The sequence below is a fragment of the Micropterus salmoides genome, unplaced genomic scaffold, assembly GCF_014851395.1.
Source record: "Micropterus salmoides isolate LMB-PRFRI ecotype aquatic unplaced genomic scaffold, ASM1485139v1 Ms_hic_scaffold_19, whole genome shotgun sequence".
Taxonomy (NCBI): Eukaryota; Metazoa; Chordata; class Actinopteri; order Centrarchiformes; family Centrarchidae; genus Micropterus; species Micropterus salmoides.
Genome location: NW_024041039.1, coordinates 29,546,687 through 29,608,117, shown reverse-complemented (window position 1 = coordinate 29,608,117; position 61,431 = coordinate 29,546,687). Strand labels below are relative to the sequence as shown.

At 42.3% G+C, this 61,431-nt stretch overlaps 2 protein-coding genes across 4 annotated transcripts; one reads left to right on the top strand and one right to left on the bottom strand.

Annotated features, from left to right (window-relative positions):
• Window positions 1–19,172: 19,172 nt before the first annotated feature.
• setd3 (SET domain containing 3, actin histidine methyltransferase) lies at window positions 19,173–48,220 on the bottom strand. 2 transcript variants are annotated; one of them, XM_038728212.1, is made up of 13 exons: window positions 48,115–48,220; window positions 44,245–44,368; window positions 42,791–42,883; window positions 42,447–42,595; window positions 42,142–42,214; window positions 41,368–41,624; window positions 31,096–31,154; window positions 28,457–28,571; window positions 28,101–28,175; window positions 26,952–27,118; window positions 24,850–24,935; window positions 23,314–23,474; window positions 19,173–23,086 (listed from the first exon to the last, which is right to left on the bottom strand). In XM_038728212.1, exons 2-13 carry the CDS (start codon window positions 44,345–44,347, stop codon window positions 22,595–22,597), a joined length of 1,830 nt encoding a protein of 609 aa, XP_038584140.1. In that variant the 5' UTR covers window positions 44,348–44,368; window positions 48,115–48,220; the 3' UTR covers window positions 19,173–22,594. The 2 variants fall into 2 exon arrangements, with proteins under 2 accessions (XP_038584140.1, XP_038584141.1); XM_038728213.1 differs by lacking the exon at window positions 48,115–48,220 and adding an exon at window positions 47,724–48,054.
• Window positions 48,221–48,427: 207 nt separating this feature from the next.
• On the top strand, window positions 48,428–60,076 carry LOC119909935 (cyclin-K-like). 2 transcript variants are annotated; one of them, XM_038728215.1, is made up of 10 exons: window positions 48,428–49,009; window positions 49,418–49,499; window positions 50,819–50,950; window positions 51,927–52,032; window positions 54,401–54,458; window positions 54,787–54,956; window positions 55,058–55,230; window positions 55,325–55,355; window positions 55,509–55,580; window positions 58,738–60,076. In XM_038728215.1, exons 2-10 carry the CDS (start codon window positions 49,467–49,469, stop codon window positions 59,181–59,183), a joined length of 1,221 nt encoding a protein of 406 aa, XP_038584143.1. In that variant the 5' UTR covers window positions 48,428–49,009; window positions 49,418–49,466; the 3' UTR covers window positions 59,184–60,076. The 2 variants fall into 2 exon arrangements, with proteins under 2 accessions (XP_038584143.1, XP_038584144.1); XM_038728216.1 differs by lacking the exons at window positions 48,428–49,009; window positions 49,418–49,499 and adding an exon at window positions 51,670–51,749 and having other exon boundaries at window positions 50,825–50,950.
• Window positions 60,077–61,431: the final 1,355 nt, after the last annotated feature.

Sequence of the window (61,431 nt, the reverse complement as noted above, 5' to 3'; positions counted from 1 at the left end):
TTTGGACTTCTCCCTACTTTTCCTGCATCGCCTCGAGTTCTGCCGCTTCTCTCTCCTCCGTCCGTCTTCTTTCTTTCTTTCTCTTTTTCTGTATCTTCACGGGGGCTCATCTCGGATGCTCGGGCTGTCTCCCAATAAGCCAAAAGCCTCTCCTTATTTCACCAGTATACTGTAGGAGGACATAAATAGATTTCCCATGCTTATTTACAAGTAAAAGGAGAGGATGGCAGGTTCGTCCAAATGTCTTTGTCGCGTGCATAACAGAACACCCACTTTCATTTGGGAGGGATACATGCAGCACTTAGTCACAATAACAGCCGACAGAGAGCATTATGTTGAAATGTAAATCATTGTCATTTTTAAGGCGCGACTCAGTGCCAGTGGGGCTTTTTTTGTTTTGTTTTTCCATGAAGATATAGGATTAAAGCTGCTTCGAGTGGCTCAGTGGACGGACGGAGGGGTAGAAGAAGAAGAAGAAGCTGACTTCATTGTCGCTCATATTCAATCCACACACGCAAACATCCGGGATGCCTCAAAACACACATATTTTCCACTGTTATCAGGTTGAGGCTCGCAAACATCACAACAAGTAGTAAATCATTTCCTACTGCAGCTTTAATGTTATAAAATGTAATGTTGCCTTTCTGGATCATCGCAGGCTCCTAAATCCTCACTATTGTGGAATCAGGCATGCATTCTGTGCAAAGTGACACTCCAGGCCAACATCACTACCCGGATGTGCTCCTTGTCCTTGCAACCTGATTGGCTCATTAGTCAGATGGGCGACAGGTGCATCATTCCCACTTTCTTATTGGAGATTTTTTAAAGGCGATTTCTCACTTAAAGGCCATCAGTGTGAGTTATGGCGGATGGCTCCCGGCATCCTGCTTTTGCCCTTCCTTCATTTGCATATATATATGCGGCTGTTTGTTTTTATGTTAATGCTAAATAAGCCTTTCCCCCCCCTCCTCCTCCTATCGCCCATTGCCTCGGCTGGGCGGTTAAGTTTTAATTAGAGGGACGTGGAGGTGTCCTTTAGAGTTTTAAGATCACTTTCCCAACAACTGTTCACCACTAAACTGCTAATATTTATGTTTATGTGTTCAGATGCATGCTGGGAGATGTGGCAGGATGTGGAGAGAAACAAATCTGCACAGTAAGTTCACTGCTTTAAGGAGATGCTGTGATAGGAATGCCAAATTGAGTCTACTGATGAAGCAGATCAACATCTTTTAGGACTGTTGTCAGCCAATCAGAATCTAGTATTCTGGGGAAGGATGCATTCGATAAATATCAGTATTATAGAGCAACTTTTATTTGCAGAAGTTAAACAAATGCCATAAGATGATGAAGACCATGGCATGCAGCTGAATGCAGCTGAAATCTCTGGAAAATGAAGTTGGTAGGTGGAAGTTTAACTTAGGGATTTTCTTTGTTGGTAAATCAGGAAGAATATAACCTGAGGTTCAAGGCTAATTTAGTTGGTGTTCCAGAGTTTTAAATCATATCACATGATCTTCATCATCAGATTACCCAGTTGTTGTGAAATGATCGGTGTTAATTTTTTTTCCAATGAGCACTTTAAAGACTTCTCTATCCTAAGTTCACTGTTAAAACATAATTTTGCAGATGATGGAGATCATGCGATACGGACAAAAGCTCCAGAACAGCTTTAAAATGGGCCTGGTGGTGAGAGTGTAAATGAAGAAAAGGTGCTTTCAAAGTCAAAGTATGTTTAAAACAGAATGAAATGCAAACCCTGCACTATTTAGCTGTTTTTTTAAGATGGAGAAAAGCCAAAGAAAGACACACCAGCTCCCTCCCATGTAAAACACCCGTGTTTATCAATGAGCGTCTGACAAGTCCTCTTTAACAGCAACCATCAAGTCTTAATGTCAGCATCATACATTAAAGGGGTGATTGTCTTTTTTGTATCCAGTCATCAGTAATGAAAAGCAGATTAGAAAGGCAGGTGTTGATGTGATGAGCTCCGCGCTCGCTCCCAGTTGAAAATGATGACCCTCTGTGCTCAGACCCGCAATGCAACACCACCCTCTATTGGTTAGCCACTGCCACATGCAAATAACAAGCCCCTCAGTGTCACTGCCAGTGTGTTCCAGTGAGTGTGTGTGTGCACCTCTTGGTATTATTCTATGCATGTGTGTGTGCAGAGAAAGGACCGAGCCTCCATCGTCTGCTCGGCTGTGTGTCCTCTACAGCGGGCTGACTTCAACACTATACATACCTGAAATAAACTTCTCTTGGGGTGTTGTAATGGTTTTTGAAAATAGTATTCAGCGAGGCTCATTATTACAGGTTCTGAATGAAGTGTTAAGTGAATAAAACGCTGCTATGATAGTCTCTGCATGGGCTGAAGAACGAAACGTTTGAGGGCTAGCGGAGGAGCGCAGAAGCCCTTAAGCACAATTACGGATATCAAAGTTGAAATTATTCCTTTTAAAGGGAAAATGCTAATCATAGATTTATTTAGAGCAAGTTAGCAGCAGCACTGAGCTCTCATTACCAACACACACCCTCTCACACACACAAACACATGTGCACTCTCGCTTCAAGACCTTTTACTCTCACACACTCTTTTTTTTCCCCCCTTCCTCCTCTCATTTCAAAGAGAGTTATTTTCAGAATAATTAATTCCACCACAATTATAGCAGTGGTTAATGTATATGTTGGTCATTATTCAGAGTCTCATATAACGAGGCACACAGAGGGAACCGGGAAAAAGGATGTGTTCTCGACTCAAAGAGTAGAGTCCTAATTAGCTTTGCATTCAATTAGAGGCAATAGAGCGGACCGGTCCTGCCATACCTTCAGGTTAGTTTTTATGTACTGACTGAAGCCTGAAACCACATTCACAAAACGGTATCGCTTAAAAAATGGGTTAGTTAAAATAGTTCATGAGTTTGTTTTTATTTTAAGAAAAGCACATATTGCCACTAGATGGATGGATCGTTACAATTTTAGTGTTTTATTGTTGTGTAAAGAAAACATTGTTAAACTATTTGGCTGTTCATATAGTTAATAGACTCTTAACCAAGACATTGAGGTGGAAGTCTTATTAACTTAAAAGCTGCCCTTAATGAATATAAGACAAAGTTCCCAACTAGCTGGCTGCTAAAAAGCCTGATATTGTTCTCAGGAGACCAAACCAGGAGAGTGAATGTTGGACTTGGTAAGAAAGATGACTCCAAGTAAATGCTAATGTTGCTCTGTGTCTGCTGGGTGTCTAATCAGCAACTGTTTGCTAACACGTTAGCCACGTTAACTTTAGAAGGGGGATAATACACTTTTAAAAGTCATTAATGCAGCTATAAAATCTGTTTTTCAGAATCAGAATCAGCTTTATTGCCAGGTATGAGTAAATATACGAGGAATTTGACTCAGGATTGTACATTGCTCACGACGTGCTACAAAAATACAAAATCACAATAATAAAAGTAATGATCCAACTTCATAAAGCAAAGACATACCAAACATGCGCATGTTTGTTGAAAAATGGACTTTGCTTCAAGTCTATATTTAAGCTAGAGCTTGTTTGGCATGTGAATGTCAGTGACTGGAGCTGACCACCTTGGTATTCACCAAAACGCTGTCGGTTCACCACTTCACCGCCACATTGACAGTGGAGCTGTAGAGCTCCTCATTACTCAAATCTGAACTTTGAATTGGAAGCTACATCAGACACACACACTAACAGCTAAAACACGAGCGAGGAGCCCCACCATGGTCAGCGCTGGGTTGCCTGCAGGCAAAATGAGAAGCACTAAAGCAGCTCGTCCACCAGTACAGGAGCCCGAGAGCGGCCGTCCACCAGCCACCGGGCCAAACGCGATTGTTTTGCTGAAGAAAAATGGCAGCTTAGTGTGACTATATCAGGTTTGCTTGGCAGCCGGACGGCAGGCCCACTTCCACCGGAGTCCCCGGAGGAACGAGAAGAGTGAGCAAACGAGTGAGTGGGGGAACGCACGGCCCAGAACACACACAAACGCTGGCATCTGAGAGAGGAACCCTGTGCTGCCAAAGCTCTGTATCCACCACAATGAGCTCCGTCCACTGATGAGCCAAGTCTGCGCTTTTGTTTTAAAGAAGCTCTCGTGTCCTTCTCTCATGTCTGCACTTTGTCCTTCTGTGGACAAAAACCACAATCCAGGGCCAAATCACAATCTCTGTCAGAGAGGAGGCGTAACGAGGTTGAGGTACCACAAAGATGATAGCGGGGAATGATTTGGCTGTCAAAAGTGCTCGTCCAGGCTCAAACTCTATATGTAAACCCACAGAAGCTTGTTCTGTGGAATCAGTAGGTCATGGTGGAACAACAAAGATGCAGAATGTCACAGAGGTGACAGATGTTCAGGAGAAAATCGAAGTGAAATATCTGCAGGTTCCATTTAGGCGAGGTTTAAACTGTGTGTACCTGCACGGCAATTTAGGTAAACATAAAATAACATAATGACATAATTTTGTCAGTGAGCAGCAGATAAACGCACAGCGGTGAGATGAAGTCAAGGTGAGACAGACAGCGCTGCCGTGAAGAAGAGCTGAAATGATCAATGCTGGAAAAAAAAGGAGACACACGCACGCAGCACACACACACGCACGCACGCTGGTGTTCAGCTTATCAGGCTGAACCGCGGCTGACTCCTGCGTCAGGGCGGAGAGAGACTGGGCCCGGCCTATCCATCACTGTGAGGCATGAGAGAGAAGGAGGGAGGGAGAAAGAGAGGGAGGGAGAGAAATGGAGGGAGAGAAAGTAGAGAGAGAGGGAGATGGAGGCAGAGAGGGAGGCAGAGAGGGAGGGAGAAAGAGACGTAGGGGGGGAGGCAGTCTCTCAGTCTTGGTTAATTGCACAGCGCTGCTTGGTTAACTGTCCTCCGCTGCCCTCTTCTGGTCACTCTGTGGTCACATTGGACATGAACTCTCCTCACTCACTGTTCTGCTGCTGCACTTCCCCTCACCTCAACCGGTTGACAATTAGTCTCAAGTTCAATTACTTTTAATAATTTATTTCTGTTCCGCCATTAATCAAACACTTCTTCAGTCTAGTTTTAAGATGGCACTCTTGTTTGTTGTTTTTGTGGTCATGCTGTTTGTAAATTAAAAGGTGTCCTACAAATGGTTTGCTGTGACTTTGTGGTGGTTAGTAGTACTGACAGTATTTAGTATATAATATGCATGGCATGTATGCTGCTGATGTCATGCCCCATTAATGTCATATTATCCACTATATTACTTTCCTGTTACTCATTATACTTATTTCCTGTTACTACCTGTTGCAATATTAGTAGTCTTTTGTAATATGTATGCATGCTGCTAAGTTTTCTTTTACTGATACTATTTTTAATGTTCTACATTTTAATATTTATGTGTATATTCTTATATGATGCCGTTGTTACTGTAGTAGTGAAGGTGATGTATGCTTAAAGAAATCCACTTCCTAAACTGATACTCGTCACTTTCTCCACATTCGGTACAGCAAAGATAATTTGTGTTGTTTTTCTACCTCAGTTTTGTTGGTCTGCAGTGAAACTGTCATAGACTGACCAGATAACCAGCCATCCACTAGCTACCGTATGCCTGCTTATCCTGTAAAAGCTACAATAGAGGAATATGTTCATAGTATGAACGTATTAAGTGACAGCGTGTCTCTGGTAGTGAATTATCAGCGGAATCTGCAGCTCCCCTCAGCTTTACGGAGTTCTAGAGTGACTTTCAGGTCATTGTTTATCTTTCCAGCACACAGCTTTACTGTTCTGGTTCACTCTCAGCGCTCTCACTGCGTCGTTTTCAGAGAAAAAGCTGTGATAAAGCCAGTGTACACGACCTGCTGAGCAGCAAACAGCAGACACACACAGAGGAGCATTTAGCGTCTAAAGAGCCAGATATGTGTGTTCTCTTTCCCCCTGCTCTCTCTCTCTCTCTCTCTCTCTCTCCAAACTACAGAACGTTATATTACCTTGTCAACAGTTCTTAAAATTACAACCCGTCCTTCTCCCTCATTAAAAAATCACAAGACAAGTCTCACTGTGCGTGCACTCTGCACATCACACTGTTTGTGTTGCATACTGGACTACGATTGGCTAGTTGTGATGTCACAGACTCCTATAGGTGCGTCCAGGTGTTAAAGTGAGAATGAAGGTGAGCTCGAGAAACCGTCCGCTGTCAGCAGGTGAATGTGAAAACTGGCTCTGTATATGCATCTCTCTGCTCTCAAACATCACAGTAAAGGGACAAGAAGAAGACTTTAAGGGCAGGAGTCTCTCCTGGCCCCGGCCACCTCTCTATCACAGGGCTCCAACAGATAACATGAACAGGTTTTTATTGAACTGATGAAATAAGACGGCGAGGGCTTTTTCAACGCATCAGGTTAGATCAGATAAGGTAATAAAGCAAGAGCCACCTTAAGACCTTTCTCATGCCCGCTGGTATTATATGTTTAATATATTAGCACAAACCAGTCACTTGAAGGATCCTAATGGCCTTCGGCTCCAGGTTCATGCCCTGATGTCAAGCTGCACCTGAAGTGAGTAGAGAGGACCGTTTCTCATTAATATTGAATGATGTTAAGATCTTGCTGACTGGAACAGAGAGAGCTGAAGGATAATCTGCTGTACGTGAAACAACTTGTGAATTTGTTGAACAGTGTGCGTGGGAGGTCTTGGAGGAGAAATAGACTGGGAGAGTAAAACCTGCATGGGCCTGTGATCCAACAGCTTAGGAAGGTAAGGTACGGAAGGAAGGAAGGAAGGAAGGAAGGAAGGAACACCCTCTAGGACTTTATTATTGTTCATCTCCCCTTACTTTCTCCTCCACCCTTCCGTCTTGCTTTCCATCCCTCCATTCTTCCTCTCTCTTCAGATATTTGGCCTGACAGCCAGGCTACTGGGCAGGAGAGCCCACTGTGCCAAAAGCCATCATGTCACACACACACACTGTCCACCTGAGCAGCCAAGCCACAACCACAGTAATCAGGGATGTGGTCAGAGGAAGCGTGCGCGCACACACACACACACACACACACAGGGAGCCAGGGCGGCAGGTCTGGAGGATTCTGGGTCAAGGCTGGGAGGTCTGATGAAGATGAGGTGGGACACCGACACTGGGCCTCTTCACCGCTCACTGGTCAGCACACCGCGGTGCGTGGGCGTGTGTGTGTGTGTGTGTGTGTGTGAGAGGGGATCAGGTCTGATCTGAGCTGATTTTGTCGTCTCTCGGCCCTCTCAGCGCCATCTCCTGACAGGCCATCACACCATAACCAGAGAAAGACCAGGGAGACGGAGGTGGAGTTTGGGGGTGGGGGTGGGGGTTGAAGGAAGTCACTCTACAGCCAGGAAATAAACTCATCAGCATTATATTTTCCAGCTTTAAAACATACAAATCTCACTTTGTTCTGCGTTTGCTGACACATGTTCACAATTCACAAAAAATACACAAAATGACACAAAGGAGCATTCGACACAAAGACTATGTTGAAACGGAAGTGACAAAGCCAGAGTTCTTGTATTGACGGGACGTTATGGGTGGAGGAGGGTAGAAGTAGAAAGTAAAAAGTAGAAGAGGAGGAGAAGAAAGTATAATATAAAAATGACAAAATATGAAAAAGTTCAGAATAAAGTGACAGAAGGTGGAAAAAACGAAGCTTTCTTTCAGACGCTGGGGGACTGAGGAGATTACCTTTTCTTTTTTCCCTGTCTTTTCTAATTGTTTAAATGAGCTTTACGAGAGCTCATTATGAATCAGTCAAACTAATGTCACAAACTAACACGTAAGTTGTTGAAGTGTCATAACCAATATGCTATTCGGCGCTATTTACAACAGCAGAAGTGACTTTTTACAGCCTCTTCCCTCACTCGAGGACAGAGTCAGGTGCCCCTTTTTGTGTTTAATGTATCGCCCAACACTGATCGCAATCACTACAGAACACCCAAAGGCTCTGTGCTGTTCATAATATATACACATTTCAATAAGGATCTTGAAAGTGTTCAAGGGTTCTTGCTACATCATGCGGCAACACGTCAAATTTGCATCAGTCTGATGAATGCATGAGGTGAAAGCACTGAGAGACTGCCTGTAAGCCAAACTAAACCCAACACAAGTGCAGATATGTTTGCCAATGTTACACCATAAAACATGACGTACAGAAATGGTGCTCACATACAGTCCCCTCCAAAAGTACGGTCTTCAGTGAACAACAAAAACAAAGGAATTTGCCTTACCGTTCCAATACTTTTGAAGGGGACTGTCCACTTATAGCGAAGAAGGGTTTCAGAAAATGTACCAGGACAGGAGTTATTTTATTTTTATTGAGTTGTTTTTTTTGGTTTTCATTTTGTTTTTATGCTAGGTTAACTTTGTACGTTTGATTTGAGAAATACACCTTTCAAAATAATCCGTGATCTGTGCATTTTCCTTGATAACCTAGCAAGCAGACACCATGATACCATTTGTTTATTGTAGAGCGACTGCAATATTGTCCACAATAATCACAGTAAGACTTTTTCCGCAAATCGTGAAGCCCTAACTAATTTAAAAAGTATGTACATATGTAAAATGTAAAAGTATTCAGATTGTGCATTCACATTTCACTATTACTGTCTTCTCATGTAGATGGGTGTCGGGGGCCTACTGTGGACCCTGGTTAAGAACATAGACAAATAAAAAGCCACGTTTTACCTTGGACACCTATGGGCTGTACATGCTGGTGCAAACACTAAAAAATTTTGTTATTATTTGGTCTGTCTGGCGCGGTGATTTCATGGCCTGAAACAAACCTACCGACACCAGCACTCTGATCAAGAAGTGTTTATGCAGATGCAGTGGCACGGTGCAATTTTGGTGTCCATGCTGGCATGAAAGTTTCTCACTTAAAGCCCTTCTTGGCATATCGCAGTGTGTCTACTCTGCTATTTTTCTGGCAGCAGGCGGGAGTCCAGGCCCACATCTACCCAAATGTGGTTCTTTGGATGTTAACCGATGATTCCATCCCACCTTTTTAAGTTTAGTTATTCATTAAGACAAGTCAAGCCTTGACATGTTGTTACTGAATTCAGCTTTACTTTACTTGAATATCTGTCTAGCTAAATGGAATAGGTCAACATGTTGTCAAATATGCTTATTTGCTTTCATTCCAAGAGTGAACTGAGACAAAGATACCAACCCTAGTGGTATGTGTGTACAGAGCTGGATTCAGGACCTGGTTAGCCTGGCATAAAGAGCAGATCAGGGAAAAAGAAAAGTCTATGAGCACATAATTCCAAATCTAAATTGAGAAGTCATGTTTATATTTCTGTTTGTGTATGGCTAAACAAATGGGATACAATGCCTCACTTTAGCTTTAGAGGTGACGCTCCTATTTTTGTACTTTGAACAAATGCTAAGCTAGGCTAGAAATTCACAAAACTTCAGCTTAACACACATACATGAGACCAATCTAAACTCTCTGAGAGAAAGCGTATTTCCAAAAATGTTCCTGCTCCTTTAATTGGAAACGAGCTTATTTAACTGTGATGGAATTGAATAATCTGATAATCTACCACCACTAAATCACATATATATGTTAAAGGACGATTGCAGCAATTGACTACTCCCACTACCCCCATAGGTTAGGGTTACCAACATTACCCAGACTGTATATGTACAGTCTGGCTTAAATAAAGTCATGCCGTCTCCTCAGCCAAACACACACAGACTGTATATAGAGTACATGACAGGGAGGAGTGCTCCTGGCTTCCATCACCAGCAGCACAGCAGATCCATCAAGCAGACAGTCAACGTCTGCCACATGCAAAACAAGGACACCACCTTTGTGTGCGTGTGTGTGTGTGTGTGTGTGTGTGTGTGTGAGTGAGTGACTCAGATGTCCTCCAGTGCAGACGCACCTTGTTAAGGGTATTAGAGATCAAGTAAGTGATTGATCTACATGTCAGGTGACTAAGTGGTGCTTCTGTCCACACCTCAGGTCAATTAAGAAATGCGTCTGTGTGTGTGTGTGTGTGTGTGTGTGTGTGTGTGTGTGTGAGAAAGAGAGAGAGACAGCCGAGAAGTGAATAAGGTGAGGGGAGAAGAAAGACGGAGGAATGTAACTATGACAATTGAAAAGGAGAAAGAGTAGGATGTGTGGAGGGACACTGGCATAGATCTGAGTTTAGTTTGACTCGTAACTTTCCTTCATAAAACTGCACTGACGCTGCATGTAAACATCCATCAGCCTTAGAAAATAATCTCTACAACAGAGGTTGACAGACTTCAACTTGCAGGACTTCTGGGTAATGGAGTCTCACGTGGGAAACTAGAGAAAAAATGGTATCTCTGTTGTCAATGCTCTATTACTTAGCTGCGCGTGCGACCTGCTGGAAGCAAGCAGTTAGTAAGCTCCTGGCACGTGCATCCAAGGAGAGGATGGGGAAAGAAATGCAAACGTAGCTTGCTTGTTGCTAGCTGCTCACTGGGAACAATGTCCAACCCACGTGCAAGTTTTACTAAACATTTGACTTTCCATCACTTCCTTCAAGAAACAAAACTTTGTCAAACTTGGATATAAAATAGGAAAGGATGTGGGTCATAGTAGCTACTTGGAAAAGGCAACCTTTCAGTCACAAGTTCAAGGTAGCTAAACTAAGCCTAATGATCCCCTTCAGACATGTTTTGAGACATATAAAGATACTTTAATTTTTGCCCGATACAGTTTCTCCACAGACAAGTTAAATTACCTCGTTAACAATCCTTTAAATTACATCTTGTCCTTCTCCCACATCAAAAAAATCTATGAATGTTTTTCATTTCAAAAGTTTAACAGCTGGACACAAGACGTCCAGTCTCACTGTGCGTGCACTGGAGGCTTCAAGTGTGCACATCCCACTGTGTGTGTTGCATACTGGAGCACGATTGGCTGGTTGTGATGTCACAGAACCCTACAGGTGCGTCCAGGTGTGAAAGTGAGATTTAAGGTGAGCTCAGAGAAACCTTCCTCCGTCAGTGGAACTGATTTCCCGAGTAACTGTTGCTGTGGAGCACAGCGGCACACACAGTGTAACCAGGTGTTCTCCCAACAGTGTGGTCATTTTTTTAATAAATAAAAAATAACACAGCAAAAGACCGGCTGTGTTATGATAAGCTGAGCTGAAACAGTGTGGGCATGAGGAGCGACTTTGACTCTGTCACAGTGAATTGTGTGCGAGGCTGTTGGTCAACACGGTGATGTGCTGGTGCTACCGTGCTAGCGGGGCTGCAGCGTAGTCCCCAGGGCGGTGTGCTGTCTGAAGCCTCCATCAGCTCTAACAAATGAGCCTCTCTGCTGGGCAGGTGGCTGCATCTCCTCCACCTCCTCCATCTTCTCCTTGGTGAGAAATGATCCTGGAAAGGGTTAACCCTCCACGCCTGCCCCATTCCCACTCTCCTCCTCCTTCTCCTCCTCCTCTTGGGCTGCCCCTGACTTTGCCCCCCCATCCCCCCATCCTCCCATCCTCCATCTCCCCGCATCCATTTGCAAATGATCTGGTTTGTCTGCATATTGTCAGTTGCAGCCGGCCCGGCCATTCATCACCTGTCGGCGACTCCCAGCGCCCTCCACACTTAATTGTTCCCTCTCTGACCTGCAGAATAGAGAATGATGTTCCCTCTGCCTCAGAAGGGAGATGGAGAAAGAAAGAAAGAAAGAAAGATGCGGTTATTAGATTTAAATCAGATGGAGATAGGGCAACAATGTTGGTCACTCCTTTCTCTATCCATCTTCTCTGTGTTTCTAGGTCAGATTACAAGAGGAGAGCAGAAGAAAGGAGAGGAGACAAGGAGAGGAGAGAAGGAAAGGATTGAAATCTTGGCTGATAACTGCCAGTCCATTATAGTATGTTAAATAAAAAGGCCTGAGAGTGGCGGCGGAGGGGTAGGGGGGAGGCTTAGGCACACACACACACACACACACACACACACACACACACACACACACACACACACACACACACACACACACACACACACACAGGATTTATGCAGCCTTATGAGCATGCCGTTAGCATCTGTGTTGGGTTGAGCACATGTGTCCCTCTAGCTTCCCTCTCTTTCTTCTTGTTCTCCATTCCTGAACCTGTATTCTTCTTCTTCCTCTTGTCTTTCTATTCCTCCCTCAATTATTCTCATCTCTCCATTCATCTTATTATGCCATGTTATTTTATTATATTTAATGTGATCTGAATCGGAGTTGGAGTGATTTGTTTCCATAAATATCAGTATTTAGTTTAGAAAGAAAACAAAGGTATGGTTACAGTCAGGGTTGGCTGTGTGTGTGGAACAAGTGGAGGTCCCAGATGCAAGACACAGAGCAGAGCAGGTCCAGTTTTAAGATTTAATGACAAACTAAAAGAGCACACACTTACAAGGAATGGTGGAGCACATAAGATGGAATCAAAACACAACAGGAAACAATAGGACGCAAACAACAGTCGCAGAGAACTTCAGACGAAGACAGGAAACAGAGCATGATGCTGAGACACGGACCCAACTGACAGAGCACTCACTGACAAAACCATAAACAGACAGCTACAAACTCGAGACGAACACCTGAACAGACAAAATACACAGAGGACAAACAAGTACACAGACAGGACAGGACAGACCAAAACCAAGGATGCGACAAACACCCTATACAGACCTTTTCAAAATAAGACGGGAGAACAGACTAAACATACAGATACACAGACCTAGGCTGCGGTCGAAAAGTCAAAAAAATGTCCTTTCCTAACAACTTTTCGAAACACTTCTCGATGAAAGACGTCATGAAGTCAAGGAAAGGTGTGAAGGAGAATTCATAAGGCCTCCAGAAAAGACAACGGCGGGGCTCAGAGAATCCGAATGCTCTTATTTAGGCTACATAATTATGCGACGGCGGATGTTACTGACGTGATGAAACTACAATGATGGACTACAAAAAGCACATCTTTGACATTTTGCCCTGTGCGTTCTTATCGTGTAGTTTTATATGGGCCATCTAAATGTGGACAACACTGTGGAAAATTTCATTACCAAAGATGCAAAAAGGTATACGGGGTACCAGTCACCAAATAATCTAAATGGTTGTCACACTCTGGTCCGGTGTACCCTATGCTACAGGAGATAAGAAAGGAAGGACTGAAGCACCTTTCCTTAGCTTTTAGAGAATTTGACCAGCTGCCACTGAAATACTCCTGGTTCACTTCACTAAGGAACCTTCCTAAGCAAAAAAGAGATTTCAATCGCTGCCCAGGATGAATGAAACAGAACACAGAATATGAACTACCAAAAGGACATAACTCAAGAGGGGAGCACGGGACCAGGACTACGACTTAAGGCATGAACTAAGACACAGCAAAAAGATAAAATGGGAAATGAAACATTAACAACAACTGAACTACTGCAGAGCAGAGGAAACACAAGACATGGAACAAAAACCCCAAACCACGTAAACAGATTAATAATTAATTAATAATTAATAATTAATTATTAATTAGCGAACTCCATGGCAGGTGTGGAGCAATTAGCTCTTTATTTGATCGTGACAGCCATTGAAACCTGCAAGAAATGTGCCTTGACTTTTATTTGTTCCACAATGCTAACTTGCAGACAATTATTAAACATTATTTTTTAGCATTTTTATTGAATGAGTTGCATACAGACAGAAGACGTGGGAAAGAGAGAGGGATCCAACTTGCAACAAATGTGCCTTGCTGGAACTGAACCTGGGATGTTGTGCTTATGAGGGTATGCTATGCATCTAAACCAATTCCTGGGTTTTCTCTAGCATGCACTAGAGTTCTGCTACATGCTAACCAATGGATCCCGACAAAGTCTGCACTTGGATTTGGGCTGTTTTTTGTGCAAAATTTTGGGGTCGGGTTCAAGATTGGTCAAAGAATTTGTATTCTTTCTTGTGCTGACTGTCTGTGCCCATTGACATCACATGTTGCAAATTCACAAAGCAGTGGAAAAAGAGAAAAAGTATAGCCAGGACGTAGCCTGATTGGGTCTTAAGATGCAGTTACAGGCCGAATATGTTAGTGTTAGAACCGGTGTTGGGCGCGTTACTATAATAATAACTTTTCCCAGTAACTAGTAGTCTAACGGATTACTATTTCCTAAATAGTAATAATATTACAGTTCCTAATCCAAGTAACGCTGCATTACTGCGTTATCGTCTGTTGTAAACTTTGTGTGATCAGCAAAAAGCTTTTAACCGCGAACTATTCTACATCTAATGTATTGAAGCATCTGCTGAAGCAGCACAGCAATGTGAAACTTAGAGAAAGAAATTCTGAACTCTGCTGTTTGCACTCATGCATGGACTCGTTGGGAGAGAGCGACGTTAAGCATCGTTTTATGTTTTGTAAAAATACTGAATACTGCTCTTTAGGGCTGTGCGAAATGACGATATATATAATTTTATGATAGCAAAACGTCTATTGTTTGAAATTATGCTCTATCGTTAATTTCCGTGTCAGTGTCTCCAATTCAACACTTTTGAGGGGACAAGGAAATTGAAGTTAGTTTTACATTGGATATTAGACAAACTATAAAGTTTTGTCTGTGAAGGTTCTCAGTCATCTAGGCCATAGTTATCCAACAAAGGTTGAGGTCAAGGGCAACTGGACTTGGTAGAAGATACTAGAAGACGTTTTGTCCCTCATCCAAGGCTCTAACGACCATGATGACTGTCGTTACCACAGCCAGGAGCACTGACGAAACAGCAGTATCGACGATGCTAGCTAACGATCCCGTTCTTCCACTCTTGCTGGTGTTGCTGAAAAGAATAACAGATTTGTGAACAATATTTGAGAGAAATAGGTCTTTTGTGTAGAAAGTCTTGGATCTTTGAGTTTGGCTCATGATGAATGGGGGCAAAAACAAAAGTGTTGCATTTATAATTTTGTTCAGTGTAGTTACTTTTATCACCCAGTAATAAGTAAAGTAATATTATTACTATACTACTTATATTACTAAGTAACTAGTAACTTATTACGATTTCTAACTAACTTGCCCAACACTGGTTAGAACTAATACTGCTAATATTATGCATGTACGCTTATGGTTATAATATTACACACGGACAAAAGATTTTCAGGAGACTACTTCCTCTGTTTACTTGGACTCAAAATGTTCGAGATGGTTTCTGTTTGTGCTAGCACAGAGATGGTAACTGTAAAGTAAAAACATCATCAAGATCCGCAATCACACTTGACAAAAAGACACAGTAAGACAAACACTGTCATTTCCCTATACTGTATGGGTGTAAAATGAATGAAGGCAATGGAAGCTGCCCACAGACATGGTCACACAAGCACGTCTGTGTGTGTGTATTAAAATGGTTCACATCAGGCATTAACAACTGCAGAGCTTGATGCTGTTTGAACAAGTTTTTTTTTCAGCCTTGTAGCCGTCATAGTGAACTATCTGGCCTCATTGCATCTCATCATCACAGTTAATAAAGTGAATCATCAAACGTCTTCCCCCTCGCTCTTACCTTCCTCTGTGAGCGCTGCTGCTGTTACGTATCATTTCTCCTGTTTAAATGTTAACCATCACACCCACTTGAGGAGTTTGTTCAGGGAGAAGGGGGAAGCCGTGCTCCTCCTCTTCCACTCCTCTTCCCCGTCTTTATTCACTCTGTCTTCTCTGCCTCTCGTCTCTTGTCCCTTCATCCCTCATTTCCTCCATGATGAAGACCTCTCACTCCAGGCCAGAGGCTGCTCTGTCCCTCTCACATCCACCCACCTCTTCAATAATAAATGGATGCTTTCATGATGAGCTGCTGAGAGTGTTGAATCATAGTCAGTCATGCTTTGGAGAGAGGGGAACAGCTGGGGCATGGCATTCGGACATTTCTGCAGACATGCTTGGTTATTTTAAGAAAATAGTACCTCCTTTTTTCCTATACACACACGGAAACTCTCAGTCCCATTACAATCACCAGTGCAAAGACGGGTGGAAGATGTATTGTACAGTATAGGAGGCTTCTAAACCAACACAGTAACAAATGTATGGCGAAACTAAAATAAAGTCATTAATAGTATTTCATGCTGGTTATCTTTCCCATCCCATTATAAGGCATCATTCCTTTTAATACAATTAGGAGGGTGTGCAAGTCATATAAATATTCCATTAGTATTAACTCAAACAACAGCTTATTCCATTCCACAGTTATAGGTAGTGTATTTTCAATCCATATGGACATTATATTTTTCTGGGCAGCAAATGTAAGAATACGGAACAGCCTACTTTGATGAGAACCCAGAAGCAAAACCTAAAACCTAAGTGATTGTAATCCAATGTACTTTTTGGTAAATTCAGCAAATATTTCCTCACACTTTACTTGCTCTCAGTTCAGTGTGTGCTCTGAAAGAAATCCTGTTTTGCTACTGATAAGAAAGAAGCTCTGGCAGCACCACACCTGTGCATATAGGGTTTTTCAAAGCTATATCCTCAGGTCAACTCAAGCATCTCAGTGGACCACCATGGGACCTTATTTTGGAAAAATACTGTACGGTAGTCAATGACGAGGGACAACAAATATTTTGATCCTGTTTGAATTGTGCCCTGAATTACACATATGATGTTTGTCAATTTAAAAGATTTTAAAGTCAAGAAAGTCGCAGTTTGATGTAAAACTGTTCAGGTATAAGACTGTGAAAATACATAATTATAAAGACCACAAACCCAAAAGTCGTGTATGTGACGTCGTAACTGTCTCTCTCAGTGACTGAAGCTAACGTTTCTGAAGCTAACGTCAAAAAACTTACATGAGAGGATGATGTGGTAAAAGGACTGAGAGTCGTTGGATTAAACACATCAGGTGAGATTTATTTCTGCGTGGAACACAGCTAAGTTATCTAGCTAGTAGCAACCAAGCAACGAACGTTAGTTAGCATTACCACGCTAACATGTTGGTGACGTATATTGTGCGAGACGAGAGATGTAGCTCAGTGAACGGATTTCACCCAAAACGACATGTAACTTTACTGTTTTACGACAAACTGCGACTTTCTTGACTTGCAAAATTATATTTTAAATTGACCAACATCATATGTGTAATTCAAGGCTAAATTCTAAGGGGATAAAAAAATAAGTTATCTCTCGCCATTGACTACCGTACTTATTTTTTCCGAAATAAGGTCCCATGAGCTGGGAGCGGAAGTGAGTGACTTAGGTTCTCTATACTACATCACTCTAGAGATGGAGAATGATTGGGTCTGCCAGGCTATCTAAGGACATCATACTTCGGGGTCTGAGGAAAAGGCCAGGCAGCTGTCAACTGAAAAGCTAAATACGAGCAGAACAATATCACCAACTGTAGCAGTTGTGCTATATGCAGCTATAGTGACTGTCTCCTCTGTGTAAGTACAGTTCTTTGCATCAGCTGAGGTTTTAACCACATGGGCCATTCTGAAGCAAGCATGTTGCAAAGGTCTGTTAACCTTTATGCTGACACTTCCTATTTGTGGACAGCTGGGCCTGTCTAGTGCTACATACTAAACCACAGTCATCTTGAGAACTGAAACAGAGCACTTAAGTACAGTAGTGACAGTCCGTGTGGTTACAGTTAGGACTGTGCTCACTGCAGGTTTCTTTTAAGGAGTGCAGATTGGTGTGAGAGATTCAAGTAAAGTACCTATTTCTTCCTCAGTGGTTTTATCATTCTAGCTTTAATAGAGGCTCTCAGTCTGTTTTATAATGTCCAAACACAAGGTTCAAATGACAAATGTGGGTCCAAGGGTCTTGTGGTGTCCGCTACGTCTCCTACAAAATGCTAAACAGAAAAATTGGTCTATTATTTCTATTATTATTTGTTAAAACTGATCTAATTTGGAGAACGCATGAAATACCTTCAGATTTGCTTCCAGTGGACTGAAGCGACCCGTTTCTCCTCCTAAAATGAGCACGCAAACTCTAGCAAACAACGAGCTTCTGTTATGTCAAAGGCTTTGGGAGAAAAACTAACATTAACATAGCACTTTTGACTGACCTCCACAGGATGGATGTTCATAATGGTGTTATGTAATGAAGCACAGGTAGACCTAACCAGCATCTCAATATAAAACAGTGGTATTCTGCTCTTATATGCACTACAGCTATGCAGAGTGTATGGTTTTAGATGGGCCATGAGGATTGCGTTGAATTGAATCAAAGCAAAAATGACTTAATTTCCTTCCAAAATTCAAGTTTGTTGTTGACGCAGTTTGACGCACGTAATCTAATCATAACAGCACTTAGATTTCATTCTAAATTAATCTTTTTCAAACAGATCGATTATTTCTACATTATTGCAACTTTTTCTTATAAAACTGTAATATTTAAACTTTTTTTCAACATATTACCACTTCATTTTGTAATGTGACTTAGATAACTGAATGTTTTTAGAAAAAACAATGACCCAAACACTCGTTTGTATTAGATTATATGCTGTATTTCTTGGCAAAAGTGTAACCAAATCAGCAAAGAATATCTGCCTGCTTTGGCAAACTAGGTTTGGAACGTCGAGGTCACTTAATAAGAAACGAGCATCAGTCTTAATTCAGTGAACTAGCAGTGTGTGTGATAACAATGCACTTGTTTTTCCTTCAGATATACGCTCACGTTCCTAAAATGCTAATGGCTTGACGTTAACACCCACCCCACACCCCCCACTTCACCGGCATGACACTAGTAAACACTTGCATGACAATGGTGCTGTTCCGGCCTTGGCTGCTGCCATTGTATATTAATGTGGATGGCAGTTTATAATTCATGGGACAGGATTACTTGGGAGTGCTGGTCCCAGTCCTGCTCCTAGCACTGACACAGTGAGTACTAACAACACTGGACATGCCTCGCACTCCGCTGCCCAGCCCAATGCCCATTATAATAATATATTCAAGGATTAAAGGGGTTTTATCTTAGACACCCATGAATTATGAATGTGGGATTTCAAAATTTAATTGCCCTGAATTAAATGATGCAAGATAATGTTTCTTTTATAAATTGGTAATAGGGCCGAGGGGGGCAAAGAAGGGGAAAAGACATTAAATAAACCTTTTCCCCCCGAACAAAAGGAGAAGGGAAATGAATAATAGACGGATGGTGACCTCGTGTCTCTGGAGGAGGAGATGGCTTGATCCAAAGATAGACAGCTGAAAAACAACACTACACACAAGAGGTGAGAAATGAGATGAAGTTTAATCTCTTCAGGACAAGTTGCCTTATCAACTCTAGCTTTGACTGTACAGTCCAGGGTTGGTTTTACACAGAGAAACCCACAACTACTGCATATGGTGAAATGTGAGGAGTCCGGTTCAACTGGATAGCAACGTACCTGGTCAGGAGTTGTTGAGTCTAAGGTTAAAGCTAGGAGCTCTCCCTCACACTCTCACACACACACACACACGCGCGCTATGGTACAGAGGTCTTTAGAAAAGCAGCAAACAGACTGAATGTTACCAGTAAGGTTGGTAAAAGTACATGATTGCATAAAAAATACAGATTTGTGATGGAAAAGTGCTCAAACCACAGAATGACCGTGACACATCAAACGTGATACAAAACATGAGCATCATGTGGTACAAAGTGGCCATAAACATCTGACCTAAGGAGAACACCTAGATTTGGTCGTACCACTTGAAGGGAGAACACAGCGGCAGTGAGAATTCATTGCCTTTCACACGACCGTCAGCTGACAACATGGCAAGGTTAGTTTAATCCTAACTTTACGGGTTAACTAGGAGTGAGCCCAACTTACATTTTAGCTGGTCGATTCTAACCAACTATCTATCTATTCTAACTATCACCAAGCCAAAGCCGAGGTTCACTGACAGTCACAGGAGGTACTTACATCTGTTTCTATAGGAAAAAGTGTAATCAAACCAGTGGTGCTAATCATCGATGTTAGCAAACACTTATTTCCATATCAAGTAGAGGAGACCAGGTTATAAAACTTTATTTCGATTAGTCAAAGAATGTGGAAACCACTTTTAACAGAACTATTAACAGGTCTCTGTAACTTTAAAGAAAGTGTTCAACTTTATGGTAAATATGCTTTTTCACTTTCTTACTGGGAACTAGATGAGAAGATCAATAACTCTTATGTCTGTGTTAGGTGCAGAGCTGGAACCGGGAGGTGATTAGCCTCATTAGCATATAGCAAGGATAGGCTAGTTTCAGCACATGACTCCCCCTAAAACCAAAGTTCTCACTTTGTGTAGCCTAAAGACAACTGGTTGATTTATTGATTAGTCGGTCGACATAAAATGAATCGTCAACTATTTTGATAAGCAATATATTGTTTAAGTCATTTTTGAATCAAAGAATGGTGGAAAGACTGGAAGCCTATAAATATTTTCTGGTTTTGTTACTCTTTAATGAGAGTAAGATGAAGTGGATTTGGCTTGTTGGTCGGAAAAAAACGCAATTTCTTACCTTCGTTACCTTGAGCTCTGGGAAACTGATGGATCCATCGAGAGCGTTCTGTACTTTTGGAACAGTACTTACTTAACTTTACTTAAAAAAAGTCTTAACTGAAGGTACACTTAATAGTGTGTTTGGGAGGCTTTCAACCACATCTCACAGTCTTCATCAGTAAATGGCATTTCCTCACACTATAGTAACTACGGTACTTCGATCACATGGAAACAGTTGGCTGTGTGTTCGGCCTCAGTACAATCATTTGGTTTATGCTTTGTCTACACATATATTTGGCTTTATATATACAAACCCACACTTATTATTACTGCTGTTTTTCACCTATACACCTTCCCTAAATATATAATGTATGGCTTGTAGTTACAGTCCAGGCACACCACACTAAACTCCTCCAACAGCCTACACGAGTCTCATGTTCTGCCTGTAAGGCTCATGTTCGAATGCCTTTGTTGGTCATCTGTGATGGACACAGTCAGAGACATAATAAGTGTGTCACGCTCAAATTTCAGTTATAGTCCCCTCTCCTGACTGGCTGCTGATGCCACTGTCAGCTGAAGATTGATTCACACTGGGGGGGCAGCAAGGGGAGCGTCTGGTTCAGAAGTAGTTTAGCCGACTTCACTGACTGCCGTCGACCTTCTCCATATCCCTTGTTCCATTACTTTTGTAGTGAGGTCATGTTAGGAAAACAATCTGATTCGACTGACGCAATGCGAGTGGACTCTGGTTTTCGTGATTCCGATTGTTAGGGAGACAGCCTATACGGCCACTTGTTATCGTCCGACCAGGGTACCGTACTACGTACTATGTGAGGGCACTGATGAAGACCCTGTGAATTGTGGTGGAAACCTCCGATAAAAATAGTAGGTTGAGCTTGACTTTATTTCATCCAAGTATATCAATCATGTTTATGTAAAAATGAGCCACGTACAGTAGCACTATAAACAACACTGTGTCGCTGCGTTACTGTAGAAGAGCTGAAGCACATAGTAGTTAGTGGGTGAGATAACGAGGTGACACAATGGGTGAAACTGGGAGTACCCATGACTACGCACTTATGAAAAGGTTAAATGTTCTAACTGATAAGAAAGCTGCACGTTTTCCCCTCCACGATGCATCGACTGTCAGTGATTCAGTCAGTATTGGCTTTGTATCAGTGCAAAAGAGTCGGAGTAGTTGGGGCCACCCCTACAGTTAACACAAACTAAGGAGAGCAAGAACCTGCTGACAGTGCTTCTGTGTTTTTCATACAATAAGCGTCATGTTGAAATCGCCTCATTTTAAGGCAGACGAGCAAAAAGCTTCCAACAGGAGACCTCACATGAACCGCCATCGTCCTCAGTGCTGTATATGGCTTTCTCAAGGGCAACAACAGTCAGCGCTGCTCACTCATCACTCCCTTTTGTTGGCATCTGCAGAGAATCACTGCAGTACATTCACAAAGATACATTTTAAAACAAAATAAAACTAAAATTCTTTGTTTCTTAGTGAGGGCTGAAGCTATGTAATGATGGGAATTTGATGGTAAAAATAACGTTTTTTACTGAAAAAGCAAAAACCATCTTCCATTTTGGCCTGTCATACTGAAACATAACAGGTACCATTCACCGTTCTATGTTTTCCTTCAGTTATTTTGCTCAAAGTGATTTTAACCAGAAAAAAAGGGAGTAGATGGCCTTGACTCAGTAGCACACCACGAAATGCACTAGAGAATACGATTGTCAACTCAAAACATACTGGACATATATGGAGACAAACTGCCGTAATAAAACAACCAATTCACGAGATTAGAGAGATTTTGGCTTTGTGGAAATAACATTCACCTAATAACTTGCTGGAACCAGTTTGTGCCCCCCCACCCCTGCTTTCTTCCTATGCTGTAGGCCTCGAAATGTTTGAATGTAAACGTAGGTTTGAAACTTACAACGTAAAACAAAAGCAAATTTTAAATCAAATCCTGTTCTGCGCAGAGGGCTGAGGGACACGCCGGCAGTATTTTTTAAACAAGTTCAGCAGCGGACAACTAAGAAAAGCCACGCTGGATGAACATACAGTCGGAAAAGTTCTGCGACTTTGAATTAAAATTTTTTCAGCTTCTATATTTCTGAGTCATTTAAGAGACACAAAAATAAATAAATAGCATGGGCTGTGGCAGTAAGTTTACTCATTCACTGTTCTCTTTGGGATTATCTTCAGTTCGACTGGCACTTAGGTTGGCCACTTCCCTTTGGCCCTTCTTGCTTGAACTTTCATTCGAGTCCAAAGCTGAATGCACATCTTTGCTGACCTTCTCCCGAGTCTCCTCCTGCACTGGCTCTCCGTTAGCCTCCATATCTATCCCATACACAGCCTTCTCCCCGTTCAGTAGGAGACTGTGCTCATCCACCTGGATCTCTTGGCTTTCTTGCACCTCCTCTAGCTTGCGCAGGATAATAGGAAGCTTTGCATCTGCATCAGTGTTCTCCAGCAAAGCGATATCGCTCTCCTCGTAGCGAGGCAGCGGAGCGCCCTCCTCTAGCTTTTTCTCAAAGTGCAGACGTTTGGCCCGTCCGCTGGCCGACGCCTTCTCCAGGATCTGCTTCTCGGCCAGGCGGAGCTGGATCGCCAGGCGAGAATGGAGAGATAGATCAGGTTTCTCAAGCATGGAGCGGTCCTCCTAGAAGAGTCCAGGCCAGGAGTTAAGAGGTGAAGAAAAAGAGAAGAAAGAGGGAGGCAAACATGACAACAGGTCATAAGAAAAGGGACTGTGGCTATTCGGAGGAGGTATAAAAACTCCTGGCGACCCCGCGTACGTTGTTTTTGCCATACTTAACCTCTGTCACCCTCTGCAATCAGACACCCACATTATAACTTACAACATAACTTAAATTCCGGACGACTGACCTCTGAGGTGGTCTTGTAGGTCTTGAGCAACAGAGCAGCTCGGGTCTCGAGGAAAGTCCACAACTTGATCTCGTTCTCCCAGCTGACCGGGAACTCGCTGTTGCCTAAGGTGAAGATCTTATTGATGGCACGGTCTCCGAGCAGGTAGTCCTTCAGCTCCTCTGAAATTAAACTAAATGTTAGCATCTCTTCAAAAGAAACCAAAGCCACTGCAAGACCTCATAGCCCTTTACATATGGAGCAGGTCTAGACTGTACTGTTTGTAATATAAACTACAGAGACGTAATAAGGTGCTATGAGTTCTTTAATGTATCAGGTCATAATTGCTGCTAGCTGCCACTGCTAGTTAGCTCAGTTAGCCATACAGCTAACTTGGCGGTCCTATTAGGTGACCGAGTCTGGAAAGGGCACCAGAACTGGAGCTGTACGAGCGGGCAACAGAACCGGGTTCAGCAGCCTCCCGGTGGTCCCGGCCGGACTGAACACAGCCTCCGAGGTCAGTTTGATGACAGGGAATACAGCCCTGTGGTGATGTACAGCAGCGGCCAACAGTACTCTGACTCCGGGGATGATGAAGACACAGCGGGTTCAGGCGAGGACAGGAAAGACATCAAGTGGGAGAGGAGGGCAAGAGAGGTCGACCATCAGAGAGGCAGCGACAGCGTGTAGATTTTCACATCAGACTCACTGAATTAACTTCCACCAATCTCATTTATAAATGGTGCGTACGTACAAAACAGGGCTGGAAACTTGCAATGCGTACACGTCTGACTGGTACTTCTTTGCATTTTGCTGATCATGTTAGTTCATTTTTTTTTAATGTTTCAAACTAAACAATTGGCCAAATCTTACACATAGCACCTTTAAACTTCCAACACTGTCTGGTTATATCCTGAACATAATTTTGGTGAAGATCAACTTTACATGGTTAAATGGGAAGGTGAAAGAGGGGAACTGCACATGGTTGTGTGCGCACATCATTCCATCATGTCACATCTGTTAAGAATTTTTGACACACACGCAAGAGATGCTATACACCCCACCCCCCTCCCCGCACACACACACAGTGTCGCACAAATCCAAAGGCGTTGGGGCCATTTAAAAATTAACATGCAGCAAAAAATGTGAATAATATATCAAACAGGGTCCTGAAGAGGAGTCCTGTGACAGAGGAGGATGTGGCTTGTGTGGTTGGGGATTTATGACACCGGTGCTATTCCGCATACATGCCGATGAATATTGCAAATCCTGGTGGATTGCTCCTTCCACACATCTGGTGGCCTGCCTTGATCAATTAACCAGCCCAGGAATGGACAGGCCTTGCTCTTCCCCTCCCTTTCCCCTCTGCCTCCACCTCCTCTCCGTCTCTTCCTCACCGCTGAAGTGCGAAGGAAGCAGTCGCTTGACGCCGGTCTCGGAGGAGCGTCGGAAACTGATGTGTTGATGCGATGTGTGTGCCACCGGGTTTGTGGTGTCGAGGGTCCACACCGTTTGTGTGTGTGTGTGTGTGTGTTGGGGTATCTTTCAGTGGCTTACCCTCTGTCATGCAGAACACTCTGAGGAAGGCTAGAAGCTGGGCTGAAATGGGGGGTTCATTACAGTGCAAAGCGAAGATACAGGACCTGAAAACACACACACACACAAAACACACACACACACACACACACACACGACAAAAGAAAATCTGAGCATGTACATTGTTGACATATTTCACACACAAATAGACTATTCATATAGCACAATAAGCCTGTAGTGACAGCAGCACTAAACTGCAGACAGATGTTGACGAAATAGCTATAAAAACATTTTGGTGAGATGAGAAGATTAATCGCTGCCTCATGTCTGTTTTCAGTACAGCTGGACTCAGGAGGTGGTTAGCCTAGCTTAGCTTACAGACTGGGCACAGCGGGAAACAGCTAGACTGGCTCTGTCAAAAGATGAAAAATGTGCCCACACGCAGGAACTACTTCTTGATGAGCAACAGCCGGGTGCAGTGACTGTATGCAGCTTCCTGGAGTAACAGCGCCTTCCTACCCAGGGGGCGGCTGTTGCTAAGGAGGTCGGCCAATAATCGGCAGACTGGCGGCTCGATCTTCCGTTTCTCCAGTTTGCATGTGGGAGTGCCCTTGGGCAAGATACCGAACCCCAAATAGCCCCTGATGGCTGCGCTGTCGATGTGTGAATGTTACTTTCTGTTTCTGATTAGCAGTCGGCACCTTAGCCTCTGCCATCTGTGTATGAACGGGACGCACAGTGTAAAAAGCTAACAGACTGAAGCTGGCAACCTGGAGACAGTACACGTAAATGCTGGGAGTACTAATAAACTGTTCAGTAGCGAGCATTAGAGTTGTTGGTAGGTGTACCTTTTAACTTTGAAGAGAGCCAGGCTAGCTTTGGGTTGCAGGGATCAACAAATCTGAAATATTGAGCTTTTACACACAAAAAAAGCTTGATTTTCACAAAACTAGCTTTGAATGTACGGCCGAGGACACCACCTCTGCCTGCATGTCGTCCGACTGTATCAAATCTAATTCTTGTCTTTCTTGTGTCTCTCTAAACACAATATTAATTTGCTGTTTGAGGTATTTCTCAGGATGGTGAAAGCCAGCAGCGCCACAGAAAAGATATGAAACAAGTGAGATCCAGGACTCAGCAGAATCCATTCCACATCATAACATTACACACCGAGGTAATTTGGGAGAGGACAATATTCCCCACCCCCCTATTTCAGCAAAGTGATCGATGTGGCGATCGGTAGCACAGGGTCGACATTATTACAACCGCACAAACGCATTACAGCCGTCTCCCTGCTCTTCCTATTGAATTAACCCTCTGTCCACTGCTCCAGCAAACCAGCCCAGGAAAGTTAACTCTGGGTAGAAAATGCTGTACTCTAATGCCCTGCGTGTTTAAAGGTTTTGCAGACTTCGGAAGAAGAGCTAATTACAAACTTGTAAATGAATAGTCCAATGTGCTCACTTAATTCCACTTATCAGACTGTTAAACGACTAAAGTAGAGGCAAAAGGAGTAAATTCCACGTTGTAAAAAGAGTCTGATGATAGCAGCCGCTCAATATCTCGGCGAGGCCCGCTTCCTTTGAAAATGATCTACGAGCATATCTGTCAGTTTAATGGAGCACCCCGGCAACAACAGGGATTGTTTCATTTAATTTCCACTGTTGAGATTTAGACTGTCATCAATAAGAGATTAAAAGGCGTCTGATTAAAAATGCCGAGCAGAGAATGCTGCATAAAATTAAGGGGCTAATGATAAAATGATTAAGCTTCTTGGTGATGAAAGTGTTGGGGCGGATGGTAAATTGATACGTGGTGGGGTGGGAGAGAAGAAAAGAAACCTGCTGCAACATTTATATTATGTGTTTCAATTACGCCAAAGGGGGGCCTAATTGGTTGAAATAGCTACTGTTGGAAGACAAAAGTGCACCGTGGTTCTATAAAAAGGTTGACGGAGTTAGACGTGAACCTGAAGCTCTCTTTGACCCATATTAAAAGCTTTGGAGTAAAATGCACCGAGCTCACAGATTCAGTCATTTACGAGAGCAGACAGTGTGTTTGAGAAGAGAAAAGAAGAGCAATGTTTGTCCTTGGACTGGAGAGTAAAAAGCTTGTAAACATACGCTGGGATGCCAGCTCGTGCCAGCACTTCGGCCTTCATGGCGTAGAGGCGCTCGCTCTTACTGACGCCCAGCTTGATCTTTACTCGGTCATGGGCGTTGTCTTGGAAGAAGAAGCCGTTGTGGATGACAAACTCAGCGTTGGATCTCGTGCCATAGAAGATGTAGATCTACAGGGAGAAGAAATCAGCAGCGTAAACAGTGTTATCATCACCTGTCTGGATGGCAGCCTTTTAATACACAACATTTTAACCCTCTCAGCCACAAACCTCAGTCTTATTTTATTCCTCGCATTCTTTGCCTGCATTACACCACAGTGCAACAGGAAATTGGGTGCGTTATCCCTCCTACTGTGCTGTGATTGGCTAGGTCCACCGGTTTTTCTGTTGAATTTTCGGCAATCCCGCTAGCAACACTAGTGACACTACTGACGTGGACATTTTAACGTTTGTAACAATGCAAACATAAATATATTTTAAATCCTTTTATCTGCAGAGGGGATGCTACTCTGCTTAACTCTAATTTAACCCCTTGTTCTTCTCAGCATCAAGTGTTTTTTGTGGTAGCACAAAATGCATCTGAAGTTAACCGTTCTGAATTTGAAATATTCAAACCGAATATTGTAAGACAAATTTGAAATTATATTTCAAAGAGTGAAATTTAATCTAATGCCTTGAAACTGAATTTAACTTCCTAATTAAATATCTCAAAATTCTCTATATTAGCATAGAAGAGCTCTGATTCAATCCAATTCCTTTCAAAGGGCTTCCTCAGATCGCAAGGCTTTCTGGGTATGGAGGCCACGAGGGCAGCTGTGTGGTCTCTCACATTTTCTCATAGCTAACAAAAGAACTAGTGTCACAGCAAATGTCTCACCTTGTATCTCATAATGTAAACAGGAAGTAGATCAATAAGTCAGGGGGAACAGGTGTGACTTCTGACTGAAGAGTAAAACAATCTTCATGGCAAAACTACAGATGCATTATATGTAAATCTGAAAATTATGATGAATCCATCTTCCATTTCTAAGCACAGAAAGTCACTTTCTGATGACCGTACTAGCATTGAGCTGTGAGCGTTTGCAAACAGAGGGAAGCAAAACAGACAATAAGGACCAAAGTGTGAGTAGTAGGAGAGTGCAGGCCTCTTCACCTGGTCGTTCTCCTTGTAGTCCTGCAGTGCCACACATTCACAGCGATCATCCTCCAGGTTGTAGCCGGTGGTGATCTGCAGATCGACAATTCCACCCTTACAAGAGCTCAATAAATAAATCTTTCTGGCCATGCAGGATTGTATGTGTATGTTTTTATTTGTGAAGGCAATGTTTTCCCACTTGATGATACTGAAAGCATGAACTCCTGGAATATGTAATTCTAATTGTGTCCAACGATGGCAGAAGTCAAAAACATTTCTTCATCAGTTTACAATAATGTACTGTCTGTGTGTGTGTGCGTGTGTGTGTGTGTGTGTGCGCGAGTGAGTGAGTGAGTTAGTGAGAAAGACTGTACCAGTCCATTTGTGTGGTTACACATGTCCCAGAGGGGGATGAGGGCCAGAGTGACCCGACTGCCGTCCTCAGTAGGGATCTGGTTCTGACGGGTCATCACAGAGGACACCGCCCACCTGTCACAAAGAATCAACCAATCACTGCTTGTTACAGGGAAGTTAATTTACATCCTGGACAACAGCAGCTCTTGCTTCATGAAGGAGAAGGAAGCTCATCAAATCTAACACTACTGGAGAGAGCAAAGGAAGGAGGACAGATAGAAGGAATAAATCATCAGCGGCCCACTTTTTCTACTTTAACATGCGATAACGTAGCTTCATAGATAACTCCTGTTCATCACTACTTGTGTTGCGTTTCGTGGATTTGGCCGTTACTGGTAACACTGCACGCACCAAGTTAGTTGGTGGAATCTGACAACACAGTTGTTGCTACGATCAAGTCAGATGGACCAAGAACACAATCAGCCAGACGAACATGTGAAGGCTGTTAACACGCCGACAGCTGTCTAAACTAGGAGTGGGGGAAACCATCACTGAAGGATAAAAATTCTGAAGTCAATCACACGTTGGATATTTGATTATTCTATTAAATTTTTTTATACTGCCAATTCATAACAGAATGATCTCATGGTCATATAGAGCAGGTCTAGACTGTACTCTTTGTAACATACAAATTATTACAAATGACTGGAACTTATATTTTCCCACTATGTCGACGGACAGAAAAGGTGGGAACGCACCTGCAGTCATCTAGACGACTTCTTCAATGAACGGGGGGCTCATTTTAGATCCATCATGTCAAAAGGGAGGAAATATGCAAGCGCTGCAAAATGAAGGTGAAGTACAGCGCTTCACATTTTTCACACACATAATGAGTGAAATTCATTATTTTCCTCAAAATTCCCCATAATGACAATGTGAGAGATTTGTTTGAAATCTTTGCAAATATATTAAAAATAAAAATCTGAAAAAGCACATTTACATAAGTAATTTCTCCCATTCTTCTTTGCAGGACCTCTCGAGCTCCATCAGGCTGGGTGGGGAGCGTCAGTGCACAGCCATTTTCAGAGCTCTGGCTGGACATTCAGAGAGTTGTCCTGTAGCCACTCCTTTGTTACCTTGGCTGTGTGCTTAGGGTCACTGTCCTGTTGGAAGATGAACCTTCGCCCCAGTCTGAGGTCCACAGCGCTCTGGAGCGGGTTTTTAAAATCACGGATGTCTCTGTACGTTGCTGCATTTCATCTTTCCCTCGATCCTGACTAGTCTCCCAGTACCTGCCAGCTCTGTGCCTTTCCAAATCGTGTCCAATCAACTGAATTTACCACTGGTGGACTCCAATCAAGTTGTAGAAACATCTCAAGGATGATCACAGGAAACAGGATGCACCCTTTTTTTTTGTTTTTTTAATTTGATAAATTTGCAAAGATTTCAAGTCTTTCATGTTGTCATTATGGGGTTAGTAGAATTTTTTGGAAAGGCATGAATTTCATCCATTTTGGAATAAGGCTGTAACAAAACAAAATGTGGACAAAGTGACGTTGCTGTGAATACACTGTATTTAGGGAATACTACAAACATAAAAAGCCAGAGATGATTTCATTTCCAAAGACCTGCACCTGTACAGTGTTGTGGATAATGATGGGTTTCCCTGGTACTAGTGTAGCAACAGAGGGCTGGGCACACAGAACCAGCACAGCAGGGCACATGTAGACCAACTGCTCTCTCTACTGAAGAGTCCACATCTTCTGCCTGCAACGTGTTTTCCCAGTGACTGCAGTTACCTTTACAAACAAAACGGCTGTGTACATGTTTGTTCAGTCGGACAGTCTCCTCCATCAAACGCACCCTAGTGGAATTGTAATATCATTTCTCGTGTCATGCACATGCTCACATGGCTTATAAGACACAAAAAAAATACAGCTGCAGTGGTGAAACATTTGTCAGACATGAACATTTCATACAAAGAACACCGTCTCCCGAAAGAAGGTTCAATATCTAAAAGACAGCTATACACCTGCAACCACAAGAGCTCAATCATTTTGTCCAGGTACGTTTCACACTGCAATATGAACGGTTTAGCACACGCTGCCTTGTAGTAAGAGCTGGAAGACTGTGTGCCCTGCTATGCTTAGTGAATTCTGAAACAGCAGGACTTAAAATCAAATTGTGAGATTGACAGAGATGCTCATTCCTACTCATAGCCCTGATCTGGAAGATATGTAGGTAATAATCCCTTATTGCACAGGAAAACTGTGAGCACACAAATACAGTAAATCCAAGTTTAACTAATCGGCCCAAATGTAAATTCTGATGGATGTTTAGAACAGACATTCAATTTTACTGTTTGCCTTCAGTTTCTCAGGTTTGCTTCCAACCTGTCTGATTGCCTGAACGCTGTTTTTTTTTTGTCTGACTTCTTTTTTAGCAACGTTTCCGTGTTCTCTGATCTCAGTGCAATGTTACCATTCTCAATAGGAACGGTGGCCAAACCTATGAATATAAAGGATAAACCAGAATAATTCTTTTGCATTTGCTCCAGTTTATAGAAACAGCTTGCATAAACAGGTAGAGGATGATGCTAACAATCTAAAAACAGGCCCACTCTGCGCACACACACACACACACACACACACACACTGACCTGTAGTCATCAAATGTGAAGCTGTCCTTCAGGGGCAGTTTGCTGGCGGCAGGATGAGTCTGGGGATGGAGGGAAGAAGATGGACGAGAGGAAAAACGGGAGAAAGAAGAGGGGGGGAGAAAAAAAAAAAAAAAACACAAATCAGAATTCTGAGGAATTTCATTATGCAGGTATGCTGGAGGGGGGCTGCCTGACAGGGACGCCTAACGAGAAGGACTGGGAGTAGGGGGCCACCGCTGGGGCGCGCATCTGTGTGTGCGCGTGTGGTCGGTTGGTGCAGTGTGACACTCGCCCCCCCACATACATCACTGTCAACTTAATTTGTTGTAGCCAGCAGCCGTCATAAATCTGCCTCATCAGGTTGGGCCCTGAAACCGGGCGTGTGTTGGAGAGTGTGTGTCCGTCGATGCCACGGTTTCTCCATTTAAAGCCACAGCCGCCACCTAACCCGAGCCACTGGCAAACACTCCTGAGCTTAAGCAGCAGAGAGGAACACATAATGAAGAAAAGGAGGAGACAGAGGGAAATGGAAGGAGGGGGCAAAGAGTGAGAACTAAATAAGAAAGAGTAGAAGAAGAGAGAAAGAACCAATGTGAGCCTATGAGGAAGAGTATTCGCTGTAAGTCAGCTATAAGCGCATAAAGAGGAACTGATTGATGACTGATGTCATTTATTATCATTTTGATACGCTAATAGCCTGTTAGTCAGCTTGGCCCCCACAGGACCATCCAGCTGAGTCTGCAGCTTTAGAATAAAGGAATAGTTTTGTTGCTGAGAGTTAGATGGAGGTCCGGGCAAACTGAAAATGGAAATCAAGTTATTACTATATACACACACACACACACACACACACACACAAGTTTCTTTTCAGTTCAAGGGTTACATAAATGATAGCTGGCTGTATTAGCCGTCTTAGCGCCTGCTACATTTTATGGGACTGCCGTGACTCTGGCTCTGGCTAGCAAATTTAACGGTCACATTTACGAGAGGAAAAGTGTCTGCACGACATGTTTCAATCATATTTTGTAAAAGAAAAGAAAAAAAAAAGAAAAAAAAAATAGACAAAAATCATGAATCGTCCCCAAGCTTGAACAAACAGACGGTGCCCAGTGAAAACAGATTGGTACCACTCGTGTCTGCGTGTCACGTGCAGAGTTGAAGTGAGCACACGGCGCTTAGCTTAGCAAAATGTGATTTTACCAACACCTCTAAAGAGCACATCACTAATTAATAAAATATATCTTGTTTGTTTGATCTGTGCATAGATTGAATGTAAAACTGATCATTTGTGATTTTAGGAATTATTTCTTGACAAATCCATCCACCTAGCACTTCTGTGCTCAACAGAGTCAGGCTAGCTGTTTTCCCGCTTCCAGTCCTTGTGCTAAGCTAAGCTTACCATGTCCTGACTCCAGATCTGTATTTACCACATAGACATAAATTTGATATCGATGGGGTCATGTTACATTTGGAAAGAAAGTGAATGCTAATGTCCCTCTGTATCAGATGGATGTGTAAATAAGCAACTGTCTGCTAACTCCTTCACTATATAAACTTAATCAGCTGATGATATGTTGTGTTCACAATTTGTTGCACTTATAGTTGGGAGCTGCGGCCATTGAAAGTGTGAGAAAGCTATGATATTTGAGATGAAAAAGTAATCCGCTGCTGAACAACGACAATAAAAGCCGCGTTCACAGTATTCTTCTCATGGGATTCAAGTTTTTCCTGCAGTTTCTTATTCATGTTTGAGTTTCTAACAACAACAACAACAACAAAATAGCTCATCTCTGCGTTGCTTTTTGGCAAACAAGCAATAGTTTTCATGGCTACTACTACAACTCCGGTGCAGCATCAAGCTTGTTTTCATGATGATCAAGATCAGTGAGAACTGAAACCCTACCACCATTTAACACCTCTGCTCCTTCACTCGCACACCCCCCCACCCACCTCAGGGTAAAACAGGCTGGTCACATCAAATTTCAACCTCGTGAGGTGAATAGCTGCTCTGTGTGTGTGTGTGTGTGTGTGTGTGTGTGTGTGTGTGTGTGTGTGTGTGTGAATATACAGAGGTGACACTGATTCATCCCTACAGGTGAGTGTGGAGGATCATGCTTGTCAAGTTCAACAAAGTGACCAGGCTTCTATCTTACACAGAGAACCAGAAACAATTATCTTTGCTCTGTTTGCCTCTCTCCTACCAGAGGAGGGTGAGGTAAGAGCTTGGGGGGGGGGGGGGGACTGAGGTCGAGGACAGATTACAGGAAGTGTCCCACATGTTGACATGGTGATTCCTGATGTGAAAGACTTCTTCCTCACTACTGTGCTGGGGTGAAGGCGGTGTGGTTGGTTGGTTGTTCTGTTATTTGGAACTACCACTAAGCTGGCATACATATTCTCTGTTTTACTACCACTCCAAATTCTCTTTTCAAACTTTACATCATGATATTTTCTCACTGTTCCTCAACACAGACCACCAGGAGTTTCCTGGATAATTTAACATTACCATAGGTTCACATCACATCGTGTCTTTCTTATGCTGGCCGCACACTAGAGGATAACAGCAACAGCCAATGAGAGCGAGCTGACCGGGAAGTGTCACCAACGTGTTTATCTGGTGCCGATTCCCTCTTCTCAGCCTGAAGTTCATCCACAGTTTTATTCTTTTTTTTTTTCTTCCCCCTGTGCAAAACAGCGCACACAAGTGCAACCAGCTGACGAATGACAGTCTGCCTCCATGTTTGTTTATGTCAGAAGTCATGTCTGATCACACGAGTAAGGCTGTAAGATTAATCTTATCGCAATTGCAGGGTGACCCTTTGCGATTACATAACCGCTAAAATGTGCAATTTAATTAGACAAAAAAAGTGTGCTGTGTCCGACACTCTAGTCTCTGTGCGCAGGGCTGTCTGCTCATTATCCAGGCCACACAGGGCTCTACAGAGTGACATTTTCACTCGCATATGCCCCTAAACACAGATACGTGTGAACCAGAAAAATGATTTATGAGCAGTGTGTTGTGCGTTAAAAGACTACAGCCTATCGTTACCCATGAACCTCGGCCACTGATGCTATGGAGAGGAAGCTAGTCAGAGGCGAGCTGACCATAATATATACAGGATACTTTGTACTTGTAAGTGGGAATAAAACAAAACGCCATAGCTGCCGAATTCATTTGGTAACGTCACAGTTGTCTACACAGCCTGAGGACAGCCACTACTAGGCTCCGTGGACCGCAACATTGTATTGTGGGTACAGGAAGACAAACAAAGCACTGAAACGTCATTGAAAACAGCCAGTGGTCGGAAGACACAACGTCAACCATTGCATACACTGACTGGAGCATTTTTCATGGTAATCTGAATGACAGGGTCAACATACTCGCAGTTTTCATCAAGTTTTGCATAACAACCCCCACCCCAGTCAGAAAAGTAAAGAGGTATCCCAACTCAAAACCACGGATCACTCCCCACATTTAACAGCTTTTCACTGAAAGGACTGGATTTCCCTCAAAGCAAACCGCTCTGTGAAAAATGAAATGAGGTAGGGCTGAACGATTAATCGTTTTCAAATCGAAATCGTAATTGCAATATCTGGCAGAAAAATCACAATTAGATTTTCCCCCCAAATCATTCAGCCCTAAAATGAGGACAGCCTAACCTATAAAGACAAACTTTAACAATAATTCAGCAATATGAGCACCTAGCAGACTTTTCAGAGGGTGAGGGCACTTAGAGGCGACAACAATAAATCCAACATACCCTCACTCACAGACCTTAGGCACCTTTTATGCCCACTTTGAAAGCTACAACTGCTTCTACGAGTGCAAGAGATTGTTAGGGACCTTACCTACCCCTGAGCAGACAGACCCCGCCCTCATCACAGAGGAGGACATCAGACGGCAGTTGGCGAGGTGTCCTGATGGTCCTTTAGCCCTACCAGCTATATACAGCGTGCTAACCTCGAAAATCCAGCTGCATTCTAACATTAACTTAGCTCTCCTTTGTAGCTAGGCTCCTTGCATGCTGGCTGATAACTTTTTGTAACCTGGGTCTCCGACATTGACAGCTTTGTGTTGGACAGATCTGTGCAGCTGTGTTCCATGAGGGAGAGAGAGCTTGAGAGGTACGGGTGAGAGGAAGTGCTACGCAAATGCGCTACGGCGCTCTGCAATCAAGTATGATTTTAAATAGGCTTAGTAAAATAAAATTGAAAATCTATCTGTGGCGGTCAGCGTTGATATTGTGGCGGGCTGCCACAAATAAATGAATGTATGGGAAACACTGCATTATTTCTTTCAAGTTTAAAGGCTGATTTTTACTCTTGAGTGAAAATTGAAGAAACCAGATGGTTAATTATATGGTTAAACACTTGATGCCAAACAGTGGATCACTTCACAAGTCTGAGGTAGAACATTCAAAACTATTATCGTTTAACAAATATGATTAGTAAATCTTTTTTCCAGGCCTCTTTTTTTCAACAAAATAAATATTTTAATAGAAAAATTAAGAGCTAATTTGTTCGTTATTCAAATGAATTAAAGCAATATTTACTGACGATATATTGAACACGTATTATATTGTTATTGAGGTTATTGCAATAAGTATCATTGTTTTATTGCCCAGCTCTACTTTATAATAACAAACAGGTTTGTGTCATTTCCTGTTTCACGTGTGTTTTCTTGTCAAAACCTGGTTTGGAGACCAGCATCCTTGTGACAGAGTCGTTGTCAGCTCGTGTAGAGTGTGACCCCCTGGCACCGATCAGTCATATAGTGTAAACGCCACAAAGACTTCAAGACTCCTGTAACAAGACAGCATGTTGTGTAGTGTGAACAGCACGGCGATTGCTGACGCTGAAAGTCGTGTAGTCTGCACAAGCCTTTAGATAGATCTAGAAGAATCTAATTAGAGGTGCGAGCTAACTATATTAATAACACTGTCCTTGTAAGTGGGAATTCAATTTCATTCTAAACTGACCCAGAATCCGAGTTAACAGATTCATTTCAGCTTGGATGTTTCAAAGTACCCCTATTTAGCATTTCTAAGCAGTATTCAAACATTTAATTACTGGTTTTAATAAACACTTAACACAGTCTTTGAGAGACCTGTTATTATAGACTGCTTATAAATGTAATCAGAGGGAAAGATGACAGACAGGTGTGATGCTGGTGTTGTAAAAACAACAGGAAGTTGGTTACTGTAGTTTGTTCCACTGATCATTACCACGGTCAGCATTTGCAGAAGCATCGGCTGTGACACAGAGCACAAGGAGGATACTGAGGTACTCACAATCTGAGTCATAGCTGAACAGATAGACCAACACTTTGACCCAAGTCAGGCTATCTTACACACATAAAAATACAGATCAGTATATTGTTTATAAATGTTACTGGCAGGTGATGCGCGAGTGGTGAATATTTGTTTTACATGGATGCACAGAAAACTTCAGCAGGTAGCAGAGAGAGGAAGAAACCTGACAACCAGACATATTCAGTTTCAGTTTCACTGAGGGGCCTGTGTCTGACACATAGCTGTAAAATCAGCTGAATGGACTATGTCTACAGACTCTACACACACACACACAGAGCACTGCACGCTGAGCTCTTGATGCATTAGCATCCTCAGACAAGGGTCATCCATCATGTGCCACTGTGGGGGGAGAGAGAGCGTGTGGGCGAGTGAGGGTACAGGTAAAGTCTGAATCAATGAATGGACAAGAAACCACACAGTGCAAAAGCTCATGGGTAATTTCCATCAGTGAAGACTGCTAATTGGCTGAGTGTGGGTGTCCAGGAAAACTCCCCAGCACCTTTACGTTCCTATTCCCATTTAGTTTGAGGTCTGTTTCTGTCTTGAGAACAGCTACTAACACAATGTGCCACTAAATGGGTTCGACTGCACCAATGTGTCGTATCATTACACTATACCCGAAAATGCTGGGACATGAGGTCCAGCTGCAACAGGACACATATCAGGTGTCTGTACTGATCCAAGAGTGGACAGCTATCAGTAGCATGACACAGTAAGATCCTATGATCCTATTTGCTAAGCTAAGCTAACCACGTCCTGATCAGCTCTGCGCTGAACACGGAAACTTCTCGTCTCTTGGAAAGAATTGAACAACAACACTGAGCCAGGAACCAAACATCTGAAATACTGATGATTACAACTGTTTTACTTAAATGGTCATAAACAGCTCTCCTTACTACCCATTCCAGAACACACTGCAGGTTGGGAAGGGTTTACATGCTTGAGGCACATCTCTGTGTTTGGGGGAATGCCAGTGGAGATTGTGCCTGTCTGTATACATCAGCATATATCAGTCTGTGCGGCCGATCATACATCCAACACAGCGGACAGGCACAGGGGTGGGGGAGGCAGGGGTGGGGGTCGGAAAAGGAGAGAGAGACAGAGAGGGTTTTTTTTTTTTTTTGAGGAAGGTACATTCAGGTCAATTCAATTCAAAGCCAATGTGACAAGCTAATTTTCCAGCCCGGTCATCTGAAGAGGAGGGAGGAGGTGGGGACAGAGCGAGAGCTACACAAGGAGGGAGTGTGTGTGTGTGTTAAGAAAGGAGATGTATCAAAGACGAGGGGACAGGACACACACACACCTCCATGAACCCTCCTTGCTCCGTCTCCTTCTCAAGCCAAATGCAATGCGCGCGTGTGTATGTGTGTGTGTGCGTTACAGACAAACATTTACATTACTTACTTATAGGGCTGTGCGATATGACGATATCTATCGTTTGACGATAGAACATAATTGTAAACGATGGATGTTTTTCTATCGTTTTACCGCGATATTTTGGTGAGGGAACGGCGCTTTGCACCGCGGTGAAGTTAGTTTGAAGTTGGATATTTCATTCAAAAGATGTCGAATTCAAACTTCAATCTAACTTCACCGCAGTCCGTTCTTCCACAAACATTAAAGATAATGCACGAGCCACACAACAGTATCCAGCAGTGGCAGCCATGATGTGTGTGCATCATTCAGGTAACGTTAAATGAATTGCCCACGGACAACTTAACAAAAAGTTTTCTATATCGGGATATGAATTTTTTGTCATATTTACTTTATTTTTACAACCTGTTCTTGCTGACTTTTAGTGCGACTCCCACGTTACATTCATGCTAAGCAGCTGGGCCTTCTATCCCTCTAGTTACAGTGCCGACGTCACAGTCAACAATGCAGATTGTGTACCTGCAGCCGGTTGACATTCAGCTACAACATTTAAATCGTGTGTATCAACAGATAATGACACACACGAATATGTGAGAATCTCTGTCTGTCAATAGCTTTACTTAGGAAACATCATTAATCCTTGAAGCAGGGTGTCAACTGTACATGACACACAACCAAACAGGCGTTTGCATTATGGGAGGGCAAAACCCTTCAAGACCACAGCATCCAGACTCTGTGTCACACAGTCTCCACAGCAGCATTAACAACATTAAACAAGACCAGGGCCAGTGATTAAAGCTCCTCCAGCACTGGGATTCTTCTTCTATTTCACTGACATTAAGTCATTTAGATTACAACACTCCCACCTAGTGGAGTCCACTGAAATGACATTGTAAAGTCATTTTCAAAGAGGAGTAACCAAAGCTCTTATCTTTAGTTACCCCTTGTTTTTAAAGGAGTTATATACATATAACTAACGGTAAATATTGCAAAACTAATAAAAAAACAAAAAACATCTGAAATATTCCATTAAATTTGTGTCTGACAGAAATCATTGAGCCAAATTCGGATACCATCCCTGTTATCTTTACACGCAAAACATCCATCCCCCTGCCTGTACATCGTCTAATTAAAACAAACACCTAGCTGCTGACAAAAAGAACTAATTCTTTGAAAAGTATTCCTTTCACTGATTCTTTGATACACGAAGAAGGGTCTGACTTCAGAGAGGAGGACTGTGGTGAGTTGTGATCAAAGCTGAGCTGTCATTTCACCATGCTTCAGATTAATAATGAGACATTAGCATATTTTGAGATTACTATCCCACTATCTGTTGTGTGGGCCCGTTAACCAATATTTCATCATATAGCCTACAATAATCACAGTCTCTATATCTTATTCCATTTGTTGGCACATTACACTGGACTGTCTTTGTGTGATCATTTTAACAGTTCATAAATTTAATCTTTCCACTAAATTGAAAAAGGGTACTGCTGATCTTGATATGTAAATCACTCTGTGATACGTCGACTTATGATTAGAAAAGTTTGTGTCAAACATCAGTGACCCTCTGTTAGATCAACTCTGCCTGCACTTCCACTTCTGATTTAAAAAGGTGTCAGTCTCCACAAACTAAATCTTGGGTCTTTCAACTCTATATTCTGGCCCAATGGCGCCCCCTCCTGGACAAGGAGGAGCATTCCAGGCCCACGACTGAACTGGTCTTCATCACTGCTGCTCACCACAGAAATATGGGAGACTGACAGCAAAGTGCTCAAACAGCTGCATGTCCGTTAGCCAGACAGGAGGGAGGAGTCTTTGTCAAGAAGGACTTTCTGACGTCACACTCAGAAAAGCACAGGTGGAATGAAACCAGGGTTTCAGAGTCCTGGTATTTTTCATGCAGACTCACAGTCACAGGCTGTTTTTTGGAACAGCCAACTACATACTACCAGCAACTGGAGTATACAGTTCGTACCGCATACTGCGTTTCATATTAGTATCTAGTATGAAGCGGTTAAATCGATTTATTTTGCAGTACGCAAAACTTTGTTACATTGAGACCTCACCAAAATACCATGACATAATGCAGTATAAAAATACACTTTATTGTTATAAATAGTACTTTGAACAAAAGTACAATAAAATCTTTTGATAAATAAGAGTCAAAAACTACAGAAAACATTTTACAAATATCTGATTTGTTATAAATTATGGAGTACTATTACTAATGAACATTAAATAGTGCATGTATTGAGGGGTCAGCAAAATAGAAACTATAAAAATAAACAACAACACTATACTACCAAAAAAAAAAAAAATTCGTTTTTTACCAAAAAAAAAAAATATATATATTTATTTGTCATGAAATATAAATGACCTTACATAGAATCTGCATAATTACTACTTTCTACTATGTAGCATATTCACATCTAGTTTATCCTTTTACCAGCACTGTTACTTGTAGCCAAAGCTGTTTATTTACATGTCCCCTCTCGTATCTGCACAACGATAAATCGGTCGGGCTCTACGGATAACATTTTATTCTAATTTATTCCTGTGTAAGGAGAACATCGGTAACTAACCTAACGTTAAAGCCAGCTGCATTAGTCCTTCTATCCATAACATTTTACGTTTTCCAATGACAAATATGTAATTTCACATCACATTGGGCCATTATTTTCACCATATGTCTGAACAAATAGTTGGAAAAGCTAGAGCAGATAATAAATAACCAACAGCAAAAGATCAGTCTACTGGTGAGGAACTACAACCTTTAGATTTGGGGAAAGTTGTGATGCAGGCTACACCAGTTTACTCTCAGATTGTACATGATGTTCTCAACATTGGACAAGTAGGCAGTAATAAAATACAGCTACCAGTTACTTTCTATTGAGCTAATGTTAAGTTACATAGCAGCCAAAAGACGCAGCCTGCTGTAGAAGCTTTCCCGCTCAGCTCAGTCTGAAGGGGAGGGGAGACTTTTTAGTCTTGAGAAGCCACACTGAAACCAACACCGTACATTTCCTGCCAGAATATTTTCCTCCGCTCGCGTTCACTGTCACTTTCTGCCGCTCGGACAATCAAACACTCGCTGCGCGCCTCCCGAATCAGAGTTACGCTGCTCTTATAACAGCATCTGTCACGTAGATGTTTTGTATAGAACGATGAGTGTGCGAGTGAAAACATTTGTAGCGCATAGTTTAATTATTATATGGGAAATTTTAGTAGCGGCGGCATATAGGGGAAACACTGACACCCGTAGCTTCAATCTAACACTTACTTATTTATTTTTTATAAAAGATACCACAGTTGAAACAATCTCCATTACAAGTCCTGCATTTCAAACCCTACCTGGGTAAAAGGGACACCAGTAAAGCATCTTAAACGTTCTTCCACACAGGTCTATACACTTCTTCTGGCTGATTAGGAGAGGGAGACGGATGACGTCTACACAGTCCAGAAATAAGACTAACAAGCGAAAAACACCTATATGAGCATACACATACTGAGCTGACATTATATGTAATGTGTGTACACATGCAGTAAGCATGTATGCGTCTGTGTGTTCATTGTATCTGCCTACCTGTACCAATTTGTAGAAGTAAGCGTACTGGCGTGCAGTGTTTTTATACTGGCTCAGGACGTCCTGCACCGCCTGCGTGCCCAGCAGCAGCTGCACCGCGTCCTGCTGGTAGAACAGCGGCGTGTCGTACTCCTGAGGAAGACTGCGGATGTACGGCAGCCAGGGTGAAGCAGGGTCGGCCCGCTCACACAGCAGGTGGAAGGCCAGCGTCACGTTGCCCATGGCCTGTAGGATCCGGTCCTGACTGTACAGAGGACCTGAGACGAGGAGGTTACACAGTCAGCTGCTGTCGGACACGCTGCAATTTGATCACAATGAAAGTGAAGAAATGTTCTTTAAAAAAAAAAAAACGCAAAACATTCATCCGGCTATGTTTGAGTGTGACGTAGGAGGGTGCGTCCTCGAAGGCGGCGATGGCCACAATGTTCACTAGAGATGGGAGAGTTGAGCCGATGAACTGTTTATGATCGGACCTGACGATTGGTCACATTGTTGGGAATGTGTGAAAAAGTGTGAAGGAGGTTTGTGGTATTATGATTAAGATTACATGTCCTGAACAAAACATTGAAGCAGAGAAAAACCCTGACATCCTGTCCAAAAGCAGTGTTGTTTAACAAGGAATGCAGACAAAAAGAATACCTAAAAGTTAATCATCATTTCACCTAGAGATGCTAGTTTTGCTCTGCTGGAAATGAATCACTTTGCTCCTTGGAATGACACCATTTCCTCATGTGGCCCACATGATGTTACATACTCATTAAATCAAGTCCTTACCCAATACAGAGTTCTGGGCTGACTCCACCGTCATTAGCATCTTCCTGGGAATCCACAGGAAAAGTTCCTCTGCCTACACAAACACACACACACACACACACAGTGTAAGTATTCAACACCAGCTAGCAAACAGTCTCTGCCAATCTGCTGTGACAGGTAGCAGGATTGGTACTGACGGGCAAACTTTCATTTTGAGGCTGATTCTATATTGCACTGGGAGTTCATGCTGTGATTTAAGCACTGGAGAAACTTTGACATTTTTTGCAAGTCAGAACTAAAAGTAGCACCACTGGGTCTGAGCTCACCTTGATCTCTCTGGTGGCCCGCAGGCCGTAGCCCTCCGTTCCAAAGTTGGCCACTGTGAAGCTGTCGCAGGACGCCCCGTTTTCCTGAGCCCAGGACATCAAATCTGGGAAGTGGTCCTCTCTGCTTCCCTCGAATAATATCGACATACCTGAACACACACACACACACAAAAAAACCCAATAATAATCTGTGTGTCAGTTATTTTATCCAAACTAACCCCTAAATTTAAATGATATGAAATCTAATATTGCCAATATTGCTCACTTAACATTTCTTCAGTACTGTGGGATAAATAAAAAAACTGAAAAAGGTAAAAATATTGTGTGTGTACACACACACTCACCTTTCTGTTTCTTGCGGATCTTCTCCACCAAGCCTCTGATCTGGATGTACTCCTCCCACTCTTTACCAGCAGAGGGTGCTGCACTGCTGCATTCTGGGGAAATGCACGTTGACTATAAACACCTCAACTCAAAATACGGCCAAAATCACCTTAACCACTGCATGTTCACCTAAAAATACAGGAAAGCATAACCAAACCACGACACCATACAGAGCTACTCGTTACTAAATCAGTGAGTAGAGCATGCAGAACCTTTGACGGATGTTGCACCTGTGGTGAAAGCGTAGTCAGAGTGATGAAATGTCAGCCGACTTGTCTTTTGCAGCTGATGCACAACGCGTGGACAACACCAGGGGTACTTTCTTTTAGTTTGAGAGACGGTGTGCTTTGAGCAACCAGGATCTCCATCTGCCCTCCTGCAGAAGCACCATACTAAAACACTTTCATTGTGTTCATTGTGTTGGCTTCTTCATTGCATGGACTGCGCACCATAGAGGTCATCAGTGAATAACATTGGGCACTCAGTATCCCAATAAAGAGTTTATCCTATTATTATTTGTTTTTAGCCATGTTAGGTTTTGAACATAACAGTTTGGACAAAATAGGCTATAAATGCACAGAGGTTTGGTGGTGGCTGAGTTCATGACGTTTGAAAACGTTTGGGAAGGATTTTACAATCAATGTATTCTCCATCACAGCAATGACCCCCAGACGAGCAGCAGAATTACCCTCTACAAATCATGAAACGAAGAAATCTACCCGAACTGTGAACTTAAATGTATCTGATTGGCCGACACTGCACTGCAGAGCGGCACAAGTTGACTCATGTTCAGCTGTTTTGTTCTTTGGCCCAGTCCTCTGCGTGGGTACCCCACTTGCATCACAGCAGTGACCTCAGTAAAGTGAATGAGGGGGAGTCTTACCACTGGCTACAACTACTCCCGTGTATCGTTCACTATAATTTGACATGGTGGACATTGGTGGTATTATGGTGCTATTAAAGTGTGTTTTACTGTAAGTGGAACTCCTTTACTTCTGCACATGAACCACATGTAGCACTGAGGGCAGACAGACACTCGTATGGTCACTGAGGTAATAAATCAAGTGGGAAGTAGGGTCATTTTGCAAGTCCAATGCAATCTGACTTCTTCACCTTTCACTGGCTTCCCACTTGTGTGTGCAGTAAAAATGAAGCTCACATATCGTTGTTCAGTTAGCTTTGTAAAACACATCTATTCTCTCAGAAGAAGAAGTGAGGAACTGGACTTTACTCATCTCAACATTCCATACATTCTCCCAGTCGTCTACGTCCCAACATGCCTTTAAAACAAATACTGCGTATGCATACATTCATGTGAGTTACTGTCCGGACAACTGTTACCACTGGAATGTGGAGTGAGTGTGGGGGTGAAAGAGACCGCCCCAGGTCAGGAGGACTGTGAAGGTAAACGTACTCTGCAGCAGTTCAGAGATGAGGTTCATCATCTCCTTGGGGGAAACCACAGCGCTGGCTCCTGAGCCCGACTTCTGAGTCTTCACTCGACTCTTCTTTCCCATGGTGCTGGATGGACGTCTGGGCTGAGAAGACACACCATTATCACTGTTAGCATTCCACACTATACTGTAAATCATGCATACTGTGTGAAGCTCTCTGAAACTCAACCAATCATATAGAGAAAGAGACTTGATCATGTGTTTCATTAACGTTACAGCATGTTTAAAACGGACAAAGCGGTTGAAGAAGTGGTTCCTCTTCTATGGCCACACAGAAAAGTAAACTCCACTCAAAGACAAAGCAGACAGAAAACCTGCCTGACTAACTGCCGGGAACCGCACTTCACCTTTTTCACTGCTCTCAGGTTTTCTACAAAGAGGTCAGAGACCTTTTCTGTCTCGAGGTTTCTCCCAATAAGTTGGTTTCCAGAATAATCTTGAATACTTTGAGTAGAAAACCCCAATACATATCCTATACCAGGCAGCACTGTGTCTGTGAGACATCAACCTGACCAATAATGTTTGACACAGACAGTGGAGCAGCTGTGCAGTGGAAAATGTTGATAAAAGCCGGAGGGAAATAAACATATTGTTTGAGCAGAATAGAAAAGTAAACAAACAGTGATAGACAAATTACTGGGGCCAATATCTGGCATTTTTCTTTCATTGGCATCAGCCGATACTTGACCTCATGAGTAGGGATTCACGAGAACAGATACTTTGGTACCAACTCAATACCAAAATTCAGAAAACATGACGGCCCTGCAGCTGCAGCAAAAGATCCGCCTCAAGACGTTGAACAGAAAGGGAGTAATAATACTTTTGCAAAACACAGTCTCTATACGGTGCCATCAAACTATTCAGACTAAAGGATTAAACACTTTCAGCTTAGCAAGCACCTCAGACAAACATCCAGACTGAGTGAGTTTAAATTCACGTTACATTAACAACACATCCAAAACGCTACCTTTATATCCTTAAATACACGTTACTATTCTTTATGTTTGAGACAGCTGGCATTGCTATGTGGCCGAGCAAACCATGTTCCATATGACGTTAGCAGTGGCTAAACGCTAAAAGCTTCTTTGTTTAGGCTAACATAATGTAACCATAGCTCGTAGTAGTTGGCTACTGTCCTTACCATTCAGTCTGAAAACAAGAAAGAAATCAAATTGTTAAGACAAAACTATGTTTGATACACATTAATTCAATAGGATAGTTGATTTCTCATCTATATATATATATATATATATATATATATATATATATATATATATATATTTAATATTCACATGTCATCAAAACATAACATTAGCGTTTCAAATACATATTTCCCCAGCTGTTTTCTTCTTACAGACATTGAGCTGATAACTGAAAATCTCATCATTTTCCTTTCACAAATCCTTTTTATTTATTAGCCTACTTGAAGACAGAAATTCAATTGTGTTCTGTTGGGAGAGGCAGTGGTTTAAACCAAAGTACAGACCAGGTAAAGCAATGCTTAACATTCCTGGTTTAGTACAAATATAAGTAATATGTAATTTGTTAGTGCTGTAAAAATGCCATAGGCTGAAGCTTATAATGGTGACTAGCAAGTTAGAGCAGTGACAGCCTGGAGGAGAGTTATGTTATCGTAGATGATCATTCACACACACACACACACACACACACACACAAACACGCCCTCTCCCAAGATGGACAGACAGGAAAATGATGTGGTGTGTACAGAGCAGACAAACAGAACAACAACAGAACACCGGTCGGCAGGCAGTCCAACACATGAATCCCAAACTAATTGTATAGATTGCACCAGATGTAAGTGAATGTTTTATCAAATTTGAGTGAAGTACTCCTGTATGAAAAAAAAAAAATGCTTTGTCACAGTACTATCTGAGACATAGACTACAACAAGATGGATCTTGGTTCTCTGAAAACTGAGCACTGACTGATCCTCTAAAGTTCCTAACAATTTACAGTTTCATACAATAAAATCTTTCTTATCTTTTCATAAATAGTTCACCTAGCAAATACTATGGCTGAATGTTTATTTTGCTTTTAGCAACACATGCATCCTGTGTCTGTCTGGCTCCTCAACATGTTGTCAGGCCAAAGAACCATCAGTGTCACAGTGAAACGTCTTCTCAAAGTGCCAGCCTGATATTTCATTCTGAAGAGTAAATTTGCAGTGTTAGGCCTATGGCTTAAAAAAGGATACCTTTAAATAGACCAAGTCTCAAAGTGCGGTTTACATGGACCAATTAAATTTCCAACAGGCCTTAGCATAACTAATATGATGGACTTCCATTTTTCATGCTTCCATGTTGGAAGGCCGCCTCACCAGCATAATACATAGTTACTGACGTTACAACAGCAACCCATGCAGACAGGCTGGTCATGTCTGGACACACATATCCCATCTGATCACTTGTAAATAACACAGCAGACAGTATGGACGATCTGTGTTGAGAAACAAATCTGATTTAGCTGCAGTTTGCATAAAGTCTTAGAATTGTGTTTCTGGCCACCTGATGAAACAAAGCCCAAAATTCATTTTCACCCTCTTTTTAGCTCTGTTTTTGGTCTCCACCAACTCCTGAAGTTAGAAACACCCAGCTCTTTAGCTGCTCAATGCTCCACTATGTTCATGAGCTCGTTGCTAACTTTGTCTCTCAGCTGTTGGCTGGGGGTTTATCAAAATCTTTCAACTGAAAACAGCTTTCCATTGTTGGAAATGAGATGGATGAGAGCAGAGTGTATGTGACAGAAAAACAAAACAAAGAGCTAAAAGAGGCTAAAAGGCTTCACAGAGATAAGGAAAATTGCAGATGTGGGTTATAAATCTTCATGGTTCATTACCACTAGTGACCCCTTTAAGATTACACGCAGTCATTTGATCCATTCTTAACATGGAAATACTGAGTATTGCAGCTTTAATGTTTTTATTCTAACAGTATGTTCTCCACTGAATAATAGCTTGAAAACTAATTAAAACTCTGGTAGTACGGTTTAGCTGCACTTTAGAAGGTTATCAGTGACTCCAAGTGAGAACCAGCTTTTCTGAAACCTTTGAAATCAGTGAGCTATATTCAAAGTCCAAACTGTTTCTTCCAAATGCATCTCTGATTGACATCAAGCAGAAATACCCACAAGAAACAAACTAAACCCACTAAAATAGAGCTCGCTGGCTTCAGCTGCCCCTAGGCTCCTGACACAGTTACCGTAGCAGCGTGGTTTGTCACGAACACGTCTTTCATGTAGCTAACGTTACATCTCAGCGACCTGAACACTCAAATGAATCCGTTTGAACAATGAACACTTTCTACATCTTTTTAGTGTAGCAAAGGGGGTGTCGTTTTTTTTAATGGTAAACATAACACAAGTGGGGTATTAGCAAGGTTTTATCCTCCAACCAAGTACAAGCTGACACGCCACTACTAACCTTAACAACCGTTAGCCCCTCGGGTTATTTGTAGCCTTCCCCACTAGGCCAGCAGCTAACTTTAGCTTACTAGCACTGAGGAATCACGCCCATCAGAGCAGAGCTGTAATTGGAGCGGGGCTGGGGTAACGCACCCTGCTCATTCATCTACACTGGCTGCACTGAGTAAACGTTACCAGGCTAGCTGTTAGCTGCTAAGCTGTCAAGTGATAGAGGATCAGGCTGAGTTTTAGAAGAGGCTAATCTGCTGGATTGGCAGGCTCGTTATCCTTGTCTGCTAAAATACAACTGCCTCTACAGCACATGCGCGCATTCATATATATAACGAGCAACGCCAAGTCAGAACTTTCCTGAACAAAACCATAAGGCTTTTTCTGCGGTTCAGTCATACCTTTTTAAGTGACAGCAGCAGTTCCTGTGTCCCTGCACTGAAACCAACCTTGACAGAGAAGCGCGTGTGATTGGGGCAGTCCTGAAATACGCCCTCGAAAACAACCCTGGATTCTGACACTCTGATTGGTTGTTGGGCAGCACGCTCGCTGAGCGAAACTGCTGATTTATGTAAATTTAACATTTTCCCGTCCCACCGCGCCTTGCAATTGGACGCTTACCTTTAAAAAGACCATAAATGGTAAGGTTTGCGCCACAGTGATTGGTTGAAAGACATGTCCATCCTGAATGTGGCCCTGCTGTAGTTCTGTGGTCTTTGTTTGGATGCAGTGTGTGCAACTGGAGTGCACGAGTGCCGCTACAGCGGACTTAGCATTTTTAACTTTTTATACATGAATGGAAATCCACTCGTAGATATTTGACATATGCTAATTACGGAGTAAAAGCAGCAGTACTTAGGCCAAACGCACTGTGTCGCGGTTTTGAGTAACTGTTTTTGTCACTTCCATTGCTGTACAGTAACGTTATCGTTAGATGTAATAGTAACGTTAGCTAATTTAGCAGCATCTCTCGTTCGCCGCCTGACTGGAACAGGTGCCAGCTGGTTAAATGCAGCTGTCTTCGACACAATACAACAAGAACATTCAACTCTAGCCTCCAGTCCTGCTGCTAGCGGGACTAAAAGGACTGTCCACCCTGGACCTCATCAAACCCCTCTTGCTCTGGGACAGGAAGGACCCGGCGACGCAGGACCACATCAAACCATGCTGGTACTGGGACAAAAAGGACTTGGCCCACACTCCATCCCAGTCAGAGGGTCTGGACCCTGCCACTGAGGCCCGGTACCGCAGAGAGGGGGCTCGGTTCATCTTTGACGTGGGCACACGGCTTGGGCTGTATCCTTATGTGGGAAACCTAATGGCTAACATACAGGGAGCCTACTAGCTAAGTTACACCCCTTACATGAGCGATGCTGGTTGCTTACTTAAAGTCGTGACCGTCACCTGGTAAACAAGCTCACACATAAAACATACATTTCCTTCTATGGTTCATGTGACTCAGCTTCAGGCTATAGGCTACATAGTCTTCAATATATATACAGGAGAAATGTATGTGAATGTAATGTAATGTTATACTGCAGCTACTGTCACCAGTAATTCTAACCACAGGCAAAGAAAGACTAATATAATTTAAAGTCTAGCAAGAGCTGCAGACAGTAATAATATGCTGTTTATAGCTCACACTGATTGATAAATAACCACTGTCTACAGTGTTCCCAGTCTTCTTAACCTCTGCGGCTACAGGCACTATGACACCCTGGCTACTGGAATTGTTTACTTCCACCGCTTCTACATGTTCCACTCCTTCAAGCAGTTTCCTAGATATGTAAGTATGGAGTTCTTTATCAGAATCAGCTTTACCCGCCAGGTATGTATACACATGTAAGGAATTTGACTCAGGATTATACATTGGTCACGATGCGCTTACTTATACAATAACACAATAATAAAATCAGACACAGGCTACAGTATAGAGACATAAACAATATAGACATACTGACAAATAGGTCAGTGAGCGGAGTGCAAATGATGCAGGAGTAAATAATTATCACCATTATTATTATTATCATTATGTACATGTCAGGTGGATGAGATATACACATACGCATACATGTGCAATGGATCACAGTGCAGAGGATGCTGGAATAAATAAGTATTATGTGCAGGTGTTATGTACTTAAGAGGTAGGTGGATTTAGTATACAGTATATACAGTATGAACAGTTCTGAAATAGAAAATGATGAATAAATAACAAGTGGTAACCAGTAAACAGGTGGCTGATTAGAGACATAGTTATACATGTCAAGTGTCGCAGAAATGATATTCCTGGTGAGGGATTGAGCAAATAATTGAGTTACAACAAACCTTTTGTCTTTGAAGAATTTATTAACAAAAGAGAATAAACGGAGAAGTACTACAACATAAATCAGCTGGGCCAGAGGTTCTGTCTCCTAAGACAGTCACTAATGTCTGGCCCCGAGCAAAGGGATGCATCATCATTTACACAGTGTAGGTTTCTGTGTTTGAGATGAGATCCTCTCTCAGCCTTGACTGCACATTCAAGGAGAGGAGAGGAACAACAAGAGGGGGAGAACACCAAAACAATCTCACAGCTCTGACCTAAACCCTAGTAAATGTGGACAGACTAACATCAGGAGTATAGGAGAGAAAAGGTTAAGGATAAAAACACAATCCATTTATATATCTATAAGCCATAACAATAATAGTAATAATAACAGTAGTAATAATAATAATATTAAAAGATCATACATAAAAGATTAAATGTACGAGGACACAATTTTCTGCTATAACGTCAGGCTTTTCAGATCTGTGTGTACTATCATTTAGCTGGTGCATGATAACACCCAACCGGTCCACTGTGATGTATGGCAACACTAAGGCGTTTCACAAAGCCATCAGCGCATCTTAAACCCTTTTGCACAGTAAAGATACATTCAGATTTAAGCTTTTAATGCTTCTGAGAAATACTGGATTAGGAAAGAACAGCAATAATGAACTGCTGTACTGTGTTTTGGAAGCACTAGACACAACCCTTACTAGGATAGATACCTCAGCTGACTCCTCTAATCTGTGTCATATTATTAAATCTCCCTTTTGCTCCTAACCTGGTGCATGTACCTGTAGGTGACAGGAGGATGCTGCCTTTTCCTAGCTGGCAAAGTGGAGGAAACTCCAAAGAAGTGCAAAGACATCATCAAGACAGCTCGCAGCCTGCTCAACGACATCCAGTTTGCACAGTTTGGCGATGATCCCAAGGTCTGTAGCACGAAATCCTTCCTCCAGAACATGACTAGTTATGTACAGCTGTCAGGAGTGTCTCAATATCACTGTCCATGGCGCTGGAAAAACTCATGTTGGAGCAATTTGGTAATTTAACTGTCTTCAAGCCACGTTGTATGTAAAAATGACCCAACAAAACAACTCAATGAATGTATTTGCTTGAATGATAAGAAATGAAAATACCATGGCTACCCTCAAATGTAGCAGTGATAGGTCCTTCACACACACAGGAACATAAAAGGGAAGATGGTGATGATGCAAAAAATAAAAAATCTTGTTCTCAACATTCTAGGGTGCGCTGACAAATATGGAAATTTGAAGAGTGCAAGAGATGCACAAAACCGGCCTGTTCGGAGCACATTAACAAGTTAAATGGGGAAGTCTCTTCTCTCCTGGGCTTTGCTTTCTCTTGGTCTTGGTTATTTAGCCTTGGCAAGACTGCACAGAGCAGATCGAACCGGCGGGCAGGAAGTCAGACACAGAAAGGGGCATAGAGAGTCTGTTTTCAAAATAAAACACCCTGTGCAAACTTTTGATCGTATATCAACAATAAACACAATTTAAAAAGACAAAAAAAGAAACCATTTAGCCACGTAGCCTACTTATGTGTGGTAGAAGCACAAAAATCAGGAAGAATAACCAAATCATCAAAATCAGGCAGGCAAAACATTCTGCTTCTAAAATGCTCCTTGTAGGGGATGAAGCCACGCAGAGGACAGAACAAAACCGGGTCACAGACGTGATGTTATAGAGCCGTGCCCGGTGGAATCCAGGGGTAAGCCTTATACATGCGGTAGGAAGTGCTCATTTCAACACAAAAGCAATGATCATCTTAACAACAGACAGCCTCTCCTTCAAGCTTCTTCAACCGGCACACTGTATCCATCTATGGAATTCTGGCTTGGATCTTCTCATAAAGTCTGTCATCATTGAAGAATCCTTTTCCTAACAGGAGGAGGTGATGGTGTTGGAGCGCATCCTGCTGCAGACCATCAAGTTTGACCTGCAGGTGGAGCATCCCTACCAGTTCCTGCTGCGCTATGCCAAGCAACTCAAAGGTACCTCTGTTTCTCTTTGTCTGTTTCTGGGGCGTAACTTCGGCAATGACAAATAGATTGAGGAAAAATAGTGAGTAAATAAATATACTTGAGACCTTGAATGTAATGCGCCCACATTAATTAGTTTGTGCATAGGGGTCATTTACACTGGGGACGCAGGGGACTTGTCCCCACCACTTGTTCCCCTCATATTTCTAAATCTACGTTTAGTCCCCCCCACTTTTCTCAGGCCCTTTCGGAGTCGCCTCATAGCCGAGACGGTTTACTATGAGTGACTAGTCAATCAATCACTCACTCAGCATCAGACATAGGCTAAATAAACGACTGAAACGTGGACAAAAATCAATCTAGAAAACATGCGACAGAAGGCAAAGGTGGTGGTGCGTAAAAGTTAAGGGAGGGAAAAAAAAGAATTCGCTTGAGGCTGGTGCAGCCACGCCCCTCATTATTAGGCCACAGACCTTTCTTTTTTGCTGCTGTTATAGCCTACTTGAAGACAGTAGGTCTACTGGGGACGCCAGCAGCAGGGGTGGGTAGTAACTTGTTATAAGCAGCCTAACACAAATTTGCTAAATAAATAAAATAAAATAAGTCATTGGCACCTTTTCAGGTTCCTTTTTAAAACTGTAGCCTACTTTTACTCTTTACTCTGTATTTTCTTTGGGCCAGTAATCTACATTCATACCTTCATAACTTAACCAGTCTGTAATCAGCATTTTGCCTCATTAACCGAAATGAGCTGTCATCCAGACTGTGCACAGTTACTCAGATCAGCCCTGGTGTCGGGTGCTTACCACAGTCACAGAGCTGGGCAGATGCAAACTTTTAGAAAATCAGGCAAACACCATTTCAGTTTAAGGCTTTATTGTTCTACTAATACAACTGAAATCCAGTGAGCGCACACCATGGCACTGGTGGCCTGTTGGAAAGCAGCCTGCATCGCTCTTTAACAAGCAGGTGAAATACTTTCACTTTCCAAGCGTATTTTGTCCCTGCAGAGCAAATGTAGACTTCACACTGTAACATCTAAGTCTGATGATCACTGGATGGATTCTTATATAGCAACAGTAGTGAAAAGAGCATCGCTTTCTTTTTCACATTGGTTATTATTTGTTTTATAGCAATGTCCGAGGGTGAGTCCATAAACAGAATGCTGCAGGTGAAACAAATTTTGGCTTTCATTCAGCAGCTACCAGCTGTTATTTATTCACCAAACAATCATTTTTGAGATGCACAGAGAGAGAAAATATGGGTGGATAGAACAATCCTGTTGGTCTTTACGCGTGATGCACAGCTTCCTCTGTATGTAGGCTGACGCTGCTTCAACAACGTTACTGCCACAATAATTCTTTGTGTTGTTAAGATTATATAGATGGTTTAGGAATACTGCAAAGCAAGTGGTTTGGTTGGCCACATAATAAAGTCCATAATAAAAGAGACAAGCAAAAATAGTGGCTAGGCAGCAAACGGGATATTTTAAAGTAATCTTATCAATACATTCATGGAGATTTAAAAAGGACTTACAGAATAATCAACAAGCAAAGCAAATTGCATTCCCTAGAAATAACCTGTTGCACAATAGATGAAATGTATATTTAAATATATAGTAATTATAGTAGTACTTTTTCTTGAGTAAAGATTTTGAGTATTCTACCCGCCACTGGCCAGCGGCAAGTACTAGCTCTGATATGGTGAACATGTGATAGGCAGCATTAGGGAAACAGAAAAACAGAGTCAAAGCCCGCAGAGTCCAAAGCACCAGTTTATGGTAAGATTGATGATGATATGGCTTATTTATTTATTGTATTCAAGGGCTGAGTTATTTTCTTTACTTTAGGAGAGTTAAAGAGGGGTTTCTAGTAATAGTATTTTAAAGGCTCTTTCATTCTCAAGAATGCAGGAGTGTTTGCCCCTGTCTGTGACCATCCTTGGCCTTAAAAACCTGTTACGTGTCCATAAACAGTTTAAAAGTAGCCAAAATTGTCACACAGAGACGAGCATCCTACAGCATTTTAAGAGGAAGAGGACAGAGGTCACAGGAGTAGGAGTAGAAATAACTGAGGGGGACGAGCTTGCAAGTTGTATGGACAGCTACTAAAACATAGTAAATTCTAAAACCCGCGTAGTAAAAAGACTTTCTTAGTCCAACGGCAGGTCATCAGAGTTTGCATTGAAGACAGTTCTGTGTTCACAAATGTGTTGCAGAGAGAGTCGGGGCCAAGTGAGACACAGGAAATATCACAGACCGCTCACAAGTGTAACGTTAGGATAACTGAATACATTTGTACTGTGGCTAGCTACATTGCTACGAACCTCACGAAAAATAAAGAATGTGGAGCTGATAGAGAAACTACTGCTTTTTTTTCAGGTGACAAGAACAAGGTGCAGAAGCTAGTCCAGATGGCCTGGACTTTTGTGAATGACAGGTATTTTTGCCTGAAATAGGGATTTTGAGGTTGACCACAGTAACAACATTTTATGCCAATATTCGGTTTATTTACTATCTACCGTATTTTAATGTTTATAAAGTATGTCATTTTGTTACCCACAGATTTTAATTCCTGTCACAGTGAAAACTAAAATAATGAATAACAGATCTGTGTGGCACAGTAACCTCACCTAAAGTGTGAACTCTGGTTGGCTTCTGCTACAGCTCTGTGGAATTTCTATATTTGCCAGGTGTTTAGCAGATTGACAGATGTGAGCTAAGGAAATCTTAATAACAATAATACTATCCACTGTGTTCCTCCCAAGCCTTTGCACCATGGTGGCCCTGCAGTGGGAGCCGCAGATCATTGCCGTGGCTGTCATGTATCTGGCTGGACGTCTCTGCAAGTTCGACATCCAGGAATGGACCTCCAAGCAGTCGTCCCGGCGCTGGTGGGAGCAGTTTGTCCATGATGTGCCTGTGGAAGTGCTGGAAGGTAATGGGAGTACCGCCACACTGTTCAGAGTATGTTTGGTTTACATGCTTCTCTAATCTACCTTTTCTCTTGATGGCTTCATTTCTCCTGTTCTCACACAGATATCTGCCACCAGATCCTGGACTTGTATTCTCAGGCTAAGCAGCAGATACCTGATGCAGGGATAGGGACTGGGGAAAACCCCCCGCTACCTTCTATACTGTCACCCTCAGCCACACCGCCAGCCAAGAAGGCCTCCCCTCAGACCAGCCCTAGACCACCCAGACCAGCCCAGGTGAGTGGACTCAACCTCCTATAAGTGTGTGTTGGATCTCATTTTATAAATTAAATTGTCTGACTCTGATACTACATGTGTTTTTTTTTTTTAGCCCTCTCCCAAAGATGACAGCAAGGTCACTAGTAAGTAAAACTCCTGCATAGCTAGCAGATTGTAAACGAACTGATGGACTCGCAACGGAGTTTCAGTTCATTAATCCGTTTACTGTCATCTTTACATTGGTTTTCTTTATCAGTGGCTTCTTTGTCTTTGATTGGATTTTTTTTCTTTTTCAGAGCTCACAAATCTAGAACCTCCTCCGCCTCCTCCTCCACCCCCACCTCCTCCTCCAGTCTCCATAAACCCAGGTCAGTGTCTTAACTCCAAAAAATTCCATCAGATTGTAGCTTTTATAGTCTAATACACTCAGAATCTCAAAAAAGGAAATGTTATTACACATTTTCCTTATAAAACGGAAAAATACAACCATGCAACTTTTGATTTCAGGTTTCTCTCTTTGATCAAACGAATTGTGTTCATCATAAACAACTCACTCACCTGGTTAGTCTTTCTACTATTCCAACAATCGCCAACTGGTTTGGTGGAAATAAACCCTTAATTCAGCTAGTTAGATAATAACACTAATAATATTAAACTTGATTTACTGTAGATAGCCCCTTTCCTACAAGACATGGCACTCCATGTGCTTCACATAAAAAAGACACAGAATGAGCATTAATAACAGGGATAGCATGCTATAATGTAAAGTAAAATGGAGAATAACACCTGCTTGATGATAATATTTAAAAATAAGGTAAAAACTGTCTAACATAAGGTGAACAGAACAATAAAACCCACTGAATTATAATACATTGAAAAGAGTGATGCAAAAACTGTAGTGCCCTTATCAGTAGAGTCATAGGTAGTTAAAGGCTAAAGTGAAGAGAAAAGCTTTAGCTTTCATGTTTAGCCAGCTGGCTTCCCTGATATCTACGGGTCATGTGTTTCATAGCTTTGGGGTGTAATTGACAAAGCTGCATCCCTGATTTTCTTCCTGCTGTTTCTGGACATCTCCCATAAACCAGTAGAGGGCGATCACAGTGTTCTTGAAGGCAATTAGGTTTGTAGTTGGCGAACTGTCTGAGCCCCCTCTTCACTGGTCAACCGCTTTGATCTCCGAAGATGTGGAAGCCTGCCAGCCGCGGCGCAGAGTCAGGTATCAGTCCACACAGCCCCGTCTCCGTGAAACATAAAACAGGAGAGAAATAAACGTCCCCTCCAGTAGCTGAAGTTCATCCAGTTTGTTGCGCAGTGAGCACATGCTATAGAGAAATATTCTTGGTAACTAACTAACACACTAACTAATGAGCAGAGTGTGTCAGAAGCCTGCAGCTGTTTTTCATGTTGCTTTCTGTTAAAATTTTGTTATAATGTTACCACAGCACAGTGGTTAGTTGTGGACAGCCAATCGGCTCCACACCGTGGCGCGCGCGTGTTGCTGCCGCATGTAAATTGACTTGATATACCCTCACCTAAAGGATTATTAGGAACACCTGTTCAATTTCTCATTAATGCAATTATCTAATCAACCAATCACATGGCAGTTGCTTCAATGCATTTAGGGGTGTGGTCCTGGTCAAGACAATCTCCTGAACTCCAAACTGAATGTCAGAATGGGAAAGAAAGGTGATTTAAGCAATTTTGAGCGTGGCATGGTTGTTGGTGCCAGACGGGCCGGTCTGAGTATTTCACAATCTGCTCAGTTACTGGGATTTTCACGCACAACCATTTCTAGGGTTTACAAAGAACGGTGTGAAAAGGGAAAAACATCCAGTATGCGGCAGTCCTGTGGGCGAAAATGCCTCGTTGATGCTAGAGGTCAGAGGAATATGGGCCGACCGATTCAAGCTGATAGAAGAGCAACTTTGACTGAAATAACCACTCGTTACAACCGAGGTATGCGGCAAAGCATTTGTGAAGCCACAGCACGCACAACCTTGAGGCGGATGGGCTACAACAGCAGAAGACCCCACCGGGTACCACTCATCTCCACTACAAATAGGAAAAAGAGGCTACAATTTGCAAGAGCTCACCAAAATTGGACAGTTGAAGACTGGAAAAATGTTGCCTGGTCTAATGAGTCTCGATTTCTGTTGAGACATTCAGATGGTAGAGTCAGAATTTGGCGTAAACAGAATGAGAACATGGATCCATCATGCCTTGTTACCACTGTGCAGGCTGGTGGTGGTGGTGTAATGGTGTGGGGGATGTTTTCTTGGCACACTTTAGGCCCCTTAGTGCCAATTGGGCATGGTTTAAATGCCACGGCCTACCTGAGCATTGTTTCTGGCCATGTCCATCCCTTTATGGCCACCATGTACCCATCCTCTGATGGCTACTTCCAGCAGGATATTGCACCATGTCACAAAGCTCCAATCATTTCAAATTGGTTTCTTGAACATGACAATGAGTTCACTGTACTAAAATGGCCCCCACAGTCACCAGATCTCAACCCAATAGAGCATCTTTGGGATGTGGTGGAACGGGAGCTTCGTGCCCTGGATGTGCATCCCACAAATCTCCATCAACTTCAAGATGCTATCCATCAATGTGGGCCAACATTTCTAAAGAATGCTTTCAGCACCTTGTTGAATCAATGCCACGTAGAATTAAGGCAGTTCTGAAGGCGAAAGGGGGTCAAGCACAGTATTAGTATGGTGTTCCTAATAATCCTTTAGGTGAGTGTATGTGCCCTGAAGGTAATGATCGCTACGTGTGAAAACGACACGGTCAAACTACAAAAAGGAGTTTGCTTGGCAATGTTGTTGACTAGCACCCAGCAGCTAGCTTGTTCAGACCATAAAGCTGCCGTTAGCGGCTCGCTGTGCAGTGAGGTGACAGACACTCTTACTCTGCTATATGGCGCCAAATTACTTCATTGATGAAAGATTAGATAATACCGCGTACCACACTGTTGAGTCATAACTTATTGCCGCGGTGGAAATTACTTCACCGCGTTTGATTTCACAGCATTGAAATAAATCTGCAAGTGTTGTTTCCTTGATGTTCATGAGCTCTTATCTGGTGAGAGAGAACAGCAGAATTTACGTTGTAGTCTAGCAGTCAAGCCGTTTCCAACATACAGTATCTCACAGAAGTGATCCCTCACATTTTAGTAAATATTTGATTCTATCTTTTCATGTGACAACACTGAAGAAATAACACTTTGCTACAATGTAAAGTAGTGAGTGTGCAGCATATAGAACAGTGTAAATTTGCTGTCCCCTCAAAATAACACATCACACAGCCATTAATGTCTAAACCGCTGGCAACAAAAGTGAGTACACCCCTAAATTGGGCCCCAAGTGTCAATATTTTGTGTGGCCACCGTTATTTTCCAGCACTGCCTGAAGCCTCTTGGGCACGGTTCACTTCTTCACAGGTTGCCACTGGACTAATTCTTCCACAGTTTGTACAAAGGTTTTCTTGGATCAACATTCACTGGATCTTTCTTTTCTCCCATAGACCACAAACCCCCTTCCTCCTTCCCACCAGCCCTAGATCTTCCATCTAAACCCCCTCCCCCACCTTTACCCCACTGCCCACCTCCACCACCTCCTCTGCCCAAGGACCTCCCCACCTCTAGCTCCCTGGTTTCCAGCGAAGGCTACCAGAAGCTCCAGTCCATGATGAAGACAGAGGGCTCCTGTTACACTACTGTACCTCAGGCCTGTGCCCCACAGCTGGGCTACCACCACTACCCCCCAGGCACCACGCCCTACCACACTCCCCCACTCTCAGCCTATAGTTACCTGCTGGCACCTCCGCCCCCTTCAGTCATGGGGATGCCTCCTAGTTTGAGTAGTGGGTACCCACCACCAGCAACTGCTGGACACAATCAGCTACCCCCTCCACTGCCACCTGGGATGCACCCAGTCAGCGGGCTGAGTCGGGGTACATGGATGAGATGAGTACCACGAAGACGGCAACGGGTTCCGATAAGTTCTGATGGAATGTTTTAAAATCATTCTGATTGATAAGAAATCAACACAGTAGGCAACTTTGATGGTCTGAACATTTTCACCTTTTCAGTATTCTCAGTTCTTCAAAAAGTCTTCATTACATGATATGGAGGATATGGAGCAGATTCATGCCAATATTCTAAAACTGTATCTTGACACTAAGACTTCATGTTGGTTTTACTTGACTTGGCAGGAGACACACGGAGGATTGTAACATGAATGTCTTCCTCTTCTTTTTTTGCACAACACATTATGTGATATTTTAAAGTAAACAGCATTCATATCTGTTTTAACTCCTGCTCAGATAATCTGTGATTGCCTCATGTCCTGTTTAAATATTGATGATGAACACTATGTTGTTATTTTGCTATGTGGGAGCAGTAATCCTCTCATTTTTCAGGTTGGATATTGTTCTGAGTATGACATTTTTGGTGTTTAATAGCCCATATCTGAGGATGAGTTTCAAACTGTTATCTTGTAGCCTATTAAAGAGAGCACTGTAAAAGGCAGCTTTTATCACCAGTTTGATGTTGTTCAGCTCATTGTGTTTTTTTTCTCTGGATAGCGCTTTGCATTGAAGAACCATCAACAACTGGGCTAGTTCAATTCACACAGAAATGTCCCATTTGTCTACTTTTATTGAACTACTTTATAATGGCATTGTTTTGAATTTGTTTTTATTTATAAAGAAACCTCTTTCAGGAGCTTACAGTAGGTTGGCATCAACCAAAGTCGGTTTGTATATAAACATTTAATGTTGTGAATACATAAGCACACCCTTCCAAAAATGCTTTGGATGTTTGTTTTTTTTACTGTAAGAATAAAATAAAGCATTAAGATAAGAAGTGTGTGTAGCTAATTACATTCTTTTAATAATTTGTCTATTAATGTAGTATTACATTCTCTAATAATACGTTGTATAATTACTATAATAATAATTACAATGGTCTAAAGATCTCTAATGAATCTGTACCTATGTATATATCGTTTGAGTGTTGATCTATTTGACATACAGCAGGTAGGTTTATTTGCTCAGAGATTAACAGCACATTTTGTGTGACGTATCCCCACGACTAAAAAGGGTTCTTTTGTGGCATCAACTGTGACGTTACAAATGTGTTCTTTTGAACTGATTCTAAACTGGATTGTATTTATTTATTTATTATTATTTATCTCGATTTGATATCTTGATTCATCTTGATTTTTTATTTAGATTTATTTAACATCAATAATTATAGACATGTGGTTATTGGTATAATTTCTTGCTATACAAAACATAGCAATCCTGGAATTGGTGATGTTCAGGCTTGGATTTATTACTTATAATTATATAATTTGACTTATCTGCTTGTTTGCATACTATTTTCCGCACACAAAGGGTAGTTGATAGACTGTCCTTTGCTACTGGCTTATAATAGCTGTTAATTATAATTAATAATTAATATAACTATACTTAAACCAAGGATCATCCTCCCAACAATATGTAATCATCATTCGTTTCCTCCAAGAGACAAATATGTGGATATATTTTATTACCAAATCATAATTAATAATCTCACTACATGAGTTAATCGACAGTCTCTCTACGTGAGCTCCCTCGTAACTGCAGAAGTACCCTCTGTGGCCTTCTGAAGTTCAGACTCAGCTGACACTTGACACATGTCAGAATCAGGTTTATTGCCAAGTAGGTTTTCACACACGGAATTTGCTTTGGTAGTTGGTGCATAACAAGTTAGACAAAAATCGATAAAATTACTTTATTGTAGTGATCTAGAGAGAGAATACATTAAAAGCGTGTCAGACTAGTATCCAGGTGCTAGTCCATGGAGTGATTTGAACACCAATAAAAGGATCTAAAATGTATTTTGCAGCCAATGTCGGGACTTTAAGATCAGATGAGATATCTTTATTGTCTGTCACAGGGTAACAGAACACTTCTTTTGACAAGGCTCAACATTAAAACAGTAATACACATTTAAACCCATCTAGAAACACACACACATTCCAGATAGATCTAAAAGACTGTTAAAAAATTACCATGGACAAAACATTGACATTGTTAAACAGATTAAAGTACTGTGTCTATTTTGTTTCTTCTTAATGGCAGTAACTGGAAGGACTGCGGTAATGGGGTGAACAGGTGAGATGTGTGCTGCTGCATTCTGAATGATCTGTAGCTTAGTTGTAGCTTTCTTAG

Coding starts and splice junctions, on each gene's coding strand:
- setd3 (XM_038728212.1), bottom strand. CDS start 44,347: ATGGGAAAGAAGAGTCGAGTGAAGACTCAGAAGTCGGGCTCAGGAGCC. Junction 31,155..41,367: donor ACTTCTACAAATTGGTACAG/GTAGGCAGATAC, acceptor CTCCATCCCCAG/ACTCATCCTGCCGCCAGCAA. Junction 23,475..24,849: donor AGTGTTCTGCATGACAGAGG/GTAAGCCACTGA, acceptor GTTTAATTTCAG/AGGAGCTGAAGGACTACCTG.
- LOC119909935 (XM_038728215.1), top strand. CDS start 49,467: ATGTTCCACTCCTTCAAGCAGTTTCCTAGATAT. Junction 54,459..54,786: donor TGGACTTTTGTGAATGACAG/GTATTTTTGCCT, acceptor GTTCCTCCCAAG/CCTTTGCACCATGGTGGCCC. Junction 55,581..58,737: donor TCCAGTCTCCATAAACCCAG/GTCAGTGTCTTA, acceptor TTTCTCCCATAG/ACCACAAACCCCCTTCCTCC.